Here is a 68,525-nt window from a genome sequence, read left to right on the forward strand (position 1 = left end):
CAGAATGGAAAGCACAAAATGGCTCAAAAATACGAGACCTAGATTTACGGCTCCTTTGACCTGTGTGAGAATTAAATATCTGAATCAGAAATGTGCAGAACAAAATTCTGATTTTCTACTAATTTTGAAAAGAAACAAGCTTTCAGGTACTGTGAGCACTTGCTTATACAGTGTTAGTGCTGCTCATTTTTGCTTTGATTTAAAACCAGAAGAACAGAAACAAAAATATTCCAACCTTTTAAATACCAACAAAATGTGTGAATTATCTTATAAATTTAAAAAAAAATCCATTCAAAAACAGTCTTGGAAATAGTCATATAAATATTCTGCTGTAAACAAACTGAACAAAATAAATTTAGGGGAGAAAAGCAGCAGAAAACAATAAGCATTCCTTGCCTTCAGAAACCAAAGTGGATAAATAGGTTTAGTCATGTCTGTCCCAAGAGAGTCTCAAAGCATGCATTTTTTTTCAATGTAAAGTGCAAAGAATTGCATTGCATTTTGAATTCCATTTTAAAACTAATTAAAGGTTTGATTGTGCTACTTTTTCTGTGTTGGAATGCATTTCAATACATACTCAGCTTAAGGCATGTGCTCAAGGAGAATTATCCAAGCACTCAGCATCATTAGCTATGATTTCATGTGTTTTGCTGGATCTGGGCTGTAATGTATAGAGCAGAGTACTCATCTTGCAAGTGAATGACAAAAATTAATGTAATCTAGGCAATTAATGAAATGGATTTACTCCAGATGTAGGTTGCTATATTTCAGAGCAGCCTCCTTCTCATTTAATATAAATATTGAGGCTATTTAAGACAGACATGCAGTGTTGCATGGAAGATTTCAGATTTTGCTCACAGACGCCCCAGAATAGCATCATAAAAATATAATAAGAGGCCAGCTTGACTAATGGGGATATTTAAAACCTGTTTTCATATTCTTTCCTGTCCATGCTATATTTTTATTTGCTACTATATTCTATGTTAATGTCATTTGCAATAACAGTTTAGTAAGTATTTTGATTGCAAACAAAGATCTGAAAAAGCAAGTGACAATTTTGATTTCAGTTTACCAGGAAAGCTTCCTTTCCTCATATTTCCCAGTCATATGCCTAAAAGCTCTGTTAAATAAATATCTCATGCCCCCATGTGGTTAAATGGAGACACTACTGAATAAATCCTTCATGGCTTTTCTCTTTCCTTCTATTTGCAAAGAGCAGTGTGTGCCCTATGGAAGAAGGTGGCCAAACTGTGTAAGAGCATAATTTAGATATTAGCATGGCTTTTCTCTTTCCTTCTATTTGCAGAGCAGTGTGTGTCCTATGGAAGAAGGTGGCCAAACTGTGTAAGAGCATAATTTAGATATTATACCGATAATGAACATCTACAAATAAACAAAATATAGAAAATTCTGAGCTGTTTTAAGAACTGCCATAAACTAACCAATGATAGACTGTATTAAAATCTTACTAAAAATGCCTCACCTGAAATTGCAGCATGTATTGCATTGACCAGTGCTTGGAGGGCACCACCTACAACCCACTTCTTAATGTCTATGTATCTTAGGTTTTTTTATCTATAGTTCAATTAAAATATGTCCTGAAAATAACAGCTTATGTTCTAAATCAGTAGACTCAGTGTCAAGGAGGTGGATGTGTGAACTTTTTCTCAAAGCAAATGTCCAATCTTAGGAGTCTTGGCAAAGCAGATATCAAAATAGATTTCTTAGTATACTTCTTCACATCCCAGACTCAAGAGAAAGAATGATTATCATGTGTCACATCCAGCACTTTTGTTGTCTACAACAAAAAGAAACAAAGGAGTCTCCACATGTAACTGGTCCTATGACACTACAATGATAATTTTCTAGATTAGAATTAGTGGTAATTCTGTATTTTTAAGGAAAAAACTTTTCAATAATTTATATTCATCTGAAATCACAGTCCTGCAGACATGTCTATTATACACCCATCAGTCTGCATGTGGAGATAGGTTTGGCTCTTTTTGGCCACAGACATGCTTTTTGACATGCCAGAGAATCACTGAAAGTTGTACTGAAAGATGTCAACAGAGACACCGAGTTTTTCTAAATGCCAAGGTCAGTACTTCCATCAAAATCAAAAGCTTCTGGGTATCCCCTACCTCTCTATTCAAATACTTAACTCTCCTAAGCAGCTCCCCAGAACTGTTGCCAAGTTTGTGATGCCTTCTCTCTCAGTACTCAGGGTACAATGGGCAGATTGGCCAACTGTGCTGATTGTTAAATGCTTCTATTCATTTATGTGCAGTAAGTAATTGGCACCATTACCTGTGGAGCAGAATATGGCTGTGATGCTGCAGCAGACAAGCATATGACACTTCAATTACCTGCCTACTGTGCCCATCCCCTTTTGCTGTGACTATCTCCCTTCCGAACTCATAACTAATCAAATTAATGGTTACGTCCATCTGCTCTGGACCAAAGTCCGTGGCATGGTGCTAGAGTGGGATCAAGCCCAAGAACTGTTTCTTCCTCAGTCCTGGTATCCACCTGTGGCAATCCACACTGACCTCTCCTCAGCCTTCCATTATGGTGACATCCTGTGCAAGGGGCTGGTGGGATGAGCTTTAATTGAGAAATTAATATACAGCAGGAGGGCAAGAAAGAGACAGGAAAATATGTGGAAGTAGGAGTCTTACAGCTGTTTGTCACACAGAGATGTGAAATTCGCAATCATTATGCTCGCCTGCATTTGGCCAATTGCTGTTAAACTAAACAATCCTTAAAGAGATCAAGAGGCAGAAAAGGAGCTTCCTTCCACGTACCTGTCAGCCTGCTCCTAAAGAACAATTTTAATTTTTGCTTCAAAAACAAATGCAAGAGTATAAGGGACTATATGATAGGACTAGGTGACCATTACCAACTTCTCCAGTGATGTACTGTTGTAAACAGGAAAATAAGCAGCTCACTACTGCAAAAAATTACAGGGCTGTAATTCCACCAGGGGATTGTGGTGAAATCATAAACTATAAGAGCAGAGTTCAAGTGGCCTTATACAGTCACCAGAATGCAGCAATGGAATTATAGCCCTATAACTCAAAATGTACTTAGTTCTTATACTCAAGAGCAAGGAACTAAGCTTTGGGTCAACATCCTGCACAGACTGTCCAGATTTGCTCTTCTCCTCCTGTGCTTTCTGCCTCTGATTCTTTTGCTGCCCTGGCACCACACACAGCTCTCATTGTTCCTAGCACTTCCTTTGCAATGCAGCAACAACCACCACAACTCCTTTGCTTTCAGGACTAAAACTCCTTGGTTTTGTCTTTTTAGAAAATCTGTGCAAGGTTCAGGAAACTGAGTAGCAAAATGAGCTGACTTGGCATTTGATAAGGATTTTGAGGAATTTTGATTTTTGAAATTTGAGTAGTCTATTAAAAGCTCCTGATGCGCAAGCTGATATGTCAAGAATTTAAGTGACACTTCCAGGCAATTGTCACCCCATCCCAGAAATGCTGGACACCACTGATTACTCCTAGAAGGACCAATAAATGTTTTTTACTCATAAAGGTTTAGACAATGCTCTCAGGCACATGGTATGAGTCTTAGTGCATCCTCCACAGGGCCAGGAGTTGGAATCAGTGGTCCTGATGGGTCCCTTCCAACCCATAAGATTATTTAATGAATTAGGGATCCCTGTGTAACAGTTTTAAAGCTTTCTCCTTCAAAACAGAGTGAGGTTGAAGACAGCTGTTTCAGTACACATGGACCCCAAACTAGCATGGCAATTAAACCTGAGTAATCCTGGTGTTTTCCTCTAGATCGTTTTATTTGAAAATGGCATGTCCCATCCTGTATTCAGATTCTAGATTTGTCTTCTCAGTGTTTTTTCCCCCTTATTTATTTCTTCAAGGGCTTTCCTAATTCAAATTCCCTAAGGTATTACAGATGAACAGTAAAACATCCAGCACTGGCTTGCACCTTACCATTCCCTGTCTCCCCCCAGAAACTTTGAGTCACATCGTAAGGATCAAATCTTCACAAGAATCTGTCCTCTGTATTTCAGATGAAGAGGGAAGTACAATTAAAAATTATTAAGAAGGAGAGAAAGTAGGGATGAAAAGTGATTTATTTTTTTTCACAGGACCATTAAGGATTTCAGTGCTAAAGCAGCCAAACTGTCCAGCAATATCCAGTCCAAGTGTCAAAAAAGCTTCACAGAATTGGCAATAATTGGGCCACTGTCTGCACTGTTAATCTTGTCTCTTTTCCATTAAGTTGTACCTCCCTTCCCCAGCCCTATTACAACCAGCTGAGAAGCCCCTGACCTTCTTCCTGGGAGGTGGCTCTGGCAGGAAACTTGCTCCATTTAGCTGGACCTGTTTCTCCAGCTTTGTCAGAAAAGTGCTTGTAGTCTTTTTCTTACTCCACAAAACATAGGTGTTCTCTCTTCATATTTTTCCTCTCCTAAATTGTTTACATTTTCCCCTAGAGTGAAAATCAATCCCTGCAACCCCCAATTCAACTAATATATAATTTAATCTTCAAACTCCTATGTTTATATACAAGACACAGAGGAACTATTAAAAGAGTATAATATTTCTGAGGAAAAAACATTCTGAAAAAGGGGAGAACAAGGAATGAAGGTATTTGTATCTCTTACTAGCACAAGTTCCAAACTGAAAAGTGAAGGGAAAACATGGAATAATGAATCTATTAGGAGTCCCTTGGTTAATAGTTAACTTGAATAAAATCTACTAATGATGTTTTAAAGTCCTGAAGGAGTTTTTAAGGCATAATTTAATGTTGCATTTTTTGCTCATGCACTTTCCATTGCTGCCTGTGGACTCTATATTTAATCAGATTACTTGTTCTTGTAAGACTTTATGAAGTCTTTCTTGATTTGCAGCCAACCAAAGCACTTTTAATAATGTATGGTAAAAGAGTTAAATTTTTAATAGACAAGAATAGGCAAGAGTGCTACAAGCTAGAGTAGATTGGTAAGTATGGTATTACACTCTGCAGAGTAGTTAGTAAAAAGGAATATATTTATATCTCAAATGTTATTGAAAACATGTTTATTTTATTATTAATGCAAATGTATAATTGAAGAACCTGTCTAATCTGCAATTATTGTTCACACCTTATTTACCAAGAAGACAAAGTCATTTTCAGCTTGTTACCATAACAGCTCAAGCTTCTCATTGTCTCTCATGCCGTCCTGCTGCTCCAAAACCTCAAGGAAAAAAAATTAAAATGTAAAATTACACATCTATAGTCTGTATTCATGGAATCAAGGGGGGAAATATCTTCTAATAGTGGTGACTAATTCATAGGGGTTAACCTAAAAATGAGATTACTTGTACCTTGATATTTGTACGCATTTGTCCTCAGTTTATTACCACCCAACTAATAGGAAAGCTCAGAGATACATGTAGGGAAAATGTGGTTTAAAACTAAAGGTCAGATTATGCAAATCAGAGAGGGCTATTTCATAAATCTTATTTTTTCCATAGCAAGCTACAGTACACAAAGAATGGAGCTTTAACAGTGGAGTAAGTTCTCCTATTCTTTCACAGTAGAGTAGGTTCTCCTATTCTGCAAAACCCCAAAAGCTGAGCTAATGCCTCATTAATAAAGACGAAAATTATCACTGTGTCCATGGTAAATTTACAGATGTTGAGGCTTTATACCTGTGGAATTTCAGCAGAGCCATTGCTGATTTTGGTATTGGTTTTCTAACGAAATGTGGCAAGTCTGTTTGTCTGTGCATAAGCATGTGTCTGTCAGTCACCCTTGATAACTTTCAAGTCTAGCAGTCAAATTCAGTCAAATTTGGCAGGGAAAAGTCTCTCTGAAATAACAGGCATAGCAAGAGAGGATAGAGACACTGCTCACAGGAACATCCTACAGTAAGGTTAATCCTTACTGGACCTCAGAGATTACCCACTGTCATTTAATATTCAATCACTAAGTTATGGGAAAGCAAGCTTCACTGGTTCCCCTCATCACTGAAATATTTATTATCAGTATGAGAGGGACACCAGGCCCACATCTGCATACAGAGTCAGTGTACTGAGTGAAGTGGAGGTATATCTACCTGCTTGGAGTCCAACATATTCCAGGCAAATACTCCCTGCATTGTTCACCAGAAATGAAGCATAACACAGCAAAGCAAACACAACCCCCTGCATGCCATAGGAACAGGTGAAAAATGAATGGAATTGCTTGCCAATGAAAGGAGTTACAAATTTTTAAATCTTCTTACTTCAAAATGAGCCATCGGATAGGTCATATAATACATAATGGCAAAATGAATATATTATGAATGATTTATTATTATGGAAATGCACAGATGCTTATTGGTGTCATGAGTCATATAACACGCAATTTTCACACAATATGTTGTTAATAATGGATAAGAATTTATCAGTATATTCTCATGTGAAGACAGAGCAATATTAAAACTTGTTCTTTCACTGGGATCAAATAACTGTGCATGGAGTTGCTTGTGAAATTGAGCTACTTTTGCCATGACTACTAATTATATATTAATGTCAAATTTTTAAAGTAGATATCCATTAACTTGTCACAGATAAGATCCACGTTACTCTTATACCACTAAGCCAAAATGCTCCTACTTATGTGCCAAAATGTGCCTACCTACATTAAATGAAGGGAAAACCAGAAGCAAACACTACCTTGCTCTGGTCTCTAGCATGCACCATTGGGAAAACACCTAAATTGTCATTGTCTGTGAGTCTTGTTTCACATGTAGATGGCACAGCTCATTCCTACTGAACTGGGGAAGTTTAAAAACAGAAGTCCAGTTATGTTAAAGTCCTCTGAATAGCTTGGCTGACAATTGATGTAAAATGGCAAGAAAAAAACAAGCATGGGACCAGAGGCTAAGAACTCAAAAATTATTTTCAACAACACCCAGGGCTGTTTCCCCTCCATGTACCTTGATCCCTTTGTGGATCAAGCAGAAGCAATTAAAGAATAAACATCCCACTTCTACAACACAATGTGTCACCAACAAATGTGTCTTCCCTCTGCCAATAAATAATTTTAATTGATCATGACAGGATGCCTCAGCTGGAAGTCAGCTGGGCCAGCTAATGCTGCTGCTGAAGTCATGATCACATTGATGAAGAGCACTCATGTTATCCATTCTGGTACTTGAGCAGTAGGGTCTGACAAATTCTTCCTCAGGAAGGTAATGAACAATCACTGCAATTTTTTGACTTGAAATTCCAAAGAGTTCCTGCTGTAGAGCCATCAAAGGCAAATTAAATCATTATAAAGTACAAAGACACACAACTCCCCGACTGTCTGGTCTACAAAACACCTGAAAATTTCACTTTATGTTGATTAGAAAATCAACATACAAAGACAAGCTGAATGGCAAGAAAGTCTGATTTGGTGTGGGCAACAGCAATACATTTTCTTTTCCTATCCAGGAAAAGCACCATTTGTATTCATACCAAACAATATAAGACAGAATTTTTGGACCTATCAAACACTATTTAATTTAGAAGGCAAATATTTTCACAGAGTTAATTGCAAGATCATTGATCAAGAGAGGTTCATAAAGCAGCAGCTAGATAAAAGGAAGGCCCAGCAGTAAATAACCATATTAGATAGATATTAGAGTATGAATTGCATTCTTTATTGTTATTGTATGTCTTTATTGTTACCATAAAGTAAAGGAACTTGGAAAATCTGTCTACTCCCACAGATTGAAGCCCACTAACATAAGGCTCCAGAGAGTCAAGAATTCACATTCAGCCCTTGATGAAAAGAGACAATTGCTGCCCTATTGTGGCAGTGGTCCCCCAGGCAGAGAATAAAGAGCCTTGACTCCATGATTGCAGAAGCCTTGATCAAATGCTTTTTTAAGCTATACTGTATTATACCACAAACTATACTAATACTGCACTATACTTATACTATACTATACTCTACTCTACTATACTATACTGAAGAAAAATTTGTGACTCTTACAGACAGTCATAGCACAGCTTTACCTACTGGTCAATCAGTCAAAATCACCATTATCAGTATCCAATTAAGAAATCTCTTTTGGTAAAATTCGTGACTCTTACAGACAGTCACAACACAGCTTTGACCTAACTGGTCAATCAGTCAAAATCACCATTATCAGTATCCAATTAAGAAATCTCTTTTGGTAAACAATCTCCATAACACATTCCACCTGTGCCAAACAACAGATACAGCAAGTAAAGATAAGAATTGTTTTTCTTCTTTGTCTGATCTTTCTCGCAGAGTTTTCCCAGGAAAATCCTGGGAGAGAATTAAGTCTCTCCCTGTTCAAAGAAGATGTGAATACCACACTGCCCCTGACCTGCCAGAGCACTAAGGGGACATGGGCTCCTTCTAGAGGTCTTCTCCATTGTCATTTTAGTCTCTCTGTTTTCCAAAGAATTTGGCTCAGAATTGCAAATACCAAAATTTTGGTATCCCCAGAATACCATTTCCCTGCCATGAATATTATTTAGAAACAGAAGACAAGTCACCTACTCTGAGAAGAGGGCTCATACCAAGGCATTCTCACAAATGCATCATCAAGCATTCTTACTTCCTGCATACATGGTTTATGTGTGCTCATACAAGCCCTCTTCATAATCACTACTGGTATGTTTTCCCTCCCTATCTACCACATCCCACTCTAAAGCACCTTGTAGAACAGTCTCAGAGAATGCAAGGGGAACCACTGCCCCTTGAGACTACACAGAACTGTGCTTATTCCCACCACATATGCCAGAAAAGGGATCTTGCATCCCAGAAATCCCATCATAACCTGGGTTGCATCAAAAGAAGTGTGGCCAGGAGGTGAGAGAGGTGACTCTGCCCCTCTACTCCACTCTCATGAGATTCCACCAGAATTATGGCATCCAGCTCTGGGCCCACGGACATAATAAGGACACAGGCCTGTTGGAGTGGGTCCAGAGGATAGCAATGAAGATGATCAGAGGGCTGGAAAACCTTTCCTATGAAGGCAGCTGAGACAGTTTGGTTTGTTCAGCCTGGAGAAGGGAAGGCTCCAGGGAGACCTTAACCATCTTTCAGTACCTAAAGGGAGCCTACAAGAAAGCTGGAGAGAGACTTTTGCAAGGGCCTATAGTGAAAGGACAAGGGGGAGTATCTTTAAACTTAAAAGAGAGTGGATTTGGATTAGATATGGGGAAGAAATTCTTCGCTGTGAGGGTGGTGAGACTCTTGAACATGTTGCCAAGAAAAGCTGTGGATGTCCCATCCCTGGAAGGGAATGGCCAGCTTGGATGGGGCTCAAAGAAACCTGATCTAGGGGAAAGCGCCCCCAGCTATGGCAGAGGGGGTTGGAACTAGATGATCTCTAAGGTCCCTTTCAACTCAAAACCATCTATGGTTCTATGGTCTTTGAACCCAACCTTTTCTGCTGTCAGACAGGGCCAGAAGGATTGCACATCACAAAAAAACAAGCAGTACAAAAATGTAAATGTAAAAATGTAAATGTAAATGTAACTGTGCAACAGCAAAGTGACATACAAAAGCCAGTAAATTATTAAAATACACTCTTTTCTCACAGGAGCTCCTAATTATCTTACTGATACCATTCTCATCTATTTTAGCAATTTGATAGTCTTTGTCACATAAAAAATGAGCAGAATCTTTGACACCATCTCCACCTGGGGAAGTTCATCTAAGAGAAACTGTCCCCTTTTCACTTCCAGTTCTGTCAATGGGATTTCCTTCTGAAGGCTGCTTATGGCTTTCAGGATCTCAGTCTCAGAGAATCTAAGGTAGAAATGACTGCAGCCATGCACCCATCAAAACAGCCAACTTAATTAAAAAATGAGATTAGTTGCAAATCCTTCAGCTTCACTGTGCAGCAAAGACAGTAACATACTGTCAATAGATAAACAGTCCATCCTATCCATTCTGCCCAGAGCATAAAACATGTTCTCTTGGGACAGCATTGCTAGTAATGTGATGGAATGAACATTTTACAGCTCTGGTGTTGAATTGCAAAATAACATGCCTGGAGTCCAGTTTTCAGTGTGAGCACTTAATGCGAGCAATCAAATTTCCTCCATATGGGGCTGATTTTAAGTACTAATTTAAATCACTTCAAGAATTTAGGAATAATAAATGGAAGAACAACACGATATGCTTTTTGTCTAATATTAGCCTGGCTCACCAGCCTATCTAGCAACCAATTCAATGTGTGCTTTAAGGGTAGGTTTATTCTGCATCCTGAATCTCCTTCTGGGACAGAACATGCATGGGCAGTCCAGTGCTTTCACTGTGTTCAGCTAAGTGGCAGATTAAAAACCACTGCTGGAAATTTGGCCTGAAAAATGTAGATGTAAGATAACCTTAATTTCTAAATGTTACCTTATGGATTTTAAAAGCATGTACCTAACCCATTCTGAATGCAAATTAATATGTCAAATTTAGAGCATAGACATTATGTATGTCAATAGATTATGCTGATGCATAACATCTCTTAGGATCTGATCAAAAACTCCAATTCACAGCACCAGATTGTAATGGGATAAATGTTCCTATGTGTACATAATTATAAACAAGCATTCTGTGGTCCAAAAGAATGGTTTAAGCAGAAGAATGCTTACATGGGGAAAGCTTCCTTTCATAGTCCTTCTGAGGACACCAATACAAAAGAAAGAAACAAGGTGATTTTGTCTACTAGTGATGGAGCATTGTGGCTATTGTACATCTCTGCTGTTGTAGCTCTCAAAATTAGCTAATTATGACATACTTCACCAGAAGAAAATATTTGTAAAGTTAGTGAGTCCCTAACAAGGAGTTGTGTTGTCTAAGAAGCTTCAGAAAAGAAATTCCCAACATTCTTCCAATATATTCAAATTATTTCCCTAATTAATACTGGGAGTTGGAGCTTTAGAGACTGATGTCATGGTGAAAGCATTTTGTTTTGTTTTCTGCTTATATAAAAAGATGGCAGTTTTATTTTCTGTACAGATTCTGAGCTCTCTAAGTGTGTTTCACTTCAAAAAAATGAAAGTCATTTTATCCAAGAAGCGCTTAACTTGAAAAAAAAATGAAAGTCATTTTATCCAAGAAGTTTATTCTGTTTGCTTTAGCTACAGTTGTCTCTCTCACATCAAACAGCATGTGCCTAAATGAACCAATGAAGTCCAGGCTGCAGAGCAGAGAAGACAATGATGATAAATATTATGAGGTAAGATCTGTATTACTATGACTTTTTTGGGGGGAACTGTGGGTCAGATCCTGAGCACACTGGGTGTTTTGGCACAGACTGTCCTAAACCCATTCCACAGCATTCAGCATTACAGCACCAGCAGTATGAAAAAAAACATGTCAAAAGAATTTTCAAGAAATTCCTTTGCTCAAACACACATACTGTGTAAATCAACTCATGTTTCACTTTTCTTGCAGTACAGCTTTGTGATTAGGCTGCAACTTTTTCTGAAATGTTTCTTACGTACACAGTGAATCCTCAATTAAAATTCCTGTCAGGTGTTTTATGCACATAACAGAAAGATTATTAATCCAAAATTAATAAAGGCATGCTTGTAATACTCAAAGAATAATGATAAACAGAGAACATTTTAAATCTAATATACTTAATGGTCTTAAAATTTTACTCTGGAAATTGCCTATAAAAATTTCTTTGCAGGGTTGCACATTTATTATGTCTCAATAGGTGCCAAATGAAATTTGCACACTTCAGCTGCATTATTTTTCATGTCTTCCCTGCAAATGCTCCCTAGGAAATGGGAGCCAACCTCTCTTTTTGACTTATCATCATAGGTATAATAAACATCCTTCAAAACAAAATACAAATTCAATTATGCTAGTTAAATCCTCTGGACTTTAGTTCACTATCTTTTTTATACTTCCAGAAGCAGTGTGCAGGTGCAATCAGAGGGATAGTTTATTTAAAGCTTAAATCATGAAGTATGAACTAGAATGGTTCATTTCTGTTCTCTGCCAGTAACTGGAGAAACTCACAGGGAAGACAAATAGGGATAAGGAAGTGAAATTATGATTAGTAGCATTTGTATCTTTGACTGAAATTTAAATCCATATTTGTGCATATTTGCTGGTAAGTTCTGGAAACTTATTTTTGTCACAAAAGTAAGTTTTTCTCAATATGCTGAGGGAAGAACACTGCTCTGTTAGAAGGGTCATACTGATAAAGCTCTTTTTCAGGAAACAGCTGCCCTATACATCATGAGACAGGTAATATACTAGGCTCAGCTCTTCACTGAATGAAGCATAGATACAGAAAGTGTGTTTGGTGCTGGCTGCACAAAAATTAGGGGCCCAGGAGCTCCAAGTGTATTTTGTGGGCTAGTGGAGGACCGAAGCCATTTAAAGCTCAGGGCAACTTCTATGCTGCAAGTCCAGAACAGGCATGATGTGAACTTGACCTAAAACCTTTCCGTTCACTTCCCTGATAGCCTGGATGGATACTGGGTCCAAAGCATCCACCCAATGCTGAGGAAGAAATGAGCCACACCTTCAGGTATCTTGGTCCCCCCCCGTTCATCCAGACCAGGTGTGTAAGAGTCTGGGTCTGTGTGAAGTCACAAAATGTGTTCAGCATCTTCCACTCCACAGAACTTCAGGTGGTGATACAAACAAATGTGGACCTGACAGCAGCTGCTGTCCTATCTTAACTGAACGCACAGGTACTGACACCTGTGCCCAGAAATATTTCCAACTGCCACCATTTGAGCTGAACCGTTTGCTGACCCTGATATGGAAATATGTCCTTGTGGTCAGAGCTCTGAAAAGGTAAGCAGGACAATGTCAGCATATGAAGTAATCCATATGAAGGAGCTCATGTTACAATGGAGTTTAGCAAAGAGAACTAAAAAACATTACATATTCAAAAAAATAAGAGCATTACCCAGCAGCTTTCTAAGGAGGTATGAAATTTAATACTTTGTGTCATTGGTAGCTGGAGTAATGCCTTATAAAATGATCATATCCTTTCTAAAAATATTTTTCTTTAGATTAAAGATAATATTTTGGAAGAAAAGCAGAGGAGCCTCAATTTTGAAGACATGGAAGACTGGGGAACAAAAGACATCATTAAAATGAACCATTTTACAGCAAGCAAGATGCCAAATTCAGTTGCTAATTTACCTCTTAGATTTGGAAGAAATTATCCAGAAGAAAGAAGCATTAAACCATTTTCTAATTTGCCCCTGAGATTTGGAAGAGCTTTTGGAGAGAACATACTTAATCATGCTCCAAAGGTATCACACAGGCTTGGGAGATCTCCACTTGTTAAAGGTTCCAGTCAATCACTTCTAAATTTGCCACAGAGATTTGGGAAGTCACTGGCTGTCAATCTGCCTCGAGACATTGAGGAATCTGAACCAGGTAACGCTACACAAGTGTTCAAGACACATAACAAAATGCATATTAAATCATAGGTTAGCAATGGTTAAATACTGCTAGAATTCCTCTAGGAATATTCCTAAGCACTTCAATATGAGTTCAATTTGCCTAAAGGATTGCATTTCATCAAATCAAAAAGCCTCATCAAAAGTAGTAGAAAAACTTTTTAGAAAATCTTTTTAAATCTTTTTTTATAAAATCTTTTTTAATGCCAAATAGCCAAATCTGAAAATGTTCATATGACAGGATTAGATTTGATGCTTTTTTAGATCAGGTTTCATTTTGAAAAGTCATAGCTTTGGTGAAAAAGGTTCAGAATCATTAAAATATCCCATTTCAGCACAATAAAACTTACCTAAAAATTACTCTTCCATTTTCTAAATTTATGCAAATTAGAGTTTAAAAAAGACAAAATTCCAAGCTGAACCACAGTGTTCTGAAAATTATTTTTTCTCACCTAATCCTATTTTTTTCATATTTTCTTCCTGAGATAATATTTGAGATTTTGATTTTTCATTCCACATTACCATGGAAAAATTTTTGTGACATCTCAGAATTTTTTTCAGCATAGAAAAACTATTTCCTATTACTAAGACTAATTTAAACCAGCTCTTCAACAACAGTCCTTCTTATCATAACTGCTGCTTTACTGGAACTGCCCAGTTGTCTTGTAACCAAGTTTGAGTTGCCTACCCCTGACCTCCATCTGACACATGCATAAAGTAGAAGTTCAGGCCAGAAAAGATAATGGATACATTAGAAGCCAAGGTTCTCTCTCATTTAATTTGATTCCTTTCATTCCTTTCTCACTGTCTCACCTAATTATAACAGCTTTTGTTTTATTTGTCTGGTCTTTTTAGGGATATGAATTCTAACAGTTACATTAATACTGGAATGAAATTATGAAGACAGACGAAGACAGAATCTGGAAAAGATGCAATGTGTTTTCAAAACGAAAGATCATGAAAAGGAAATGTGAATTGAAATGCAAACCTGCCTTCACATATGCATAATGTATTTTTTTCTGTACAAACCCTTGACATATAAGGCAATGATAATTGTAGTGATTGTTGTGGTATTTTGCTTCAGTGGTGGTCTAATATAAATTCTATTTATTTTTGCGCTACTTATGTCCTATTGGTTGTAAAACTGAATTTCAGAACAATGGCTGTATAATTAACAGCATTTAAAGCAGAATTTTAAAAAGCATAAAATTAATAAAGTTGCATGGTTCAAATAAAAAAGAAGCCTACGATGTGAATAATAACAATGAGAAGCAGGATCAAAACTGCTGATAGCCTTTGTGTCATGAGCAGCTAGAGAAAATCAAGCATTGAGTAAACACTTTTTCTGGTTTTTATGGGTCATCTTAGATCTAAATCTGAAAGGCAACTTGTCTCTCTGGCAGCTGGCTCCTACACCTCTTCAGTTCACCAGCTAGTCCAGCTTTAAACTGACATTAGAATCACACACACAAACGGGCACCTTCATCAGCAGCCCTTGGATGCTCAATCTGTTCAATAGCTTGGAGCAGACAGCCTGTCTCTCTCCAGCTCCTGTCCCTCAGACCTCCAGGTCCCTTTGGCTCCTCAGTTGCTGGCAATCAGACCACTCTACTGTCCAGCTAGCCTGGTGTGAGGGTTGCTATCAGATCACACACACCCATATGTGTGTTCACCAGTGTCCATGCACAGCGTGCATGCAGTGTCTGGCTGAACCTCCTCAAGGCATTGAGTGGCTCTGTTCAAGTCCCATCAAGAAGTGGTCTGGAAGTTCTGCTCATTGCTACTGTCCTGTTGCCTCCTCTTCCGCAAGGTTTGGCAGTCTGAGAGTTTATTACTTCTCCTGTCTCTTGTCTTAGTCTTTATGCTGAAAAACCAATAACCAGATCTCCTTACATTCCACATATATTTACAAGAACCTGTTAAAAAACCCTATCAAATTGATCAGGTTAATTCACAGATGAGACAGGCTGAGTTGCCATTCCTCCACAAAGTTAATGAGGCTACAGGAAACACAACACTATTCAACCTGTGTCTGCTAAATCTAATTCAATCCAAAGGAATCAGACTATATTCCTGAGAATATCTATTCTCTCTACTCACTCATACCTGAAATAACAAAGAAATAGGAAATTCTAAACAGATAAAAACCAGTGAGCTTACACTTTCTGAATGTGAGAGTGCCAAACCAATTTTGGGTTTTTCTCTGAGCCTCAGAAAACACTTACCTAGCAAGTGCTGTTTAAAGACCTCTTTTGCAGTATAACACTTGGCTACATCAGCCAAGTCCATGCTGAAGGACACTGGTCAACAAACTGTGTGTGGGGAAAGTCAAAGATCCAGGCTATGAAGTAGAAGTCTTGCCATTGCCTACCACCAGAACAGGTGTCATTTATTCCTCAGTCAAGAAAACCAGAATCTTTAAGTGATTTACAGTCAAATGGACAGCAGAAGGAAATGCCCTGGACCTTGAGCTGTGTTTCTGGTCCTGCAAACCTCACTGCACATCATGTGAACCAAAAGGAAACAAGATTTGTGAGAATCCCCGAGCAGCAATAGAAGCTGCCTTTTTAAGGCACCTATCACCTAGCAACAGAGACAGGGTACACATCTATTGGCATTAATGATAGCTGCTGTGGGAGGAAAGCAGAAGCCCAAACACTGGCCCAGCAGCAGGTTACAATTAAGTTGTCCTCTTACAGCAAGCTTCATAGCATGGATACAGGAGGTGGCTATTGATTTATTTTCCCTTAACAGGGGAACTTCTAGCTGAAAAGTACATAAAGCAGAAATTATGCTGTGCTGTGCAAAATTTCTGTTTGGCTTGAGAGCACATGAGCCAAGAAAACAATCACTGGATAGTGCAACAGGAGGAGGAGGGGCACAACAGGCAACATACATTGCTCTAGCTATCACTCACTGGATTATTTATTATCCACACAGAGATATTATTCATGAATTCAGAAAAAGCAAGAAAAGGACACAAGTAAATCAATTGACTATTGGGACTTCCTGGCATGAATTCTTGTAGGGTTCAGGAGCTCCCAGCCTTCCTTGCCATACAAGTAATATTTATGCCTATTATTAAAGCCTCCATGAAAAAAAAAACCCATCAGGCTTATTTTAGGTTCTGACTTAAGCTTATAGAGAAGATAGCTGACAATGTACTGATTAATTTATAAGTCCAAAGGCTCATCATGGGGTTGATTTCCATATATCATTTACATAGATTTAGTGGAGTATAAAGTGACACTTTTGGTTTACCCTCAAAAGGAGCCCGACTTGGGAATCATGTTTGAAATCTGTCAGTCTTAGATTCCTTTCAATTGCGTTTGCAACTGCCTTTTACATTTGTTTTAAAATATGAAAATGGGACTATCCTTAGAAACAACAGCCCACTAGAAATTTCCAAACTTAAGCAAAACATTTTAAAAATTTCCTCAAGTTTAAAAGCACCTGTTAGCAGGAATTGGAAATGTTTTCATCAGTGCCATGCACAAAAGTACATTTGCTACAGATACATTGACAGACATAGATATCTGATTTGCATTTGTGCTGCTCTCCTGATGACATAATGTAGAAGGGCCTCAGCTAGTGCCACTCAGGTCTTTTGTAGCACAGAGCTTGGATGAGAAAAATTTGTGCTACTAGGAAAGAAAAGGGAGGCTTATAGTATCTTTATATGTATTTTATCTCATGAGAAATGGATAGGGCAAAATACAATTTTCATCTCTTCATATCTGTGCACAATGTATCCTATGCAGCGATTAGCCAGAAAGTCAGTCCTGTGGCTTTACTCAGAACTGTATCTAATTAAAATTTTAGTGAAAATCAACAATAAAATGGGTTTCTCTTACAGCTGTCATACAAATTATCCACTTAGATCCCTAGAGTTAACTGGTAGAAAAAATATTCTAGATTGGTTTTAGAAAACTCAGATGCCTCTGCAGGCTGCCATTGTACTTGAAACACTGAAAAAAAAGGATATGGTTATGACAGATTTCTAAACCCAGAACTTATTAAATGCTATTTAAGTCCATTCCATCCCTTTATTACCATCCTCCAACATACCGATGGTGTATAAAGTGAAATGAAAAACAGAAAGGTACTTCCATTGTTTGCAGGTCTTAAAAAAGGAGTCAGGTGATTAAGACAGACACGGGTCAGAAAAACCTTGCACAGGAAAATTAATTTTGCTACATCCCAAATTTTCAGAGGCACCCAAGTACTGCTTTGTCTTGCATAGCAATACCTCAGCAGATGATTATTTCTTTTAAGGTCATGCTTTCAACAGGAGGTTGGCCATGCTTTCAACAGGAGGTTTGACCACATGATCTCCTTTCTCCTCATATGTATTTGATACCTCAGCCACACTGAAAGAAATGTTTAAATAATAGAAACTGGAGCTAAACTTCACATGCTGCATTCTGTAGCACAAATGCACAGACATGCAGCAATGCAATATGAGTGTTGTAGGGCACACAGACCCATGCAGCTGTCTTTGCAAATATCACATTTATGCATATACAGGTAACAAGTAATAGATGAAAAGTGTTTCAAAACCAGAAGCAACAATTAGGAATGCTGTAAACCAAAACTTTGCTTGGGCTTTGATCCTTAGTTTCTAAAGCCACCCCACCTCACATGGAAGAAAACATTAAATCAGTTTGCATCACTGAGGTTCAAAGTACATCATAAATCTCTGAGGAGCTTTATATCAAAGTTATCAGTTGAAAACAGATTTACAGTTTGTGGAGATGCTTGTGGTGGGCTGATCCAGGGTGGACAAAAGGAGCCTACCAAAATCACCACATCATTCCATCTTCAGCTGGCCAGTTAAAAAAAATATAACAAAAGTCTCATGGGTGAAATTCTCTACCTCCACCCCCTCCACCCTTGCAGTGCAGGGAACGGGGATTTGGGATTGGGGTCAGTTAATCAAGTGATGTTTCTGCCATTCCTTCCCCCTCCAATGTGGGGTCCCTCTTCCTGGAGACACTCCTCCATGGGCTTCTCCAGTATGAGTCCTTTGATGTGCTGCACATCTTCACCAAGTGCCACCGTGAGTCCCTCCCATGAGGTGCTGTCCTTCAGGAACAGACTGTCCAGTGTGGGTCCCCTGCAGGGTCACAAGTCCTGCCAGCAAACCCGCTCCAGCACAGGCATCCCACATGAGTGACATCCTCTTTCTGGCATCCCCTTTAATAAGAAATTAAATACCAGTGGAGATACTGCATGGGGTCCTCCATGGGGTGTAGGGGGACAGCCTGTCTCACCTGGGTCTGCAGGGTACAGGGGGATCTCTGCTCCAAAATCTGGAGCACTTCCTATTTGGCTGAATTAGTGAAGGAGAACAGAGGGGAACTTTTAAAAATCATCTGCTTCTCTTAGCTGCTAAACTCTGCAGGTACTTAACATGCATCCACATCTTGGGGCAATAAAAGTGTTTGGAATTTATTCTATGGTCAATAAGGAGAAATTTATTTGTAAAAGAATGGAGACAAACTTTCTTTGAACTCTGCTGTTGAAGAGAACGGCTCAAGAAAAACATAAAAGCACATGTTTGGTGCTGAGCTTGTCTTTGAGTTTAGTTACCATTTTGACTAAGTACCTCCTTGTCTTTAGAGACCACCATCAATTCTGAGAAGTGCAGGTCTGCCTATCCCTAAAGACATATTTCAAACAAAATTGTACAGCCCAATTCAGCAGCTGACTTATTTTGGTAGCTATGAAAGAAAAGTCAGAAGTTTAATTTAGATTCCTGTGAAGAAATTAAATACCAGTGTAGGTACTGCAGAGCAGCCTATAGTGCAGTTATACTGGGATCACATATGGCTTATGGACTCTTGAAAGAAGTGTGAACCCAGGTGATTCTGAATTGCTCTTGATGTGTCAGTCTGTGGTAAGAGCAGGGGAGGGGAAAACAGCAGACGCTTTTCAGAAGGTTCTTCCTGTGTCTGCTCATCCTCCACTGCATGTTTCTGGAAGTTCTGTATTCCAAGACATTTCCTACCAAATACGTTCTTGCACATATTAATACTGCATATGTTTTTATGAATCCAGCAGGGGCCTGGAGGATTTCAGAGCCCACCCTTGTCTCAAAAGTGTAACTAGAAATAAACTCTTTCTGGGTCTTATTTCCCTCTTATTTCCCCTGCTAAGTGCAGATGGTGCACAGTTTGGCATTGGCACAACATGTGCAGTAGTGATTTTCTTAATTAACCCAGAAATTATCAAGATGAGGATACAGTAACTTGGGCTGACTGAAAAGGAGTAAGGAGCACATAGGAAAAAAGTTTGCAGGTAATGTATAAAGTCATGGGGTTTTTTTCCCCATTTTCCAACACGTAACAAAAAAATTCTCATTTGTTAGTATTATTTGACAGTGAATAATCTATTCTTTTTTATATAATACTTTTCTCTTAAATCACTATTGCATTATATGCTCTTACATGCATGCTACAAATTTTTTTGTTCAGATTGTGTCTTGTAACATGCAAGTCACAGCTTCATATTCTGGGTTATGACGTAAACTAGAAGAATTTCTTGTAATTAATTTGACAATCTAAACCATCAACTATTATATTCAAATGAAAGATATACATAAATATATTTTGTACAGGAAAACTGACTCGGAAATACAAAACTTACGTCTGTTCTCTCAAATAAAAGCAATTTGCAATTATCGAAATGAGATTCAAGTCTGGAATTCTCGTCGATGCAAAACTGCAAAATGGTCCGTGGCCACGAGAGGGCAGAAATAACACTCCTTGTAAAGCCTGACTTTGGGAAGAATCCTGTATTCCCTTATAGAATCTGGGATGTAAATTAGAAGGGCAAACTCCTGGAGGAGTTAGGAAAATGGAAACTACATCATTAGCTTTACAAAATCTATCTCATGAGCTTTAAACCTTAACAAGTCAGGTCATCTCAATTTTCTGATTTTAATAACCATTCCGAGAACAAATAAATAAAATTTAAAAAAAGAAATTAAAGTGGCATTTGACACAAAGCCCGAAGAGAGGATTTGTTGCAGTGTGTATTAATCTTCCTATCAAAGCTTTGGTCATCTCAACTTTCTGACTTTTAATAACCATTCCTAGAACAAATAAATAAAATTTTTAAAAAAGAAATTAAAGTGGCATTTGACATAAAGCCTGAAGAGAGGATTTGTTGCAGTGTGTATTAATCTTCCTATCAAAGCTTTCCAACTTTTGCCTTTTAACACCAGCTTAAGGATAAGAATATGTATAATTTCTCACTTCAATAAACAGCTTGCTTTGGCTGTCTTTGGAACTGAGTGCATCTCTAGCCCTAACAATATTGTGGCTATCAAAATCAGTGACAAGTCCAGAGAATGATGTCTCTAATTTACTCACTGAAATGCTCACATCCCTCTATTTTTTCCCACCAAAATTATGGAGGAAAACAAAAATTATTAGCCACATTACTGTTCTCCCTATTTAGCTGAACTGGCCTCACCTTTTTTTCTTGACCCACTACCATGTAGGTAACACAGCTTTCTTAACTTAGAAATGATGTTTCAATTTTTGATTTCCACTCGCTCTGTCCCATTTCACCATCTGAAGCATATTGAGTTTCAGCATGCAGAGACTACTGACTTACCTCAGCAAGTCTTTATCTTTTCTGTATTAATCAAGGGGAAGGTTATAAGATCCCTGCCCTATGATCATATATGTACCACAGCTAAACACAAGTTAGTATTTTACCTGTGAGAATCATCAATTGATTTTTAGTCCCTGGGAGAATAATATTTTGGTTAAGAAGGTGGATTGTCCTTTCAGTTCCTTGTTGTAAAGCTCTTTCCTCTCTTTTCCCCAGGAAAAGGTAGAGACTATTGACTTACCTCAGCAAGTCTTCATCTTCTCTGTACTAGTCAAGGGGAAGGTTATAAGATCCCTGTCCTGAGATCATATATGTACCACAGCGAAACACAAGTTAGTATTTTACCTGCCTGTGAGAACCAGCAAGTGATTTTTAGTCCCCGGGAGAAGAATATTTTGGTTAAGAAGGTGGATTGTGCTTTCTGTTCCTTGTTGTAAAGCTCTTTCCTCTCTTTTCCCCAGGAAAAGGGATAGTTTTCTTTATCCCACTTTCCACATAACTGCAAGAGCATGGGAACAGCCTTGGATAGACCTTGAGTGTAGGATTATAGGAGCAAGCAATAAGAAGTGCAGTGAAGTAAGAGAGGAAAGCAGTGGACAAGCTCTCAAGAAAAAAAACATAGGTAGAAACAGAAGCACTACAAGGAGAACTTACTGCAGGACATTTTTAATATGCTTAGGTAGATAGTTGGAGTAGTAAAGTTGTCAGGCTTGTAATTGTCATTTTGAGGACTGAAGTCACCTTTTCTTAGGTTTCCTGAATAGCCTAGAAAGAATTCTTGAATGACCAAATTTCTCAATACCACCTCATTTCTGCTTTTGACTTCTGACCTTCACAGCATTTTAGAAGCAGAACTGGTTGTGACAAGTTTATTCTCTATATTCTCCATGACACAAGATGGGACCAAAAGGACAAGAGGGTTTTACTTAGCAGTCTTTGAAAAGCCTTTAAAACACACATGCATGAGTCTGTGGGCCCTATTGGAGTGAGTGCTGAAGAAGCTGGCTGGTATCTCAAGGCACTCTAAACCTTGAACAATACAACAACTGGGAGACATGTCTGAGGACTGGAAGAAAGCAAATGCCATTTGTATCTTTGAAAAGGGCAGGAAGAAGGAGCCATGGAACTATAGGCTGGTTAGACTTATTTCCAGCCCTAGGAAGATACAGAGCCACTCATCCTGGAAACCAGTTCCACGCACAAGATGAAGATGACCAGGAGTATGAACTCACCAAGGGAAAGTAATGGTTGATGAACCTGATGGTATTCTACGATGAAAGGACAGACATGGTCAGGACAATGAACATTGTCTACCTTGACTTAAGTTATGCTTTTGACACTATTCCCCATAAGACCCACACATAGAGGAGATGATGAATTATGGCCTGAATGAGAATGAAAACTGCCTGAATTGCTGGGCCCAGAGAGTGATAATCGGCGCTACAAAGTCTAGTTGGAAGCCAATAATGAGCAAGGTACCCAAGGAACAATACCAGGGACAGACCTGCTCAATGTTGCCATGATTATTTGGGTGATGGGGCAGGGTGATGCAACAACTCATGCAGTTCAACAAAGGCAAATGGAAAGTCTTGCATGTAAAAAGGAACAGCCCCATGCTGCAAGGAGGACCAGCATGTGCTGCAGCTGGCCAGATGGAAAGCAGCTTTGTAGGAAGGACTGGTGGTGCTGGTGGACACCAAGTTGGACAGGAGCCAGCAAACTGCCTTTACTAGAAGGAAAGCAAATGGTATCTGAGGCTGCATGAGGAGTGGACAGCAGTTTGAGGGAAGTGGTCCTTCCACTCTACTCAGCACTGGTGGGACCACATCTGGAGTACAGTGTCCAGTTCAGAACTCCCCAGAACAAAGGAGATGGAGCTACTGGAGCAAGTCCCGTGAAAGGCCACTAAGCTAATGAAGGGTCTAGAACATTTCTCATATGATGAAAGGCTGAGCACTGTGCAGCCTGGATAAGAAAAGACTCAGGGAGCTCAGGGAGGATCTCATCAATGCGTACAAACACCTGAAAAGAGGTTGCAAAAAGAAGATGGAGCCAAGCTCTTTTCATTTATGCCCAGTAAGAAGACCAGAGGTGATGGGCATCAACTGAAACTCAGAATGGTCCATCTGAACATAAGGAAGCACTTAGCCTGTGAGGGTGACTGAGCCCGGAGAGGGTGTGATACCTCCTTGGAAACATGGTCATAGGCAGCCTGATTTAGGTGGCCTTGCCTGGGTAGGGGTTGCACCAGGTGACCATCAGAAGTCCCCTCCCACCTCAAGCATTCTGTGATTTTGTGGTATCCATCTTTCCCTGACACTATTGCTCCATCAGCACAAGACATCCACTGCAGCCTGGTAAGGGAGCTATGCAGAGATGTATCAAGGACCTTCATTCTCCCAATTAGTTTTTTGTCCAAAGAAATTCAGTAATATGGAGATACAGGTGGCAGTGAAACACACCACTAAGGTACTGATAGATTTACATGTGGGGGATGAACTTTATGTGTGAAGATTCAGGGTGTAGAATTGATGTCCTAAGCCTTTTTCTTCCAGTCAGCAACACCCTCTATAATAACAACTGAGGTAGCTTATTCCCATTGTATCCTAAACCCACAATTCTAATTCTTCCATAGTATGTTTCTGGAAGGAAATTACAGACATTTTTCAACAGTTGAGTAATTAATGAAATGAAGGAAAATATTCTGCTGCGCCTTTCCAAACATTCAGCTCTAGAGTAAGACGGATCATGAAAAAGACATACTGAAATAATTTTTTTTCAGAATATATTAAACTTGTGAACTCTGGAAATCTGTGCCAGCTGTATCACTGGCACATGGCACCAGCATTAAAGCTTAGTTCACTTTAATATGATGGACAAGCCATCCAGGTTAAAAACAAATCAGTGGTTCAAAATCATAATAAACCAATTACTGGCTCAACTGGTTATTAATAACAAAATAATGCATTTCATAGGTATTCAGAAAAACTATTTATGTATTGTCACCTGCCAAAAGACATGCTTACAGCTTTTTTCACACTGCTTTTCCAAGAAAAGTAGGACCTCCAGCTAGTTTTGCTCTCACTGATGAAAAAAAAAAAAAAAACAGAAAAAAACATTCTTTTCAAATGCATCCATATATTTTGATGCCAATTCAAGCCAAACAAAAAACATATTGAGAGAAAAGAAAAGGTCAGCAGAAGAAAGTAAAGCAGACCAAAATCTATCACCATGTCTGTCAAACGCAAGAAGACAAAAACTTCCAGCAAGCCAACTTAACCAGAATCCAAACTCCACCAGTGGTGGCCAGCTCCAACTGTTTTGAAGGATGGTGTGAGCATCCCACAAGATCTTGGCAAAGAATATTGGTATCTTCAAGAATAGGAATAAAAAATTGGCACTTCATGGAAGTCTTGCTGCTGTGCTGCCTGCCTTACTTGAAATCCACTAGGATCATCCAATTTGTCAAGAATTGAACCGACATCCACATGACTTCACTCAATTCTTCTCAATCAAATTTTCTGTAACAAACTGTCTTGGTTTGTGGCTGTATTTATTGCTTTATTCACGAGAGGTAAAACTGCACATGGCCTATGTGTGTCTTGGATCCCAGCTCCCGGGTGTGCTCTAATATCCTTCCACCCCATTCAATAATTAAACCTCTGCTGGCATCACCAGCTACCTCATCCTATGTATGTGCTGCTCCCCAACACCCTCTTGCTGTGATGTCAAATACTACCAGAACACAGACCAAAGCATAGTCATGGTGCACTGAATAAGAAGGTAAGCTTAGTTCAGAGTTCAGCCCTGCACAGTTTCCTATTAACACTTTTCTTCCAAAGAGAAAGACAATAATGGTTGGGAAGAGAGGAGCTGATCTCCAAATACTGTCTCCTGTGTTGGAATAATATTTCTTTAGGGTTCTGTAAACACAATATTTGTTACATTTAGAAATCAATTTTTATTTAGGTATCATTTCTCAAAATAATCATGTATCACTTTCCTATACCTTCTTACTCCCTCCCACTGGGAGCTTTTCCTCAGCAAAGCCTCCCAGTGCGATAATTCATTGTCTTGATCATGAATTTCTGAAAGCTCTGGGGCTGAAATGTGTATGATGGTGGCTCCTGCTTTGGAGAGATATCATCCTGGAAACTACTGATTTCCTTTGTGGCTGATTTCCCCTGGATCTTCCTCAAGGACTTGTGACTTTGGTAACTGAGCTAAAATCTCACTGGATTCTTCTGCCAAGGAATTGGGCCAGTTTGCCAGGGAACAGAACTGCACAGACAGTGTGGGCTCCTCTGCATGCATTGGACTGTATTGAGAGCACTGTTCCTAGGGATGTGCTGACCCTTGGTCTGGGTCCTGCTCCTAAGGGAGGTGTCACTGACTACAAGCTTGAGGATCCCAAGCCAGCCACCTGGAAGTGCTGTGCAGGGAACTAATTTTCTGGAGCTGAAGGCAAGTTTTAGGATTTGAGTGGTGGATTTGGACTAGCGTAGCTGCAGGGACATAGGACATATATCTTCAGAACCCCTCTGATGAGGGAGGGTGGATTATTGTGAATCAGTGGTCCTGGTGGTGGTATGCTGGGTAAGACTGCAGATAGGTTTTAGTCTGTATGTATAACATGGATTTGAAGCTGAGTGCAGTCAATCATGATCTGGTGCTATGGATGATAGCTGAAATTGATGGCATAGATCCCTGCCTCAGTGGGCAGCTGCTGTCACGGAGTTGCAAAGAGAACACATGAAATGTGGGAGTTCCCTATATGTGCAATAGGCAGGGGCAAAAAATCTACTAGTCACAGGCTCCATCTGTAATTTTGGCAGCTGGAAATAAACTTCTGAGACAGGCTAATAAAGCTGGATAGAAAGGAAATTCCCCAGGGGTTGGAACAATGTGGACTCAGAAGTACATTGCATAGCAAGTTCTAGCAGAACCACAGCAGTTCTGCTAGAAGGAAAGTCTGATTTCTGTTTCTTGCCCACTTGCAGATTATGGATCAACAACTCAGAACATTTTTCTCACTGCAAGCCAATTGTACTTGAATATCAGTCATCAATGTAAGATTCCCATAGTGTTCATATAGATACCACAGCAGATCTACCCAGTACTCTATAAACTGCCAGCATGATAGAATTTGTTTAGGTTTTTTCACTTGAATGTGCTACATCAACTTATTTTCTTCAAAAACATATGGCTGAAACTCCCAGACATCCTGGAAGAATAACATATTTCAAATATTTTCAAATTAGTTCCCGATTTTAATAAAGCAAAGCAAAATCTTTTTCATTTCACTAACATATGCCAGAGAAGAAGAGGACTTGATTAAAATATACTTTTTGTCAAAGTTTTGCCGAAGTCAGGACAGCAAACATACCAGTCAGATGAATATAAATTTCTCCTTTCTCCTTGAGACTCTTCTCAGACTCTTCTTCCCATTGTAAGGTCCATATCCAAAAGCTATCAGATCATTAAGTGCAGAGCAACACAGAAGTCTTAAAAGTACAACTCAAAATGTAAGGATGTAAAACAAAAGCCTCTCAGTCTTCTTCACATGATGAGCCATTGTTTTTTAGTCAAAAGGAGTCTTGTCACAGTGTGTGGCAAGCAGAGGGAATTCAGTGCTTCCCTTTGTGAACTTAGCTAGCCATTATTACACACTGTGCTTGTCATGGAACAAACAGGTTCCTGAGGGCTTCCCCAGGATTGTCCCAGAAGAAGCAGGCACAGATATAAGGGAGTGCTCTGTTGGCTCTTGGTGGATGAGAAAGGAAACAGTAGTGCTTCTCTGTCTACTTTGTCTCAGAAGCTGATGGTGGCTTTTTGAGCAGACTCTTTGTCTTTGAACCTAAGCTTCATCTGATAGAAAGTAAAAGTCCAGGTGCTTTTGTCTTGCACAAGAGAGCAGCTCAAAGCAGAGGCAACTTATTTAGATATAAATGCCTGCATGGAGTTCTGGAGAGCTGAGGGGTTTACACTGACCTAGCACAGCTCCTCTCCTCACAAACAGCTGATCAACCAGCGCTGAAATACAAATCTGTTCCAGTGAAAGAAGGACTGAATCATTTCCCCTAAGCAAAGATGTAGAGGCAAAAACCATGGCAGTTAAGGAAAAAGGTATTTTCTATTAAAAGTATCATAGGTTTAAAGTCCTTTCCAGAGTGGGACTGGAACTTCACAGTGAAACTGAATTCACCAAGCGAGACTTTCTGTGCAGAAGTCCTTTTCTGTGTGAGTCCAAATTTTCTGCTCTTACTTGAAGAGAGCTTATTTCCAGCTGTTCATCAGTTACACAAAGCAATAGTATCACACCTTTAATCTGCTTCTTTTTATTTTGTTTTTATGTTTGTTTTATTTTGTGACCTGGTAAAAATAACCAGTAGCAGTAGTAAAAGCAACCACTGTTTCCTGTAGACACTTGCCAAAATTAGGCAGAACTCATCTGTTTTCTCCTTAGTATTCAGATGCAGTAACAAATTCTCTGGTATTTGATATTTTATTCTGCATCTTCCCCTAAAAGTTGAAATATGAAACATGATAACCTGCTACTGCATAACCTGCCCCAACACTGCCAAGCAAATGAAGGACCTGAAGTTCCATCAAGAACCTTCAATTTGAATGTAGCACTGACTCCATTTCAAATTCCTTGCTGTCCGACTGTCTCAAAAGACAGGTAAGAGCAGAACTTGTAGAGGAAAATTATTCCATTAGAAGTATTTGATATCAATTTACTGTTACTGAAAGCATTTTCTTGTGGTTATGTTTTTCTGACAAGACACACTTTTTTTCTTTTTGCTTTAATGAAACAGAGTATCTTCTACTTTGTGCAATAGTGTGTCAGTCCCCCAGGAAATAAGTTCATTACAGCTGAAAAGAGGACTGCTAAAATAAATTACACAGTGGCTTTAGCATTCAAAATCTCCTGAAATAATTTTCATAAAGAATAAAATGAACACATATATTGCATTTATTTCTAATTTGGAAAAAATGAGCATATTTCACATAAAATCACCAACATTTATCATGGTATCTACTCCTGCTTTAAACTTTTTTTTTCCTAGATTACAGTTTTACCTAGAATTACTAAAATAAACTTTAAAATTTAAAATTAAAGGAAGCTTGCATTTAGCTTTCATAATCATCAGTATGTAATCAGGAAGTTTCAGGAATAAGTGTTTTGACTGTTTTTTATACAGGCTCAATTATACTAATAGCTGGGGAGCAGGATATGGCAGAATTCCTGCAATTTTTAAAGGTCTGGAAAGCTGAACTTCCATGATGCCTGGCACTCATGACATTTTTTTTAAATCTAAATTTGTATTTTTTCCATACATAATGGATTCCAGAGTGAGCCTCAAGTTCTCCAGTGTTCTTTCATATGAGATTTTATCTCTATTATTAGCAAAACCAGGTCCTAGTTTCCATCTTTCTGGCAGGCTTCTGGTTTACTACAATTGATAAATTCTTTCATTATTTGTAATGTCTCCTATCCAACATCTGAATTTCAGTCAGAATACTTTGATATTATTGAATTATCACGCATGTCAAACTGTGTCTTGATGCCTCCCACTTACATATCTGCCCTGAGGCAAGTTTTTGTGGTATTCCTCGCATTGCAGGAATTTGGTGAATTTCCATCTGCACTCTTTTAACTATTAATAGGCTTGGAAGTTTAGTGAATTATAGACCTGATTTATATTTTAATGAATATCCAGGAAAGAATCCTGTTAGCTACACAGGATACCCAGAAAAATGAAAAAATTAAGCAATGCAACAGCAAGGCACCTTTCAGATGACAACTATGTTAGACCCAATTCTGAAACACAAACATTAAATACAGATAGCAAGGTTGTATCATTCTTTTCTCTGTGACCATGAAAATCAGTATTTTAACACAGGTCAGAAGCTACATTTTTCTGTAAACACACACATGAATTCCCCAATCCATACCTGAAAAGAAGACGGCTGCATGTTTTACAATATCATATATTTTTAAAATGTTATATTTTTTCCTAGTCACATAAATCCAAATAAATAAATAAATAAATAAATAAGAAACAGTTGTTCTCAGCTTTTAAAAATAATTAATCCACTAATTTTATTACATTATTTTCTTGGACTGGAGCATTTGCTACCAATATTTGCATAGCTAGACTGTGCCCCTGAATAACCAGAAGTATGTACATATATTTGAATAATGCTAGGTTGTATATATATACAAAGAAAGTATCCTATGTGTTTTACCCTATCATCAGATAGTCAGATTCAGCATTGATATCCTACGATTATGTGTATAGTTATTTATAGGTTTATTGGGGAACAGTTAATAAAAACAAATTCAGACCATCCCAAGCTAAAAAAAATTCAATTAATTCCAGATCCGTATGTTGCTCAGCGACTATGTCACTTGGCATGTATTGTGGACTATAGGAGAAGATGTGTAGAGTGAAACAGTGGGTGCTGAGGATCTGAGGTGCCAAAAAAATATATTTCAGATGCTCTTTACTTTTGATTAAGGGTCCATTTGTAGCTGTGGTATCCTCCTGGTATATTTCTGGAACACAGCTTTCAGATAATTACATCCAACCAGTTCACGTAGTACAAGACCAAGGTACTGCAAAACAGAGACCTTTGGGAGATTCACGTCAAAAGCAGAGTCCTGAATTAAAATGTCAGTATGAATAAGAACTCTCCTGCCAAGACCTGCTGGAAGCTGTTGGCAGCACATACCCTCAGATGTGTTGGTTTTATGCACTGATCAAAACAATTATTGGAGACCTTCATAAGCTCATAATTTAAGACACTGTATTCTTCCACTCTGGTTTGAGATCCACATGACATACAAAACAAACCTGAAGGGAAAAACGCAACTTTTTAATAATAAAGAAGCAAACTGATGTTCTGATCCCAGAACATGATATTTTTGGTAGTGTGGGTTTTTCTCAAAAGAGAAGAGCCAAAAAGCTGGAAGTTGTCTGTCAGAATTCAGAATAAATCTACTATAATGGAAGTTAGAAATCCTAATAGTGTCTATTAAATCATTTTGTATAGCGCTGAGGCTCTTAAGGATTGCTCATGATAGACATTTTAAAAATATGTTCACCTTAGCCCTTTTTTGAAAATCTCTGGGCTGAGACATTTTTTAATGTGTCTTGAGATCTCAAATGTCACTGGATCAACATTGGCTATAAGTGTTTCTTTGGGAGAAGGAGACTTGTAAATATTTTAAGTTTAACATAGTCCTGTTTGAACTGAATAGATGATCAGACCTTTGTATGCAATGCTTTTCTTTTATGTCTAAGGTAAAGTGGTTGTCCTGCAGCTTGGTAGCCTATTGAGAGCACAGTCAACAGGAATGGTTTATTAATGTTTCCAGTGAGAGCTGGCCTAATGAATACAAACATCACAGCCACACAGGTGACTTGGCATCTGCCTGACTACTTTCAGGTTGGGGCAAAATTTTAGACAGAACTTGTAAGTGAATGCTTGAAACTGAGATACAGAATAGTTTTCTGATACTCTATGGCACATCAGATTCTTATTTTGGTTCATCATACACATCAAACTACTTGATGTCAAATTACACCAATGTATGGAAACGTACAGAGTATCCTCAGCCTCTAGCACATCCATGTGAGTGCCTAACACAGCATTCCTTCAGTCTGAACTACAGCTACTAAACAGTAACATTCCTCACCCCTCTCTAGAGATGGAGAGGGGAAGTTTTCAAAGGCATAAATAACAAATTCTGAAATCAGTGGGAATTAGATGCTAAATCTTCCATCTGTGCTATTGCATATATTTGCTGTCCATATGCTACTGAGAGTGCAGGTATGTATGTGCTGGCAGCTGATACCCAATAACACTGCAAGATGCACATGCTGCACACATCTATCACCTTCTTTCCTCCTCTCACTGATCAAAACATCACTGACTTGACCCAATCTTCATTAAAGAATTGCCATTTGTTGTTGTACTAACTTCTCCTAGTGACGGTTCATCCTAATGGCATTAGCCAGAATAAGTTGAGCAAGTCACAGTCATGAAAAGAGAGCCAAGTTGTCATTGTTTAAAAGACTTCAGGAAACCATCACTGCTGCTGCTATCAAAAGACATTTTGGGTTTGGGGATTTTTTCTTTCAGATATAAAGAGTTCAGGAAATTCCTCCATTGCTGCAAGCTTCCCTGAGGAGCAGAGAAGAAGCATGGAGGACTTGCTCTAGGTGTACTGCCAGAAGACAACTGAGCAAGAGAGAAGGATTTCCAAGTACATTTGTTAATAGATGTACACCTCATGGTAGTGGACAAGACCCTCAGCCGATGTAGACTAGACATATACTTCTCACAGTCAAAATGTTTAAGTGAAGTGCTTTCACCAGAGAAGCACCAAGCAGCAAAATGGTTACACAGCAATTTAGACTGAGATGTACATATATCTGCAGGGGATTTTAAGCTTTTTTTTTTTTTCCCACAAAATATTAATGTGGAAATATATTAGTACTCACAAATGTCTACACAATATTTAGTTGAAACACTTGAAGTTCCAAATTTTCGTATTTATTTTTTGCCCATCATTTGATAACTATTTACTGTTGGTTGTTGTTCCAAACATCCTTCCTGAACTTAAAGATTTCACTTTTGGCCTAATTTACCACATCCCCAAATACCATAGTCATAACTATGAAAAGTCAGTGCTCAGCTTTTTCAGAAAGCTGTTATTAAAGAAGAGATATGTCTAGGAACAACCGCTGAAGGAGCTGTTGGGGAATGCTTTTGGAATTAGGGTTCCTTTTCCTGGACCCTAACCACAGCCAATTTGTTCTTTAAAATATACTGAGGTTGGTGCTACTTCCACTGAAATCAGTTCCAAGACTTCTTTTTCTTCATGACAGCATTAAAAAAAAAAACCAAAAAAAAACACAGCAAACCAAAACACTGGCTAACTGAAAGATAGGCAAATGATGATAAATGATGCTGCCAAATCTGTGTTGTTCAGACACTCATGTAGGATTCAGGATTCAGATCACCATTACTAACTTACAGGAAAGCTTTGAAAGCAGAGCACACTACTTAAGGCTGACTCAGAAAAGTCCAAGGATAGCTTTCAGTCCTGCAGCCTTTCCTGGACAACAGGAATGGAAGATGCAGGCCAGAATGTCAAAGAGTTAAACTCAAAGACTCAAATACTCAAAGACTGGAAACTTGCCTTCCTGTCCTTGTTCTCCACTTTGTTATCATGAGCTAACCTTTACGTGAAATGATCACAGAATATCTCAATTTGGAAGGACTGCTCCTTGAATGTCTTGCCCTTGAGCCCTTTTATCATCTTGGTCCCCTCCTCTGGACACACTCTAACGAGTGTGCTTCTTCCACTAAGGCACCCAAATCAGCGCAGAGTGCTCGAGGTGAGGCTGCACCAGTGCAGAGCAGAGCAGGACAGTCACCTCCCAGTCACCTCCCAGTCACCTCCCAGTCACCTCCCAGTCACTTGGCTCACTGCACTCTGCTGATGCACCCCAGGGTACAGCTGGCCCTTTTGGCAGTGTGACCGACAGGGCACACTGTTCACTCATCTAGCTTGCCATCAACCCAAACACCAGATGTCTTTCCCCAGGGCTGCTCTCCACCTCTCATCACCCAATCTGTACATACAACCAGGGTTACCCCATCCCATGGAGAGTCCAGCACGTGCCTTTGTTAAATGATGTTGATAGGACTTCCATCCCAAAACCATGGCAAGGTGCTGTGATGCCACAGTGATAGGACAAGTGCAAGAATGACTAATGAGCTTGAAACAAGCATTTTCATTCCTCTTGTGTTTGTTTTTTCTGAATATACAATCCCTTGGATTATTAGATGTTCAAGGCACACTAGTGTAGAGCCCCTAACCAATCAAAGTGAATCCCATTCTGGAGAAAAGAAGAGGTCCAGGACCAAACCTTTCCTATTCCACAAGGTAGAAATTGCCTAAGTTGCATGTAGTCTATGTCTCTACATTCCTACACTCACACTGTAAGCCAGGAGAGATTTTGGCCAACTTACCATAATACCTCATGAGAAAGTAGATGAGTCATAGCAACTAAATGTTCTACCTCAGAAAACCAACATAGCAGTCAGAAAGGGAGAAGAGGTTAGCAAGCTGCTTCATACACCTATGTTAATGACATCCATTTGCTGTTGGTTCTGGACAGCTCCCACAGTAAAATGTTACTGCAGGAGAGTTGCTCAAAGCACACCCACAGTCCTGAAGGTACTACTCAGGGGCCAAGGAGTGTAGCCTTTTCTCCATGCTAAGTTTCTGTAAAACACAGAAAACAGGCAAGCACCAGAGCCACACTAACCCAAATAGCATCAGTTTCACTGATCTCCAAACGTACCAGGCTAGAGATTAATTAAAAGCTTCATCTAGTGCTAATAATTACGGAGTAAAAAGCTGAAGTAGGCAAGATTCAAATGAAATATTTTAGCATTTGTGCCTCTGATAGTACTGGCACAAATTTCAGTGGGGAAAGTATAAGAAGCCTAAATATGGTTACATTAGAATTTGTAAATAAAACTTCATGAAGTATCCACAGTGAGAATTAATTAAAATGTAAGGCTTTTTCTAATCCAAGGAAAATTTTACTGATTATGGCTGATCTTTCCACCTGCATTTCCATCATTTTCACACTCTCATTTGCTCTCTGTTGTTGTTTTTATTTTTTGGTGTGGAGCTGTTTGCAGATTCTTGTCAGTGAAAACCATGCAGTTTCGCTGGATTCTGTGAGCACCTTGGCAGAAGGAACTGAAAGTCCCCAGAGTGTAGAAATAACTCATTTCAGGGTAAAAAGTTGGAGCCTGTACCTATTTGAGGCATTCCCATAGCTCCTGTTGGAAGTGTAAGGAAGTGTAAGAGCCAGGCTTTCACAGGGGGAAATGCTCAGCATTCTCAGGAACTTTAAAGTCAGGCATGAGTGCTCAGCACTTCTCAAAATCCAGCCCTGCATGATTTAGATTTTGAAGCACAGGATAATTTCTACACTGGCAGCATGTATGAGTTTTGATATTAGCAGTTCCCTGAGAAATAAAGACAAAACCATACAAATTTATTTGGATTTTTATAAGGAAATAGAGCATAAGCTTTATAAATTTATGTGTTTCCTTTGCACAGAGGCCTTCCTACTGAATGATACTACGATGTCATTCAGCTGGCAAAAAAAAAAAAAAAAAAAAGTGATGTGTGTATGAATGATGAACTTTAAGACTAAATTTTCAGTTAACCAGACTGTGAAGTTAGAGAATACAGCAGTAAACTGAATATTCACTCTACACTTATGATATGAAGTGCAGCTATGATATGAAGTCAAAGAGCCATGTAAAAAGGGATTAGCTAGTAACAGAGGACAGCAAACACAGAAATTCAGACTACAGCATTGTGCCACTTCAGTTCAAGTAGCTCTTCAACAAGGATCTCGGAGTTTGCTTTATAGGTTGCCTATATTTATCAACTAGTAATACTCAAAAATATTAGCCTTTCTACTTGTTAGAATCCAGATCAAACTGAAGTAACTGAAGCAATCATTACACCATATGTATTTCAGTCCATTTTTCTCATACATATTTATACATATGTATTTTTGGAGGAGGCTTGTCAGGGATTATTTTCCTCATTGGTGCTGTTCAAGAGGTATTAGAGTCAATTTGGATGCTGTGGAACTTCTGCAATCCAACATTTTGCCACTTGATGGCACCAGCAAAACACTTGATCAAACCACCGGGATTTTAGATTAAGGTAGTTTGAAGCATAGATGTAAATTCTTTAAAAAGAGAAAATAAACAACCTCTTATATCAGCATTGATAAGTATATTAGAAACCTGAGAATAATTCTGTGATGATTTCACAGTTAACTTTACAGGGTTGTGAGGTGCATTCCTCATGACAGTTGCTCACCAGAATGGGTCATGCAGGTACACAGGCTGAGGAAGAGATCACAGCACCTTTCTAGAGATTTTCTTCTGCAACAGGAAGCAACCAAGGCCTGCTGTGACTGTGCCCTTGTATCAGCTATATAAAAAGAAAGAAGGTTTTATAGGAGTAGGTCAAATTCTGTCCTCATACACACTGAAAAGTGCATAACCTTGGACTCTGAATATTTAACCAACAGATCATTAAAATGCTTTCTCCATTATTATGCACTTCCATCTTAACCTGAAATATGCTGGGTCTCTAAAAACATTTTAATTTTTCCTAGTTTAAGCATTTTCTTTCCCTAGAATATTCTATTTTCCTTCCCTATTTTCTTGGCCTTTCAAAGACCTTTAAATTGAAGGAAAGAGTATATCCTTTTAAACAAAAAGTGAAACACACACAAAAAGTCTTCCACATTAGTAGTCCAAGGTCTTTCGGAGCAAATATTCTTCCTGCCATCAGGAACTATTAAATGGTGACAGCCACATGGAACCTCTCCTGAAAAATACACTCTGAGTGGTGCTAACCTGGGAGCTATTAACACTCAGTTTATTCACCTTATAGCCTGTGAGGGCTCCTTTGAGCCATTACTGTCATTTGTGGGAAATGAATTACAAGGTATTTGCAATAACTCTTTACACTTTCATGGACCAACAATGCCTTTGCCTTAAGGATGAGCACGATCTATCCTTGTGCAGTTTTGCACACTGGAATCAGTCACTGACCGGCTGCAGATGTGCTTTGCTGAGTGCACTGGCAGTGGGTCACACACACATGATCTCCAGTCAAAGGTACTGGAGAACAGCAGTTGCCTCCTTGCTTCTGTAGGTGTAATGGGTCCTCAGGTTCACATCAAAACAAAACCACAAACATTGAGAAAAGTGTTGAAAAACACCTTTCAGCCACTGCCAAAAGCCTTAGTTATACACACACACATCAGGCTAGAGCACTGGCAGCTGTCCTTCCACGGACAAACCACACTAATAAGGCTTCCAGTAGGTTTAGTGACAGCATACAATGAATGCAAATTGTTTTGTTACCTTTTTTTGGGTTGATTTGTTTTGGTGGGTTTGTTTGTTTGGGTTTTTTTGTTTGTTTTTGTCTTGTGGGTTTTAATACAGTTTTGCTGTTTATCATGCCACAAAGTATTTACATTCCTCTGGCTGTCTCCCAGCTCCTTGACCCATGGTGGTTCCCAGACCTGCAGATTCCTGACCAAGCAGGATTTAAGGTTAGGCAAGATAAGTGATTGCCTCCCTTTGCAAGTATAAAAGGCTGTAGAGACAGTCAATTTACACATTTGAAACAATTTATTCTCTAGTTGTAATTTCCTTTCTGCTAAAATTGGCAAGAGTGATACATCTGATTCTAATAATTTACAGAATACATGGGGAAAGTAACAGGAAAGCAAAGCAAAATGTTCTGTGGCCTGATCTAGAAAAGAAGGTGAAGGTCATGAGGCCCCCCATGCTGCATGCCTTTCAGGCCAAAACCACACTTGAGAAAAGAAACAGATCTTTAGAGGCCCCTAGCATGTGTCAGAGAGTAGGAAAGTAGCACTAAGTGGGAGACTCTCATGAAGGTCACACAGCTTCCAATGTGTCTTTTATTACTATCACTGAACAAGTGCAGCTCTCCACTTAATGCGCTGCCATCATGAGGGAAGCTGCAGAACTACTGCACAGAAGCCAGAGTGTCCATAAGGATATTCTCTCTCATGTGAAACTTGATTTATGCCTATTTCATCAAAAAGTGTTTCAAGAGCGCCCACAGTGCACTCATTGCTAGGGAAATGGGATGGTGTTCATCGGCACAACTCCCTGGATTTGTTCTGGGCCTTTCCAAACTGGGAGCATAAATCCCTCCACCCTGAGCCTTGATTTATTTTCAGTAGACAAACTCCATATGGTCCATGGTCTCATCATAAAGGGGCAGATGATATAATACTGAGCAACTGTTTCTTGTGTGGTACAGGCTGACTCCACCAAAAGTCTAATAGAACTCCAGCGAAGAGAGTATGAAATTTTAAAAACTGCTGATATCTTACTTACTTTCCAGAAAAAAGCTTTACCTTTTCTCTTTCTCTTCTGCCTTCTAATCTGGGTGTCTTCAGGCTTTATTAAACAGTATGAGTTTTAAAAATATAACAAATGTTCAGAACAACCATCTACCCTTAAAAATGCAAAACTTTGCTGGCTGTTACAACCTGATCTCAGAAACCTTCTCTAAATCACAGCAGTCATGAAAATGCATGTTCATCCTTATTTTATTGCTGCCTTAAGTTTAGATGTCAAAATGAAAAGTGATATACAATGGTAGTTAAGTAGTTCTGCCATGCCAGAGCTCAAAGCAGATTGACTGTCCTTATTTACATGTATGTGTATCAGCAATATATCCAATTATTGCAGTGAAAAATGTAGCAAGTCACACTGTAACACAACAAAATGGAAATTGAAAATGCTTCTCAGTATTTCTTTTCAATTCACATTCTGTTACAATAATATAGCTGTAACAGAATGTGAATTGAATAGAAATACTAAGATGTATTCTACATATGCACAGCACTGATAGATATCCACCAGTTCTAACAGTAGAAATAAATGGAAAATCAACTAGAATTATTCATGTAATAAACTTTCAGAGATATTGCTGGTCTGCAAATATGGCATTTCTATAAAGGCTTCCCATTATTAAGACAGATGTGAACTTTGAATCAGAGTCCCAGTTTGTTATAAATGCAACAATATACAAATGGTTGCCAGAATTCAACACTTTAAGTCCTTTTATCTTTGTAGCATCATACATTAAAAGTAGATTTTTTGTTCAGCTCAGCTGAGGCATGAGTTAAGCTGGCACAGCAATTTGTGAGATATCACACCTCATGTTGATTGCATTGAGTCCCATAACACCACAGCACAGATTTCACAATGAAGTGCATGACTTCTACATCTCATATCAGAATGTGTGAGTAAAACTGATCTGGCAGTTGAAGTTTATCTTTAAAACACCCATCTTAGTATGGAAAGAAATAAGTACTGTATTTAAACTCTTTTTTGTGAAGGGACTTTTTTTCCTCTTTGTAACTCTGCAACACCCACCTTTACAGAGACCAATTCAATGATGGAGTGGCCTAGCTGCACCCTGAGTCACAGATGACTTGGAGAGAGCTCGGGTGCAGCTCCCATGTCACAGCTATGTCATTAACCAGGCTACTGAACAAACCCCAGCCATGGGAGGAAGAGAGATCCCGCAGGAACTGCTAAGGCTGAAATGATGGAATCCCTGCAGGGCCTATTAACATCCCAACAGTTCTATGTCCTCAAGCTGAGCAAGGGGAGGAGCCCTGAGAAGTTACCATCATCTCCTGCTTGGAAATTGATCTGGGACATCCCTCTTTTCACTGAGGAAAACAAGGGGTTTTAGCAATATGCAGGTTTTGGTATACAGCTTTTGAAGAAACAAGAAACATTGGGTGACAATGTACAAATAATAAAGCTTAAAAAAGGGCTCTCACCTGGAAACATCTACCCATTTACAATAAAAACCCTTTGAAGCAAGGCCTGGTAGATAGGCCTTTCTTATGAAATACACAAAATTTTGGAGATCTAGGTGAACTATTTAGATTAGCCCAGTAATACTTCAGGCATTTGTTTTATGTTTTATTATACCAAAAAGAACCATTAAGCAAATAATTACTTTTTCAACCGTAGATATTTTTCTGACTTGGTAAAATTGCCAAGAGATTCTTAGCTAGGCTTAGTGATTAAATTCTTGCCCTTTAAAGTTAGTGTTTTATTTTGCTTGCCTTGAAATAAATAAGTCTCCAAGGTAAAATATAAATAATGTATTAGCATGGTATGAAGAGGTAATTTCTCTGCAAGTATAAACAGGATATGTCTTTTGTTTTGCATTACTGATAAAAGGAATTTTTAAAATTTTTTTTGTACTAATAGTACATACCATTGTAAACTAATATAGAGCTTATTACATAAAAGTCTAAGGAGATAGATTTTTTTTCCCTCACTCTGTTTTAAAAAGACATTCCACACATCACATGATGTCTTTTCAGTATTTGGCACCTGGCAACACCAAACATTTCTCATGTAATGAGTGGTATCAGTAAGAACACTGCCTGCACTGCTTACACATTGATTTGTCCCTAATGTATATTGCCTGCACTGATTCAGATAAAGTGTGGGAGATGCAAATGAGAGTGGGTCACTTCACCTAAGCTGTTACATTTCTTCTCTAATATAGGCTTCCCAAACCACCAGACACTTTGCCTAGGTACATTTCACCTGTATCTTACCTTTCCTTAATGAAATAAAAGGGCAAGTTGTTCTTCTCACAATCATAATTGCACAGTGCAGGTTCCTTGGCAATAAGCAGCAGCAACACTATGAGGCACAAAAATTTCTCTATTGAACGAAGCATACAATGATTAGGTTTAGAAGATTAGCAGTGCTTACTTAGCACACACACATTCTCCTAACAAATACTGATCTTGCTGACTTGCCTATGGGCTAATTGGGTTTTCTCCACTGTTTTGTTCATGGCCTCTTTACCTAATGTGAATTAAAGTGTCTGAGAGCAACTATAAAGCACAACTTCTCTGTCATAAAGCAGATTTATGAGACAGAAGCCTCAGAAAAGCCCAGCTTGGTAAGATCTCGTTATGCCATGACACACAGCTCCAGGAACCAAACTAATCTGGCTCCTGTACAAGACTGTGACTTTGCTTTACACAGCAGCTGGGGGAAGGTGTTTGCTCTCAGCAAGTTGCTGTATGCAGTGGTGCTAAAGGTAAATTAATCCAAACAGGGATTCATTTAACAGGCTAGTCTTTCTTACTGGAATAAACTGCTGCTTTAATTTTCCTCAGATTTCATTATTCTCCTGATTTTATTAAGCCTTAAATTACTCTATCATTAAAAATTTATAGCTGAAAAGAATAGCCACAGGAACACGGGACTTCATGAAATGCCAGTTCTCTGTATCCCATAAAATCTCCAGTTTAGCTTTATCCCCTTCCTCACAGAAATAAATGTCATCTTAGAGACAAATTTTGATTACACAAGCACAAACTCAGTTACTATTAATTGGAGCTGTGCAAGAATCTTAAATTCCCTTAAGCCACATAAAAGTAAATGAGAATCAGTATGATTGATCATGTAAAAAAGCTGCAAGGGCAGCATCATTGGGAATTCTTTGCAGGGTGCAAGCAAAAGGGGATTAAAAAATTAAGATACTACCTTTTTGATTCTCACATCTCTCCCTGTTCTTGCAAAGTGTTATATTTAATCTAAAGCTCAGTGAAACGTGAAATAAGGAAATTTTCTTTCTTTCTGTCCTTCTTCCTGACAACTTAAACCAACCCAAGATCATTGTGCCTGTCATTTTCCTCCTCTCACCCCTATCCTACACACATATCTAGGTACACCATGTTTCCAAACTTCATTTCACTTGAGGGTTGAAACACTGGGATCAATTCAAGCAGTCATCAACCTTTCCATCCCCATATCTCTAGATAGAAAGACTTTTGGCATGGCTGTTCTGAGGAGACCATAGGTAAGAGAGAACTCCACTGGCTCACCCTTTATTCTTGAAACTTACCTAAAAACACTGTGGCAGCTGTGACTCTTTTCTGCTGAAGTTTAACAGAATCTGACTACACCAATGATCAAGGTAAGCACTTTGGCTTAAAATAAAGTTGTATGTGCTGATAGTTGCAGTCTCATGGAGGCTGTCTCAGCACTGAGAATAAATGCAACTTGTGGCCCCCTTGTAGCCTCAGAAGCCAACAGAGCTATTAGCACAGCTGCCATTCCCCACAAAAGCATGATGGATCACTTGGTGTGTTTGCTACCTTCTGCCAGACAACTAATTCTCCACAGTTCACAACAGGAAAAGAAAAATAAAAAAAAAATCATCAGTGGGACCCAAAAGTAGCATTTTTTGAGCCAAAATCATGCCTGCCACTTGCATTGGGGTCAACAGAAATACCCATGGAATAAGAGATGAATGATTTAAAACATTTTATCACTACACAAATAGTAGAACAAGACCCAGAGAGAAAAACACAATTCTTCCTATCCCTTATGAAGTCTGAGATGAAACCCTAGACATTCACTACTTGCAGAACACTATGTAAGCCATCATGAGGTGCTTGTTTTTAACCCCAGCAGCATCTTACCCTGAGAGTGGTTTACATCAAATATTAGAGGAAAAGGGCATGAAATTATTGTTCTTAACTGACAGGTACTTTGTTTCAGAAGACTTCAAAATGACCACCTGCGTGAACTGATGAGAAGCACTTGGCAGCTACTGACCACAGTGGGTTAGGGGGAATTTGGGACAGGAAAAAGCCAGCACCTCTGTGTGCCATGGCAGCGCTTGTCAGGAAAGGCTTGGCAGTAACTGTTTGAAACAGAAAAAGCACACGCTGGTGTGGATAAGAAGCTTTTCAGCCAAGTAAAAGCTGATAATGTTAAGTGGGAGGTCAATTTGCATTAATTAGCTTCCATTCCCAGTCATAAGTACAATGCTGTACTGGTATTTATATAATTAGGTACATGACTGATTTTTTAGTGAAGAATTTGTCCATCCAAACCCAAAATCCTTCCACAGAATATGTAATGCTAGGAGTAATCATTTTTAGTCAGTTTTCACTGGTCACTGGTCAATTTAAGAAACGCTAATCATGTGTGGAGGTGGGCTTACAAAGCCTATTTTTGCATAACAGGAGGATCATCAGAGACCAAAACCTATTTTCAGCAATGTTTAACAGGTTCAGAATTATCAGCTAAGAGGACAGTCAGTATGGGCACTTAGGAAATACTTTAATTTCATTTGCTGCTCCCTTCATATGTTTTGACTTTCTCGGAGACTGGGACACTCCAGCTCTCATGGCTGAAGGAGAATCCCTGGTTAAATACAGATAACCTAGACTACAGCCTGGTGACTTTTACTACTAGAAAGTTGTGCTTAAAAGCTTTGTGTCTTTTCCACATCTCTCCTTTACAAAACTCACAACGTCTGTTATGTAATTAATGCTGGCAGCATCATTGTGAGGTAAATAAGGAAACAAGAGGCAGAAAGACTGGAGAGAGAAAAAGTGGTGACAGGGTTGGAAACTAATTCCAGTGCAGTTTCATTTTTAAAAGACATCTAGAAAAACTTAGTTATTCCTGATGGTGACATTAGGAGTTCAGAACGAGCTTCACAATTCATTAATCTTTAGAGTCTGCTGTTCCTGTTTGTAAAAATCGTGCACAGAAAACAAAATAAGAACCTTCCCTGCTGGAGTGTAAATCAACCCAGAGTTCCTGCAATTGGCAATGGGAAGATGGCCTTCTGCAAAGGCAGTATTTTATGGTATAAAATTGAGCTCTCAGCTGCTTGTCACCACCTTTTTGCCTGAGACAACTAGATTTCCAGATCTAGTGGTGCAGATGACCATGTAGAATACCTCCACTAAGACTTTATCACACATCACTGGGTTAACTGGTGCTGATAAAACAGCTGATCTGGTCTAATCCTGCTGATTTTGTATCAAAAGAGTGAAGATGAGTTCTGTTTGCACATCCATCAGATCAGTTTCCACAGGCAAAAGAGACATTAGCAGCAGCTCACAGAAAGCACCTCTCCTACCATCACAGCTGTCTTTATAGTGAGCATTCATCTACAAATGCAGCTAAAAATGCAGATCTGTCTGTCCTTCTGATCAATGCAGACACACTGTTTGCAGATGTGGCAATGGAAACAATAAGAGGCAGTTCATTTTAAGGCAGTTTATAACTGTGACTACTACAGAAGAAAGCTTACATAGCTTTCCCTGCCTACCATATGTAACTACCATAAGAAATTGATTCCAAGTTATTTGACCCAAGTTCAGCATAAGTACATACCTGTTGAAACTTCCACTTGAGTACTAACACTGCAACAAATATATTTTCCCACCAGATTTAAATTTTATTAGCATTTGCTAAACAGATAACTGAGGGAGAGCAGGGTGACCACATGTTATTTCAAGTCTTTAAAATAGTCTTCCCCATACAGCACATATATTTGTTTTATACCTTACCTGTTTCTTCTTATCCTTCAGTTTTCCAAGTTTGTAGAAGAAAATGGTCAAATATATATTTCAAATCCACCAAAGACAGTAGTACACAACTCCATCTTAAAGAGCTCAAATACAAGTACATTTTAAGGAGCTCAAATATAACTTTTCTCCAAGAATTACCAACACGCTACAAAACACTGAAAGGGCTCTGGAGATCACAACACACAGTCAGGTCTTCACAGGTAAGCAATTTTTATTAAATTTACTTAGTTGGGATAGCAATGTGAGACCACAAATTATTAGCCCCTGAATTACTCAAAGACACTGCTTTTTTTGTCATTTAGTAACAAAGGACACATAAACTGTAAATTATTTAAGGTTTTTCAGGGGGATTGTGGATTAGTCCTGATTTTCCTAACCCATAAAAATGTGTGACAATAAAACGTCTCTGTTTAGGAACAGTTCCAATATATTGCCTTACATAAAAGCAGTTTGCAGATTGACTGGAGAACAAGGAGATGACACAGAACTAATAAATACTGGATTTACTAAGAATCTCACACTTCCACCACAAGTAATACTGGCAAGAGTATTAAGAGAATCAGCTGGCAGAATTAAGTCTTCTCTTTGACAACACTTAAGCACAGGGCAAAGCTCACTCTAAAGCAGAGGCAAGAGTTCAGAATACTAAATCAGTCCTGACACAGCAGGTTGACAGAATGGATTAATGACTTCTTTAGGGTTTGCAGAAGGGGCAGTTACTGTGATTATCTGCTTACTTTTTATCTTACCATTTTAAGTTGGCACCAACACACAACAGAAGTTCAAAAGACCTTTAGCCTTGAGCAGTATGTGTAACAGCGTCCATAAAATGAGTTGGCAGCTGTCATGTGGATGGGCACAATCATGACAGTCTGAATGAACTCACCAATTTACTGTCCTTATTGCACTATGTGTTTGATAAGTGACTTATTACCATTGCAGACTACTACTTCCTTACTAACCACACCAGTTTAAGTTTGGCAGAGTTTCTATGATTTATACTCCTCCATTTGCATGAGTGATTTGCCTTTCTTCCTCCAGGGTCCATCAATAACACTAACAAATTATATTTTAATGCCAATATTTACTCTTAAGGCTGTATAAAACTATATTGAAAAACGCTGTGTTTGTTGTTTATAACACTTTTTATATTCTCTGCGACCTGTATAAAACTGAAAAGATACTATCTGCATTAAATGCTACTCATGCAAGCAGAGCATAATGTGGCATATAAGCAGAGTAAATTAGGTTGAGAGTTGTGTTTTGCTAATGCATCATTACTTGTGATGGCTTTATATACACAGCTCTGACTGATTGCAACTCTAAGCAATTGTAACTGACTAAGCAATTCTGCAGGTAAAACAGAAGGAACACATTCCTGCTCTGCTGGCTTTATAGCACTTTGCCCTAGCGTGACTAAGCCAGAACACACTTCCAGATTCAAACTGCACGGACTTACATAAAGCAGGGCAACTGTGTCATTTTCACAGTTATAGTCCCAAATGGCCATGGATAAGTCCCCAAATTGTCCTGCTTTTCTTCTGTTTGATTAAAACAAATCTAAGTAAGGAAATCCCTTCTGATTTACATTTTACATTTCCTGACATGTTTACAAATTTCTGATGATTGAATCTCTGTATCGGAAACGGAAAAGCTGTATAACTTTTTTTTTCAGTGTAATGAAGAAAAAAAAAATTGTTTACTTTATGATAATGAACACTTCAAAGAGCACTTTCACCAGTTTGTCTCCAGAAATGAAAATCCAGACCAGCACCTTACATAATTCAAAACTGAGCAGTTTTATTGCCCTCTGGCTTCCAAAGTGAGATTGGCAGAGGCCTGTCCAGGGCCATGGTGATTTACCTGAACACTCATTCACTTACAGCATACATATGTTGAATATCAACAGTAACTGGTGAAGTTTGTTCTTTGGCTAAGGGACTCAAATGTACTTTACATCTGAACAGTTCCTTTGGCTCTGCACCAGTAGCTAAAGCCTCAACAATGCAAAAGATTCATAGAGGTTAACAGTATGTGAGCAGTGGATCAAACCGTGGTTGAGAAAGCTAAAACAGTCACATGCAAGTGAACATCCTAAAAACCACCTGCAACTGTTCCTAAAAGAAGTTAAAACCACATTAATTCAAGTCACCATTTATACTATCATTCATATGAGAAGACAGATGCTTATAGAAGAAAGAAAAAAACCACAAGACATCTATACCCATTTAAATCTTATGCACCAGAGTGGAACAGAGTAATTAATTCTCCAAAGCATAAAGAGTGACCCTGAGCTCCCTATATGACAGGGGCAGTAGTGAAGGTCTGGGCTGTTTCTCTTAACTGAGTGACCTCTAACTGTGCCTTTTCAGGGCAGTCAGGGTCAATGGTCTGCTAAAATAAGCAGTCCCTACTAAGAGACATAGATGGCAGTATAAAGCCTGCTACTTTCTTCATACAGAAACATTTCTGCTGGTCTGTCACAAGTGACACCTCCTGAAGGGTGCACTGCATGCTGACTTCAAGGTGAACATCCCCATGAATCAATTCTGCAAAAACAGTACTCCTTCAGATGCCTTCACCTGTACTCAGCATTCCCACTTTTGTCACCAGCTACTAAGGCACAACGCTGAGTGAAATTAAAAGAGCAGCCAGCCTAGGTCAGCAGTGCAAAGTTACAGAAAGCACAGACCAAGATGGGGTGTGAGCCAAGAGCAGGGCACTCTGTCTTAGACATGCTACCAGAAAGTTCCTTATCTTGATTCAAGTCCCACAATAAACAACCTTCTGAAAATCACTGACATGTTGAAAAAAGAAGCACTGTAGAGGCAGCAGCTTTCAGGAAGGCCCAAACTTGAACCCCTTCCAAAATCTGCATGTTCACTTTCCTACAAAGACTTCAAGCCCAGATATTTGCATCATACAATATCGGAAAACCCAGTCAGCCTAAGTAAGCCAAGCTTACTACTGGATGTCAAGCATGAAGAAAGTGGAATTTTGTTGCACAGACTTTGCCATCAAGAAACACGTCTGTCTGCATAGAAACAGAGGATGGGCCAAGAGAGATAACACTGCCTGAATGGATCCCCAGCTGTGAAGTTCCTCAGCTCCAGACAGTTCCTACGGAGCTGCAACATTTCTTCTCTATGACAGCACAAAAACATTTATATGATTCCGTAAAAGGAGAGGAAAAAATCCTCACAGGTAACACGACTGAAAGAGACACAAGAACTATGGTTTCAATGATTTTTTAATTTCTTTAACTGACATATGTTTAAAAAAAATGGAGTAACAAATAAAAAGAACTTCAACACAAATTGTCTGGCCTTTCCCAAAGAACCATAATAAATTCAAACAGCAAAGAGAAGAGCAATTACAGTAGCCCAGGACATGTGCAGACTATTTGAGACCACTAGAAGAGCTTGAGCTAGAGTCTGTGAAAACCTGACTTTTCTAGATAAACACATTAGTGGGATAAACACTGGTTGGAAAGAATTAGTTCATTAAAGGCCAAATGGATTAATAAATGAGCATTGCAGTATGACTGGGAATAAATTTAGGGTGGGTATGACAAGATGATTTTTAATGTTCACGGCAGGGAGGTTCAGGAATAGCTGAGGAGCGGATCAGAGAAGAGGCTTGCCTCCATTTATGAAAGGAGCCATGATGCATTTGCCAACAACAGCTGGGGACCAGCGTTATTGCCCCAATAAGGCTCTTTGCAGGCCCTCCCAAACACCAAACTTCCATGTTAAAAGGATCTTCTGCTACTCTGCAGGGGGTCAAATGCCAATGAAGACAGCACTGCTGCGCATACACGGGGACAATATGAGCCATGGTGTCTCTTTGCGCACAGCTCACACGGGGACAAACATGACTCATGAGCCATGGTGTCTCTTTGCGCACAGCTCATTATCAAAGTCTCCACGCTCTAAGGCTGACTGGCCTCTGCAAACACACATTCCTGTGTCAGACTGTTGTGGCTTGTGTTTCAGACTCTTTTTCCTTTTTCACTCATTGTCTGAGACAGGAATGTTTCAGAGAACTCTAAGGAAAGGACATATAAACTGAAAGGAAGTCTGGTAGAGGGAGAATGGGACTTAATAGTCCCTCCAGGGATTTGAAGAACCTTTAGGATGAAGCAGGAAAGCTACCAAGAACATGTAATCTCTTATTAGGAGTCAGACTTAAATGGCTGAAAGTGATAAACATAGTAGCCAGAGATTAATAATGAGCATTAATTTGGGAGTTATAAAAAAAAAATAATACCAAGAGATAAGGAAAGAAAAGCCCTGCTGCCATGTTGTGGTCACAGAGCTGTTCTAGATTCCTGAGAAGTGTGAACAAAAATCAACTAAACAAAACAGTCCGCAAATACAATATATATAAATATCTTGAATATTTTTTGTGAAGATTTTTGAAAACAAGAAAGGAGTAAAGGAAACTTTTGTGGAAAGCTATCTCACTTAAATTGCTACCTTCTGTGTGCTGACAGATTTATGATGCTACTACACAGATTTCAGGAACATAATATTGGAACAGCTTTTTCAGGAACAACTCATATTGGTTCAATACATATCTTAAGAAGCTGCAGCCAAGTGGGGATTAAAGAAGCAGAAACAGCACACAGACATTCATTAGGGGTTCTTTTAACTCTTAAATAAATGAGATTATTCAGTCGTTCCCTAGAGAGAAGCGGAAGAGAGAGGAAAATACCATTGTGTTTTTCATTGAGAATTTTTTCATTGCATTCTTCTAAGCAGTCCCATTAAGGAATCAGATATATCTCCCTCTCCCTTCAAGCAAATCACCAGGGTTCAGGAGACTGGCAGGATCATACCCTGAATACAAGGCTCAAACAGAACCTTGTTTCCAGCTAGTCCTTACCAACTGAACTTTCCCTTACAAAAAAGAGATGCTAGCAAAGAATCATGGCACAAGTCACTTATGACTTTATTCAAGTGTGAGATCTTCAGAAGGTTAGCCAGGACACAGTGGCCCAGCAGTGCACTATTTTCAGGGTGAGTATTCTGAGTACAAAGGGCTCCAAGGCTACCAAAAGGATACAACTAAAATGACATGACCGGAGTCAGAGACCTTATTGTCTGTTAGGACAGGACACTCACTTTCCATCTTACTTTCACACATTTCAGAAACAATGAGACTTTTAGTTGTGAAAACAGAGGTGATTTATACATTTATTAGGACACAAGTAGAGTACAGGAGAGCATCTAGAGGACTCAGTACAAAAATAACCGAGCAGCACAATAACAGCTGAAATTTAAAAGTGAAGTATGAAGAAACTTATGCAAAGAACTGCTGAGGACAACTCAGCCATAAATGGGTTTTTAGATGGTTGTTACCTCCTGGAGCAATTATTTTAAAATAAATGCAGACCCCTGCCTTTTGCTCTGCCTCTAGTACAGCAGAAACGACAGAATGTTGTGTTATTTGGATATCTTGCATTTAGTTTTGTTCAGCACACTTCCTAAGTAACAAAAAGCAAAAAAGTCTGGGAATATAATGAAGGCAAAAAGATTGACATAATTTTTTAAAGCCCTAGAGACATGTCCTAGCAGCATAAGAAAAACATCTTCCACACTAGCAGTTTGGATTAAGTGTTCTCAGAGCTCTGAAACTCCATGCTTTAGGATTATAAACTCATCCTGGGTGAGTGACTACAAAACATCCAGCATTCATCACTGTCAGAAACAGCACTAAACCCCTAATCTGGTGTGATAGAACACTTGACAGATACCTGAAGTCTGATGTAAAAAGAAGCAATGAAGCTGGGCTTTTAAAATCTGATTCTAAATCTACCAGTCAGGTGATCACTTGGTGACCAAACTCATGAAAACTTGACACAACAGGCAGCAAAACAAGCATAAGATCCTTACAGGGAGGAAACCCACCTGTCCACTGACAGAAACACCCCATGTGTTCCACCACATGCAGGAGTGACTTCCTCTCAATGAAGAAGACTATAAAGAAGAGAATCCATGAATGTGCTGTCTCAGGATTTGGTCAGGCTTCTCACTCAACAGCTCCTCCTGCTGCTGTACACAGAGGCCTCGTAGCTCTGCAGAGAACTGGGTTTACATTTACAAAAATTAAGCCTGCCAAAGCACACCAGTTCCATTTCTGTCAGAAAGTGGAGAGAAATTCGCCAGTTTATGGCCTTATCTCTATTTGTTATAAAAGGTTTCTCCTTTGAAAATTCTGAGGTGAGCAAAGCTTTTATTTTTAAGATTCTCATGTGACTCTTGGGACCACACTAGTGCTCATATTTCAAGCAAGCTCCTCCTGTCTGCCTATACCTTAGACACAAGAGTTGCATAGGCTTTAGTAGATTACATTAAATTAGCACATCATCATTACATAAGGAGACCCAACCATACAAATCTCCTTACAAAAGGATTCTTAATTTTAAGCTTTTCATGGGGCTGAGTTGATGCTTTGGAGACTAATTTCAGAATGTCTGATTTAGGCTGTTGCAGAGGCACTTCTCACTCTACAGCTTGGATTATTCAGAAGACTACATCCCAGATGATCATGGATACACAAAGCAAATGTGTTATTAATGTAACTGTTATCCCCTCCAAACAGGATATTCCAGTAATTCTTCCAACTGTTTTGACTCATTACAAAAAAAAAGAAAAAAAAAAAAAAAAAGGAAAATTGGGTAGTTTTGACTAACTACTTGCCATCCAAAAGTTGAAATTGAGGCCAGTAGAAATTGCTGTTATTGTAGCATGTTTTTTGTCAAATGCAATCAGAATTTCAGACAATGTTCAAGGACATTTATTACACCTCTATTATTTTAAGCTTTCCAGTAAACTGTGGCAGACTCCACAACAGCATGAGACTAACTCTAAATTTAAAAACATAATAGACTTGATAAAAGAATCTCCTTTCATTTGACTTTCATTTCTTGAAGCCCTAAAATTAATTTTTAAGTTCTTTTCCAAAGAAAGATTATGTCTTTAAGAAAAGCTAAACTTCTGGAAAATTGCTGAGTCCTGAATCTTTCAAATGTGAATGACCTTCTTGGTTAACTTAATTAATTTTGTCCTTGAACTAAAAAAGCTTGGTTTGTTTTTTTGTTTTTTGTTTTTTTTTTTCCTAAATTGCTATCTTGAATCACCTCTCTTTTTAACCTACTTTCACTATGGAAACTGGATTATAAGGATTCAGAATGATTTTTCTGATAGTAAACCAGAAGTTGATGCAGTCCAATCCTAGGCCAAGTCTTGCATTCAGTCCTTTCTTGCTATTACATGCTTCACTGCAAATTACCCCAACTTCATGCACCTATGTTTCATACTCACTGCTCATTCAAACAAGATGTCTGTGTTGACTTGTCTCAAACCATCATCTTATTACAGAGAAGTTGTATCCCACACATCTTATTTTGAGGCCCAAGGTTATTTATCAGTGAGCCCACAGATAAGAAGGCATTTATCAGTCTGCAGGCAGCTACTGGGGAAGTGCTCAAGCAGGGCAACCCTGTATCTCCACACAGTGAAGGCAGGTATTGAGTCCATGTCCTCAGTTTGAGGTCTGTGTTTGTTTTAAGTGACAAAGAGTGACTCTGAACCCTGGATCTCCTTATCTACACAGCTCCCCACAGGCCAGATGAATGACAGACACTTCTACCTACCCCAGTCCTGGGGACACTTTATCATACAATAAATGGCTGCTGAATAAATCTTCATACCTGAGGCTTAGAATCACAGTACCAAAGGATGGTCAAAGTACTTTGTTATTTTCACACCTGTTAAACTCATCAGTAAATTTATCACTTGGTAAGCCCTGGCATTATAATGGTTGTGCAATTGATTCAGCTAGGAAAGCTTGGCAGTCTCCCAGCTTCCCACTCTGGCTGGATTGGCTGCTGTCTCTCCCTCTGCCTACTGAAATTTCTTTTACAGCCCATTACGATGCTCAGCAGCACTGCCTCACCCTGTGCCTAAGTGGAACCTACAAGATCCTGGCCAGGCAATTCTCATTACTTAACACTTAAGAGATATTATTATGTCCCTTAGTGCCAAGTAGTTGCTTTCACAGTTTCACAAAACCCCCTCTCCAAAAACACAGGAACAGCAGAAAGAACTCCAAGTTCTGCCTTCCTCTGTCAAGATCAATTCTTTTAACTGCCACTTTACACATTGGCTGTGGAAAATATTTTTATGTCCCACTCCCAAATAATTGGTCTTTATAACATAAGAATGAGACAGTACATCAGAAGTTCTTTAAAATGCAGGAATAATTTTTCCTTTTGAATAATAGCAATTAAGCATTGAATGTAATCCAGATACTCAAGTCAATGTAACACTTGTCATAAAAAAAAAAAACAACAAAAAACCAAAACACAACATTGTCAAAGACAACTGCACAAAGAATAAATACACTGCCACAAGAAATAACAAAAAGCAGTCCTTAAAATAAACCCGAGAAATGTTTGGTAAAATATTACACCAAAGTAGATGCTAGGCCAATATTTAGCTTTATCTTAAGAAGGAATACAGTCACCTTTAGGAACTGCAGCTTCTCAGAGACTGCCCTCGCAACTGTTTAAAGCAGCAGCAAAACTGGCTTCTCTGTCTTAGACTGTACAAGCAGTAGAGATTAGAGGCACACCATTCATCAGGCATTTTTATTTCCTTTTGAGTCTCCAATGCTTTTCAACTTTCTTCCCTACCTGTTTGGGTGAACAGGTTCCTGTCTTCCTCCAGAACAGCCTGTAAAAGACATAATAAACATAAAGCCAGCAGTATATTGCAAGTGATAGGACTTGTACCATAAGAGTGTAGAAAAGTAACCCTGAACCCATACATTTGCCACTGCAGAATATTCCTTTCTGAAGGATACCAGCATAAAAAACTTTTCAAGCTCAGCCCAGAATAACTCTTTCATCTTTATAAACTGGGCTTTGAAAAACCCAAGAGGAGATATACCTTTCCCCCCGAACAATTCCAAAGGCAAAGATAAAATCAGAAGAAAAACAAAAAACCCCACAGGTTTTCTGAACTGCTTCAGTACAGTTTAGAAATCACAGTGGTGCAAATCAGTCAGTACTGCTTTGTGATGAGGTAAGATTTATGACTCAGGTCATAACTCAAACAGTTTCTAAGAACCAGCTCACACCACAAGGACTCCAACACAAATCACACACTCCCCAGTGCTGGCACAGTTTGCTGATAACCAGCAACAGCTCAGGCTTGTCCCACTTCCACACGGTAAGGGGATGAAAACAGGCCAAGGTGCTCAAGCTGCTCAGGGATGAGGTGATGATTTCCACAGGAAATGGGTTCTAAGTTCTTTGTCAAAGACCAAACCAGAAGTTTAGTACAGAGTTGAGAAAAAAAAAATAAATCACATATTCTCCTGAGTTCCAGTCTAGGTCCATAATGCAGGGTTACCTTTTTTCTTTTATTTGCAGTGTGCCTCGTAAAGAGATCTGGATGCTTCTTTTGACATGTTTTGTTTATTATTCGACTTGACACATTAGGGGGGGTTTATTTTTCCTTCATTTGGGACAGAATTACATAGAGTTACACACAGAATTCTGATTGCAATAGTTCTGTAGTTCCAGTGTGCAACGACCTAAGCTAGGAAAAAGTATTCCAGGTGTAACCACAGTGAATAACTGAAAGACTAAAATATGAGCCTTCTAGGCAAACCACACCAAGGCAGTCTAATGAATGTTAATGTGTGTAAAGTATAGAGCACTGGAATTGCACCCCGAGTCATTTTAGTTTACTGCAGCAATTCAAACCCACAAAGCCAGGAAAGTCCTGCCTTTGTCTTCAGTGCTGCCTCTGGAAGTCCCACACCATACTCTGCCCTACACAGGAAGATGCAGGACTTCACACACATTTCACACATATCTGCAACGTATGTTGCAGATGCCACATTTAGCAGAGAAGCCAAAAATTTCACTATTGGTCTGTCCCAGCACAGAACACTTCAAAAAGCAAATACTGAGCACCTTGAACAACACCCTTTCCTGCACCTTCTACTTTGCTTACAGGTCAGTTCTTACCACAGTGTTGCCCCAGATCCACCCTTAGCAATGCCCAAATGGGCTCAAACAGATATGAGAAATCCTCTCCAATTGAGATATCTCTTTTTACTGGTGAAAACACATCCCCTAACCTACTATCTTGATATATCAGTACCTCTGCTTCCAATAATAATACAGTATGGGAACCTACTAATACTCTGTATCATTTACACCTTCAGGAAAGAGTATTATATCCTGAGTCCATCCAGTTGTCTTGAATTAAGCTGCAGTTTTGAAGAACAGCTTCTTGGAAAAAAACTGAAAAAAATATTACTAGTGTCCCTCCACATCAGAAGGATTAACTGTGGCACACAACGTGCAATTCTCAGAATGGAGCATACATATTTAAAAGGCAAAATGCAACAGAAATTAAGAGAGCTACAGATGCCTGAAGTTTATGTTCTGTGAAGAAAGGGAGAACCTCTGAATAGATGTCAGCACACATCAGGCCACAACAAGGCCTTAAAGAGGCTTAAGAATTTACACTGGTGCAATTTCTTAGAGCAGCTTAAAGCAGCTTTCAGCTACCTCCTTTAGAGATAGAAGAGACATGGTTTTATCATGAGTTTTGTGATATTAAGTTACATCTGGCCCTTGGAATCATTTAAGACACACAAGCCTTACTAAATGAAACTCAGTCCTTACAATCATGGTAAAAAGTCTAAAAACGAGAGTGAAAGGCACCATGAAGGCTCAAAACCAAACAGCAAATAAAAGAAACAGAGGATGCCTTAAGTTTTTAAAATAGTATTTTTCCAGTCAACCTCACAATTATGGGAGTCTGACATGATTTGAGATTTGAGTTGGGCAACAACAGCAGAATTCAAGACCCTGATTTAAAGTGGTTTCATTGCACATATTGCCTCACTCTTCATGAAATACATGAATTTATCTGTATATCGTAAGCAAAACAGTTTTACTGTGGCCAGTGAACTGTCAATAAGACTACAACATAAATTGTTAAAAGTTTAAGAATGCATACTTTGTATATACCTTGTGATGAAGTGTTTAAAAATGCACAAAACCTGTGTCGTGTGCTCTAGACACCATGAGCTTTGGAAGGTAATGCACTGTCTGAACTAGGGAGTGATGATTTCTGAATGGTCTTGTGAATTATCTACAAAATTCTGCCATCAGAGGAACCCTTGATATATTTTTACAGTCCTCACATCTTTCTGCTTCATGTTGACTGTTCACATGAGCCCTGCCTCATGGGCAATTACAGGGGCACACCCACACCAGTTCCAGGACAACATAAAAGCACACACAGAAAATAAATGTTTTTCCAGTGTCAGACAGTGGAAAATTCTTACAGCTTTAATGTTCTTAGTTAAAGCAAACAGTTTGAATGCTGGACATTACTACACTGGGCTGTTCCAACAGCTCTTCCTCCTCCTTGCCAAGGAGAGTGAGATGGCAGTCGTGTCTGGAATTCACCGTTCCAATTCTGCTCGGAAGGCCACAACATGTGAATACCGACATGTCCTCTTTGAGCACTACCACGCTGCTGGGCTGGCGTTTGGGATGCTCCCATCCCTTCGTGTGGCAGTCCCTTCCACAACCCTCCCGTGTTTGCCGGAGCAGCGTGGCTTTGGCGTCCCACACGGATGGAGGATGCGGCCACACGCCCGCTCCCCTCCAGCCCTGGCCGCCATCTGCGGGGGGATTTCGCCTCACTTCGGCAACACTTCCACTCCTTGCACGCCCGCTCCCCTCCAGCCCGCATGGGGCCATGCTGGCCGGCGGCCCTGGCTGCCATCTGCGGGGGGATTTCGCCTCACTTCGGCAACACTTCCACTCCTTACTCCCTTGGCTACCCTGGAGAAGCTTTTAAAACTCATGGACAAGCTGGTGAAGGGTCTGGAGCACACGCCCTGTGAGGAAAAGCTGAAGGAGCTGTGGGTGTTTAGCCTGGAGGAAAGGTGACTCAGGGGACACCTTATCCCCTCTACAAGTGCCTGAAAGGAGGCTGTGGCCACATGAGGGTTGGCCTCTTCTCCCAGGCAACCAGCGACTGGAGGATACCGTGATTCCGTCTTAAATTACACCAGGGGAGATTCAGGTTGGACATCAGGAAGAATTTCTCCCAGAAAAGGTGATTAGACATTAGAATGGGCCCAGCGACTGGAGGATACCGTGATACCGTCTTAAATTACACGAGGGGAGGTTCAGGAAGAATTTCTCCCAGAAAAGGTGATTAGACATTAGAATGGGTTGAGGAGGGAAGGGGTGAAGTCGCTTTCCTTGGATGTGTTTAGGACTGGGCACGGCACTTAGTGCGCCGGTGTAAGTGACGCGGCGGCGTTCATTCCACGGAACGCACTCGGTGACCGGAGGTGTTTCCCGGCCTCCCCGCTGCCGCCACCCCGTCACGGCGCCCTTCGCTCCCGCCCTCACGGCCCGGCCGGCCCGGCCCCGCCCACCGCCCCGTCACCGCCTCAGGGCGCCGCGCGACCCTTGCTTCCACTTGCGCCGTGCGCATGCGCCCGCAACACCCGCGCCCCTCGGCTGCGCGCCCCCTCCGCAGCACAGCGACGTCTGACGTCACTTCGCCGCGATTGGAGGGAAGAGGGGGCAGGAAGGAAGGAAGTCCGGGGGCCCGCCGGTCGCAACCTACCCCACTAGCCGCCGGCGGCGTGACGTCAGCTGATTGTCACCAATCAGCACTGCAGAGGCCGGCGTCTGATTGGCTGTCGCGGCGGAAAGGCGGGCGGCGGGCGCGGGCGGGGTTGGTTGCGGCGGTGCCGGGTTACATAGGGCGGAGCACGGCGTGTCCTTGGGCGCAGACGGAGCGGGAGGTGCCGGCGGCGCGGTCACCGTGTCTGAGGGCGCAGCGGGGCAGCAGGTGCGGCTGGGCCCCGGCGGTGGCGGCGGCGGGCAGGGACGTGGGGCGGGCGGGCGTCGCTCTCCGCCGTCCCGAGCGCCGTTCCCGGGGCCGCGGCCTGGGTAGAGCCGGAGCCGGGCGGCGCGGGCGGCCTTGGGCCCTCCCGCCTCCTCAGGCGTGGCGGCCGGCGGGACCCCGGGGTCATCCCGGGTCACGGTGACAGCCCGGTGCCCGCCGCCCTCCGGCCCTGCCCGGGAGCGTGGCGGGTGCGCTTATTCAGCTGCAGAGGAAAAGCCTGCCGAGAGTCCTCTGCTTTTACACGAGGTCGTTCACGACTAGGAAACTCCAGTTACAGCTGTACAAGTTATATCAAATTTGTTCTTCAGAAATTGTCGCTGTACCCTTTAAATGCTGTGGGGCAATTATCTTATTCGAGGGAAGGTTTTTCCTGCCCTTCAAGCAGGAAAACCTATGTATCACCTTGATACCCTTAGGGTTGTTTCATGCTTCCATATTAATCTTCAAGCCCAGGAGCTGTGGCTTGAGGGTAGACAGTGTGCTGGAGCATTGCCAGATTCACGTGCTGCACATGGTGGTTTTGTAAACCTGCAGGACGCTTTTTAGAGTTTCAGCTCAGCTAGTGACCTTGAAGTTGCAATACTGACCTCTGTGTGTGTTCTTGGTCTAGTACTGACAATGGGAGACGTCGAGAAAGGCAAGAAGATCTTTGTCCAGAAATGCTCCCAGTGCCACACGGTTGAAAAGGGAGGCAAGCATAAGACTGGACCCAACTTGAACGGCCTGTTCGGACGCAAGACTGGGCAAGCCGAAGGTTTCTCTTACACGGATGCTAATAAGAACAAAGGTAAACTTAAAGCTGCCCTTAAGGGACAAAAATACTCAGTTCTTGGTGATAATTATAAAAAACTGAGCAGAGGACAAGAATGCAAGTGTTTACTATTTTGAATTTATTAACTCTTTTGTTTGTTGTTTTTTTTTTTTACCTTTCTTTAGGTATCACCTGGGGTGAGGATACTCTGATGGAGTATTTGGAAAACCCAAAGAAGTATATTCCTGGAACAAAGATGATTTTTGCGGGTATTAAGAAGAAGGGCGAGAGAGCAGACTTAATAGCATACCTCAAAGTTGCCACTGCAAAGTAAAAGTTATCTGCTGCCTTATTTATTTCACAAAGGAGATGGCAATGGAAATGTCTGTGATGAGATTGGTTTTTAAACTTTCTATTTTTACATGTGCTGTGTCTAACCTTAAAATCACCCATCAAATAACTTTGCTCTTGGTGGGTCACTGGAGTACACACTTGTTTGGCAGCCATTAACTTAACAAAGACTATGTAATTGGGTTCAGTCATCCTTGATCATAAAAATTAAAAGAAAATAAATAAACATTTCCTGCCTCTTCATTGTTTAAAAAAGTATGTAAATAATCAAATGAGTAATCATCAGCAGCGTAATAGCTTTGACAGCTCAGCTCTTTAACATCAAAAAGCAGGGTCCTTTTTGGCATCTTCTGCCATTCGTCTGTTACATTAACAACAAAAAACAAAGGCTATTGAAAAAAACAAAAACTAATCCCAGTATAATATTTTTCTAAATTTAATCAGTGCTAGGTGTTGCAATATGTATTAATCTGTCTAAAGCTTGTGATGAACAGGAATTTCATCTGATTTAAGTACTATTTGTGAACTGCCAGTTGTGCCCAGCCACTTGTCTTTTATCTAGGGGAAGCATGTTACCTAATTCATTCAGACTGTGACAGCTGCATGCACCTGTGGAGTACAACTCCCCTTCAGAAACATCTCCAGTTTTGATGTGTTACTGGTGCCCTTGGCTCAGTAAATCTACTGATAACAGCCATTCTTAGTGTAAGAGAAAGCATCCTGTTCTGGGAGTACAGCTGCTAGTGGCCAAGCTGAGAGTTACTTAATCTTCTAAATTCAGCAGAAACATTCACCTAAAATTCATTGGTACAGGAAGTTTCAGGTGAAGGGGTGCAGGAATGAATGTGCTGGCAGACTAAAAGACAGAATCAAGCAGTCTTCCACTGTGCTGGCTGTAGCCACCATCGTTACTTCTGAAGGTTCTGTTTCGCACATTGTAAAGCAGTATTTTTAATGTTTTACCTGCATTTTTTCATACTAGGTTGTTCAGAAGAATGTATTTACTGTGTACCAACAGTAAGGCATAATTTGGAGCAATCAATACTGTAAATTAAAAAAAATTAAAAGTCTTGCTTGCTGTATGTGTATGAAATTAAGTGAAAAACAGTGGGAATGCAGGGCAAAGTTGCATGCCCAGATTTACATCATTAGGAAACAAGACAAAAAAAAAGCTCCATGTGGAAAAAGGTAAATTGTAATTGAATTGGTGGGGGAATTATAAATGTGCCAAAGTTACTATTTTCCACCAGAGCCAGCAAAGCTCTTTCAGGGATGTGCTGTTTAACAGCATTTGCTGAATGGGAGAAAGTTCAAGGTAACTGAAAAGTTGTAGCTGTGCTGTAGGATGGGCTGCATTTGATTTATATGGAGTAGTATACTCAATAATGGAATGGCAAAGTGCTTTACTCAGAGTAAATGAGTGAAAAGAACTAAGATTACTGACAGTGGTCTCAGTGATTGCTGTCATATGTGTTGTGATTACTTTTTCTTTCCACACTAACCTGCAAACAGTATTTCTTGCAGTTATGGATACACTATAAAACAACAGTTTTTGTACTAAAATCTTGTTAACAGAAACCTTCAAATCCTAGTATTTATTACTGTTCCAATTTCTGTAAGGGATGTTTGTCATAGCAGTTTTTTGGTTATGCAGAACTGAGGCTTTTTCCATGCCAAAATCCTGATAGAGCAGTTGTAGATACAGAATGTAACTGTACCCAGCTCTGCAGTCTTCTGGGATGATGGTGAAGAGAGAGAGTTGTGACACTTCATTCTGTTAGCCTTTACGAAAGAAGACTGTGACCTCCAAGCTGCTCTTCTTTACAGTTCATTTCTTCTCTAGATCAGTTAGGAAGGAGGCTTTTTCAGTAAAGTGTGGTAATTTCTGCACAGATTACAATTTGCAACGAGTTACCCATCAGAAAAACTGAAAGAGGAAGCAAAGTTATGCTTTGCCCAAAGTAAGCAGAGGACACAATTTAGCTTTGGTCTTCTGTCTACAAAGACAAATGTTACTTCTACGTAATGCTGAAGACTGAGAAAATTTAATTCTAGATGCAGCATGCATCCTTGATAACATGTTAGGGAGAAGACCATTCAGACCTTTAAAATTTCATCTTTCCATGTATACAGCCCTAGACTGCAATGGCTTAAAAATTTTGTAGAAGGTAATGAGCAGCCATTTGCTACTGGAGAAACACAGTACTATGGTGTTTTTACTAATGGGTAAGCAAAGAATATTGGAAGGAGGTTAGATTATCACTTAAATAAGTGTTAATGCAAGGGCTTGCTTGGGTGGGTCTTTGCAGGGTGGGAAGGAGGCATCATGATCAGTTAGATAATCAAGCTTTAGTTCTTTCTTAGTTTATATTACACAACAGAGGCGTGGGGTTTGCCTTTGTTTTATGAAGTACCAAGTTTAGTGGTTTTCATTCTGACGGTGATACCAGTCTAGACACTTGGTATTTCAGTAGTTCCTTTACAGTTACCAGTTAGGGAATCAAGCACCACTGCCAAACATTGCACCATCCTGTAAAAATTGTGCTTGGCTACCAGTTCACAGTTTTGCTTGGGCATGCCTTTGAAACTGATCTTGTGATATTTTCACGTGTAGTTATGCAAATGAATGAAGATGGTTAATGACTAGAGAGAACAGTGAAATCCAAAAGCACACCTTTCACAGTGTGGCTTCCAAATAAGTAGGATACTTACAAAGTTACAAAACTTATTAGTTGTACATCCAATTGATATTTAGTGATACAGAGGAGCTGTCTTGTTTCCTTAGTCTTACAACAATTCAAGTGTAACCCCTCTACAACCAGCTTGGGAAAGTTCCATTTGTTGCAGCCTGTAAATCATTGCTTCAGATAAAGATCTTCATTTTGATAGATTTAGTCTTGTATGGGATGATGTAATGCTTTCCTTTTTTTGGTATAAAATATACCATCAGTTTCTAAAAGATATGTGGTACACTATCCTCCTGTTCACAGCGGACAACAAAACCAGCTAATAGGTAATAATTAGATATTCTAGTCTGTCACATATATCAAACCCATTGGAGCACACACATTTACCTCTATAGTAAGCCTTGTAATTTGCCTTTATCCAAAACACATCCTGAAATCTCATCTAGGGCTAAAGGCAACAGAAGTCTGTATTACTACATACAGGTTGAGTTGAACCATTTCAAACTGATGTCCTGAAAACCAGGTTGTTCTGGGAGGTGGGCAGCCCAGAGCTAGCAGTAGGATGTGTTAACCCTGGGAAAGAGTATGAAATCCTGCCCCTTCCCAGTGCTGAGTCAGGACTCCAGGTAGCTGTCCCTCTGCTCTTGATTTAGAGCTTGCATGTGAATACTTGCATGCTTTTTTCCAGGATTGTTCTTGTGATCTGAAATACAGAAAATGTGATGGTCACCTTCTGAATGACTGCTTTCAGTTTAGAGGTCAGTGTCACAGGAGGTAAAAGAAGTGGGTGGTGTTTGCTTCTGTAACACCTTTCAGATGCACATCCTCAGTTTCCAGAAGGCTGCAATAACCAACAAACTGAACCTGTGTTCTGGGAAGAAGATGCTCTATGCCTCTGTTGAAGCTGTCATTATGCAAAAGGAAAGCCAAAAAAAAATTAGCAAAAGAGGAACTAACTATAGCGCATTGTTCAAAACACATACCTGGGAGCAGGGGAGGTGTGTTCTCCACAGGTTATTTATGCATTTAATTTTAAACAGCCTTGGATAAAAATAAACCTGTCAGTGGAGATCAGAAGTCATTACTCTGCTGGTTTTACATCTCATTAAAGCTGTTCAATGCAGCTTGCTTATGCAATGTGAGCCACTGCTTTTTTCCTTTCAGAATCACCCACTCTCCAGATCCATCTTCCCTTTCCTCTATGTGTTAAAGCATATTTTTGTGTGGAAGTCTGTGCTGTCCCTGTCTAACTCCACTACCAGTCTTCTGGTCATAAGCACTCAAATGAAAAGCTGTTAGCAGAAATACCAAACTGTATTCTCACCCTTACAATAATTCACAGAAATGGACTTCTGATGGCCCCATTCAGTTGTGAGTGTCTGGTGACAATTTCTTTTTAAGATGTCTCATGGTTCTTAAGATATGGGACATTGCCTTTTATTGGTGGTTTTTAATTTTAAATTTTTAAGAGCTAACTAAAGCAGGTAGTTTTATGTGGCTTTTACCTGCACTATGCCTCAGGGTTTTTTTTAGTATGAGATACAGCATGATTATATGAGCATTCCCTGATGTGCAGTCCTTCCAGATAAGAAGACAAATGCACACACACTGCATTTTAAAAATACCATGGTTGTCACCTGTGTGGCACCAGTACCCTCAATAATCTGGTGCCCTTACCCAGATTTTGTTGCAGGAGTGCTCCTACATTGACTGTAACCAGCCTTTCCCTGGAAGTATGTCTCATATCTCTACTTCCACTGTTGATTTTTTTGTTTGGAGAACAGAAAGGAAAGGAAATCAGAATTCTCCATACCTTGCCATGTTTCCTATAAAGCTCTGTCATTTTATTTCCAGTTATTTAATCAGTTTATTTGCTATTGATCACAGAATCACAGCATAATTTCAGTTGAAAAAGGCCTCCAAGATCATCAAGTCCAGCTGGTGACCAACCACCACCTTGCCAGCTGGACCATGGCACTAAGTGCAAACAATATCCAGTTGTTTGAACACCTCCAGGAATGGTGACCACCACCTCCCTGAGCAGTCCGTTCCAATGCTTAACAACCCTTTTCATAAAGAAATTAATCCTAATGTCCAACCTGAACCTCCCCTGGAATAGCTTAAGGCTGTGTCCTCCTGTCGCTGGTTGTGTGGGAGAAGAGGCTGACCCTCACTTGGCTACAACCTCCTTTCAGGCAGTTGTAGAGAGTGATAAGGTCTCCCCTGAGCCTCCTTTTCTACACTCCCAACCCCAGTTCCTTGCAGGACTTGTTCTCCTGTCCCTTCACCAGCTTTGTTGCCCTTCTCTGGACTCACTCCAGCACCTCCAGCACATTCCTGGGCCCAGGAATGGACACAGGACTTGTGGTGCAGCTTCACCAAGTAGAGGCATAATCATTTCTCTGATTATTAGATATTAGGTCTGTATTCCTTCCAATGGTATTTTTACAGGAAAGGTACCACATTTTTGATTCCATAGTGAATAATTTCAGTTCTGATTCTCATGTACAAATTGTCACTGGTTAGCTTGCCCATCTGGTCTTATGCTTCTTCATTTCACATGTTACGGTTACAATATGTACTTTTCATGTCTGAACTGCATGCAGTTTCTTGTTCTTTACTATTCTAATGTAATCTTTATTTAGACATTTCTTAATTCTGCAGTGGACTCTAAAATGTACATCTCTAACTCTAATGTGGACTCTACCCTAAAGGTAAAGACTTTACTTGAAGGATCCTTCTACATTGTTTCAATTTTTTTTTTGCTTTAAATTCACTGAAAAGGGGTCAGTTTCAACTGGATACCTAAGAAAATATTTTCTTCTGATCCTCAGAAACATGCTTCCAAGTAATAACGATGGAAGTGCTGAGAAATGTCTTTAACCGGCTGACTTCACCAGTTTCTTACTTGCGCCCAATGAACAGGAGAGGGAGCCAATGTACAAAAAAGCTGCAGAAGAGTTGTCTCACGCTCTTGAAGGTAATTTTGAAAAAACCTCAGCTTGAAAGACAAGTTTCATTTTTACACAAAGCAATTTTAATGCAAGTGCTCAGCAAAAAATGCTGGAGGTGATTATCCAGCTGAATACAGTGATATGTCTGCAATAAGTCTGTGGTATTCTGAAGTCTTAAACTTATTCGTGTTTTATATTTTATCAGGTGTGCTCAAGTTTGAAATAGTCTGTATTAAATTTCAACCTATTCAAATGGTAAAAGATTCAGCTAGAAAGCAAAATGTTTCTGACTGCTCAAAAGAATCTTAAATCAAAGGTGGCAATCTCTAATGCATATTCTGGCTTTGTTCCTACTGTGGAGCTCACTTTGATGTCATCAGTTGAAGTATTAAGCTTTAAATGGATATACAGGTAATATAGTTTCTCCACTAGCTGTTAGGCAGAAACATTGTGACTTTTGTTAGCAAAAATGCACTTTTTAAGTCTGTTTTTAATGCTGCTTTATGGATGGAGCTTAGTGATAGTCTCAAATTACCATGAAAACCATGATGTTTTACAATGCATGTGTATCTAAATACTAGCATTGATACTATGGCAGATCCTAGGAAAACTATGATTTCTAATATTTAGTTAGAATTTTACTTACCAGGGATATTTCTTATGAGGATGTCAATGTTAATTTAACTGTCAATATGGATTTTCTGGCACATACCTCGTCATGAAGCCTTTGCAACTCTTCAAAAGACCATGCTGCCTTTTGTCCTGTCAGTTCATGGTCAATGTGTATGTTACAAGTTAAACTTGTTTTGCAGTGCCTAACTCTACCAAGAGCAGTTTGATCAGACATTAAATATTTTATAAATATTTATAAAAATATGTGTTTGCTCTCACTCTGAATTCTCAGAAAGATGACATCTCTCTCTGTACCAGCATCCAGTGACACATCAGAAAAAACTCCCCAAAGAGAGATGCAATCAAAGGCAGAGCTTTGCAGATAAAAGATACTTCCACATCAGAAAATCTATCAAAAACATAGGGTAGTCTTCTATAAATGAACTGGATCGTAGGATAGAAATCAAGATGACACAAATGAAGCAAAGAAAGGAGAAGCAAAGTGGAAATTAAACAAGGTTAGTGCAGAGTGGCATGCTATATATTCAACAGGAACAAAGAATGCACCTGTGATTTCACCTATTGCAGAACAAAGGGAAAAGCAGTGGAAACCCAGAAGCAACAAAACCCAAACTTGTGTATCCTCAGTTGAAGTTTTAGAGGGGTGGGTGTGTATGTTCAGTGAGTATCTCTTTGGTTGGATGCATTTAATTTTGCTTCAGCTAAGTGGAGTCATCCAATTGAGGCTACCTGGCTCCAGCAGTCTGCACTTCACTTCCACTGGTTTTACTGATATATGTCCCACGTTAGCAAATCAGCCAGCTGAGAAATGGTGTGATGTTTCCTCAGTGCACATATCAAATGATGTTTTGTGGGGCTGTCAGCTCTGATTCTTTAGAAACACCAAAGCCTAATGTCCCCACTTACACAACATGCTTGAGTTACACTGCATATGGTGGCATAGCTTTAAATTTGGCTCCAGCTTCAGATCTTACCTGAAAAGTACAGGTCAGTAATCTTTAGTAGATGCAGTGAACATACTGTAGATAAAAAGATAACAAGAAGGGCTCTAGCACAGGAGAGAGTAGTCATACAGTAGAATCAGCATGAAAAAGAGCCTTTGTTACTTAGCCAGAATATATAAAAGGTATTGATGGGGAGCTTGGCTTAAATTACATTTACATTGCCGATATATTTTATTTTACATTTAAGGATGACAGTTCTCTCAGCTGCTCTGTGCCAATCCAGAATGCAGTTGAAAACCAAGTCATCATGAAAGTTTCCAGAAGTGAAGATAAAAAGCCCAGTGAATCCACATCTACTGCAGTGCCATCTGTCTGGCTCTTTGCCTGTCTGGCTCTTTAACAGCAGTTTTCAGTTTCTAGGTAGTGCAGGCTGATGCTCTGACTGATCAGGTTAGCCAAATTTATGTTTTTCTCTCAGAAAATGGTTTCCAATAACCTTTTTTTTTATCATCTCAAGATTTCAAGAAAACTATTCCTTTGCTCAAGCAGTTAGTTTTATTTTTCTAATACAATCAAATCAGTGCTGTGTATACAACTTGGTGCTATTGCCAGGAAAGCAGGAGAGGGAAAGGTCTCCATGAAGGCTTCCCCTGCTGCCTGAGTGAGCTGGGATAATCCCCTCCCAGGGCTTCACACCATGACCCAAAGACAGCACCGTCCCAGGCTGTGCACCCACGACAGTTTGGTGTCTGGCAGCTGGAGTGTTTTGCTGTAGCTCTAGAAGGCTTTTCTGGGTGCCATGCCCTCTGCTACTGTGGCTAAAAAGGTGGAGAGAGAGATAGAAACTGTTGTCAGTTTCTGCACTGTGGTTGCAGTTTGGGTTGGTGTGCCAAGAGATGCTTTTCCACACAGATTTATCTTAAGTCTTGACTTTCCCATTACCAATAATGTCTACTACCTTTCACATCCTCTCAGTGCAGCTTCTTTTCCTGCATGGCTGCAGCAGGAACTTCCAGTAACCAGGTCACAACCACTAGTTTTGACTTCCTTAAAAAGGGGGGCAGTCTCCACTGGTCTTCCAGGTGCAGGGAATTTTCTTTCTACTCTGTTAAAATTTCCAAACATCCTTTCTTTCTCATTTTAGGATTACAGATTTTGGTTCTTACTTTAAAGAGAAGCACAGGATCTTAGGATCACTAAGAACAGAAATATTTAGATTTCTCCAGACCTTTGGAGCAATCCAGTCACTCATCTGCTTTAACTGAAACTGCTGGGATCCTCACTTTCTGTAAGGTCTTCTAAGATTTGGGGAGTGGTTTTGATTTCTTTTTCCTGGGTGGGCTGTTTGTTTGGTTGTTGTTTGCTTGTTCATTTGTTTTGCAAGAGCTACTAATAGGTTTTAATTTAGAGAGTCTTTGAAAGGCCCAGCCAGTCCCTTCCTCATGGGAGAAGAATATAATACCATAAAAGGGCTTTCCTTTTGTTTTCCTATTTGTCTACCTGCTTGAATTTGACCCTGAGGGACTTCAAATGCAGGGTAATTATTGGGTAAGTATTTCTTACTACTTCATCTGCAGATATTCACTTTATTGGTGCAGATAATGTGCTCAGATTCTCTTTATTTATGGACCTAAAGTAATACAAGAGCTTGTAACGTCACTGAAAGTAATAGTAAATATAAAGTGTACATTTTATGACAGCACTCGACGTGAAAAGGTTTCAGAGGCAGATTTCTTAACTTTTAGTAGCACAGGTGCTTAATTCCAAGCAAAAGCTTTATTTTAGCACAATGAGAATCTTTAACTTGGATTTTCATATAAAAACAAGCAAATATTAATGAAATTCTGAAATGTTTGATTCTCTGGTGACCCATTCTGTTTTCTTTTGCTGTCTACAGCTATTACAGCTACATTTTTCCAGAGAATCAACTATAAGGTTGTAGTGATTGCTAAAACATTCAGACAGCAAATGCTTGGTTTAAGCTGTTTTTAAGAGACATTGTGTATAAACACAAAAACAACTTGTTCATTTTTCTTTTATTTTTATTTAATTGAGGACCTTGCTTCTCTCTCACACACATGGAGGGTGGGGAAGGAAAGAGGGGCTCCTGAGCTCTGACTGATGTATAGAGCTCTTTCCTATAGCTGTGGATGTAATCCATATGGGTGAGACTATCTTTTTGTCCTGTGACTTATTCATGCCCACAGTTTCTTTCCAGTCCCAGAGAAGGAGACCTTCTCCCTTTTCATGAATCCTTTTAAAGCAAGGCCTGTTATTTTGTCACCTAAGCCCATCTTTTCCAGTAAATGTAGGTAGAACCAGTCTGAGTTTGTACAGTCTTGTGACATTCTCTGTTTCTGTTGCAAGTTTTAAGTGGTGTAGGGGTTTTATTTTATAAATGGAAGAGTTTTCACTACTCTCAGGAATGGTATCCACTTGCAACTGTAAAATTATATGCTTTGAACTTTCTAGCTGTAGGAAAATATACATTTGTCAAAATTTTGTAAGTAGATGGAATTTTTCTGTCTTGCCAAACTTTGAAGGAATTACATAGCACTATAAGCATTTTCTCAGTATTTAATAGACTTTGGTGAATTCAGAAATGCTGGGGCTTTTTTCTTATGCTTTAATGTATATATGAGACTGGGAACCTGCCAATACATAACTAATTCCAGAAAATGCAAGTGCCAGGAAGTCTACACAACATGTATAAACATGACAGACATATGAATTTGACTGTATATTTCTTGTCAGTCTCAGGGAACCCAAGGTCTTAAAACATCACGGGTGTTGACTATAAATCAGTGTGGATGTGTGTCCCATGTCTGCCTAAAGTTTGGCTCCTACACCCAAACTTCATGGGATAGAATTTATTCTCCATATTTGCCTTGATTTTTTTTCCCTGCTGTCATAACTAAAATGAGAACCACATCTGGGGAAATTTCACATGTATACACCACTTATTAAGGCATCTCAATAGGGTCTTGCCAGACTAGTGTGCATATATTATATATGTGTATATATCTTTTTATATATATTTGTAGGTTTGGGCTTTTGTCTTTCAGCGTTGATTGCTTCTGTGATTCTGTCTTTTCCTGAATTGTTTCTCTGTATCTTCAAAGTCTGTCTCAGAAAGGCTTAGAGGCCAATATTTCTATTCCTTATTTGAATTCCATATTATGGAAGACATAGAGGAGGCAGCCCAATAATTACACAGAAGTGAATATTTTGCTGCTCTTTTATTGAATCTCATATAGCAAGAAAAGCTAATTTAATGACTGAAGCAAAAACTTTGTTTAAAAAGACTTCCTATATGTGGAATCCTGGATTTATGTCCTTTATATCCCTAGAGGGATCAACTCTTCATCCTTCATTTATCCAGCATTAAATAGTACATTCAGGATGAGCTTGTCTACTGTGAATGGATGCTGAGCTTTCCACTACCCCCAGCCCAGCTCCTTCTGAAAAAGTTGTGGTTTCTCCATTCCCTTTGAATGAAGCCTTGTCTTCATTTTGCTCTGCTGTTTGCTTATTGATTACTATCTCAAATATATATATATATATGTGTGTGTGTCCTGTAGTCTCTCGCTGCTTCACAGTTTATAGAAGATAAAGATATAGAAGATAACTTTTAGAGAATAAAAAATTTAAAGTCTGCAGCATATAAATTATTTCAATAATGATTACATCAGTGCATCATCAGATTGGATGCTGTGATGGGTTTTTTTTTAAAGTAATGATGCCTAGTAATTCAGAACTCATAAATAGGATGTAGGATAAAGATATGTAGCCCAGGACAATGTTTTCAGCAATCCTGATTTTGCAGCTCCTTTCCTCCTAGTCAGATGCATTTTCTTGATTTGTGTCTGAAGCTCAGGAGGAAAATAATCAGCTTTTGTGGGATTTAGGCATTACAGTGCTTCTCTCTTTCTAAGCACTCAAGCAATAAAGGCTTTGTGAAATGTCTCCAGCATACAATATTACTATCTTTCCAAAATTGTCATTGCAGTTGAGTTTAATGGCTACTCTACAACTTAGAAGTAGCTATAAAAATCTAAAAGGATGGCACAACAACTACAGACTGAAATGCAGAAAGCTCTAGTTCTCACTCCAAGAAAAATATCAAATGCATTAGCAGAGCATGACTTCA

At 39.5% G+C, this 68,525-nt stretch overlaps 3 protein-coding genes across 3 annotated transcripts; all 3 read left to right on the top strand.

Annotated features, from left to right (window-relative positions):
• Positions 1–10,979: 10,979 nt before the first annotated feature.
• NPVF (neuropeptide VF precursor) lies at positions 10,980–14,736 on the top strand. Its single transcript, XM_039710535.1, has 4 exons — positions 10,980–11,001; positions 11,041–11,203; positions 13,008–13,380; positions 14,259–14,736. Exons 2-4 carry the CDS (start codon positions 11,063–11,065, stop codon positions 14,264–14,266), a joined length of 522 nt encoding a protein of 173 aa, XP_039566469.1. The 5' UTR covers positions 10,980–11,001; positions 11,041–11,062; the 3' UTR covers positions 14,267–14,736.
• A 12,826-nt stretch (positions 14,737–27,562) lies between these two features.
• Positions 27,563–55,194, top strand: CUNH7orf31 (chromosome unknown C7orf31 homolog). The gene is given in 14 exon segments (XM_039703129.1): positions 27,563–27,708; positions 31,179–31,296; positions 31,299–31,357; positions 32,413–32,440; positions 34,223–34,272; positions 39,241–39,270; positions 40,364–40,501; positions 43,169–43,287; positions 45,460–45,463; positions 45,549–45,647; positions 45,856–46,124; positions 46,127–46,291; positions 54,484–55,011; positions 55,157–55,194. Coding segments are annotated over 14 exon segments (1,791 nt in total).
• Positions 55,195–55,864: 670 nt separating this feature from the next.
• Positions 55,865–58,227, top strand: LOC120502253 (cytochrome c). Its single transcript, XM_039709504.1, has 3 exons — positions 55,865–55,998; positions 56,666–56,842; positions 56,992–58,227. The coding sequence occupies exons 2-3, from the start codon at positions 56,674–56,676 to the stop codon at positions 57,138–57,140; spliced, it is 318 nt and encodes a 105-aa protein (XP_039565438.1). The 5' UTR covers positions 55,865–55,998; positions 56,666–56,673; the 3' UTR covers positions 57,141–58,227.
• Positions 58,228–68,525: the final 10,298 nt, after the last annotated feature.

This window comes from Passer montanus, unplaced genomic scaffold (assembly GCF_014805655.1).
Source record: "Passer montanus isolate IOZ18808 unplaced genomic scaffold, ASM1480565v1 scaffold10, whole genome shotgun sequence".
NCBI lineage: Eukaryota > Metazoa > Chordata > Aves > Passeriformes > Passeridae > Passer > Passer montanus.

Bases quoted from the DNA above. Each gene is read 5' to 3' on its own strand.
- NPVF (XM_039710535.1), top strand. From the start codon at position 11,063: ATGAAAGTCATTTTATCCAAGAAGTTTATTCTGTTTGCTTTAGCTACA. The intron at 11,204-13,007 runs GTAAGATCTGTA...ATTTTTCTTTAG, and splicing joins ATGATGATAAATATTATGAG to ATTAAAGATAATATTTTGGA.
- LOC120502253 (XM_039709504.1), top strand. From the start codon at position 56,674: ATGGGAGACGTCGAGAAAGGCAAGAAGATCTTTGTCCAGAAATGCTCC. The intron at 56,843-56,991 runs GTAAACTTAAAG...ACCTTTCTTTAG, and splicing joins GGATGCTAATAAGAACAAAG to GTATCACCTGGGGTGAGGAT.